Below are 72,089 nucleotides of genomic sequence, written 5' to 3'. Positions count from 1 at the left end.
TTCTAAGTCAACGTTCCGCAAATCAGGCAATACGAATAACGTAGTATACCACATGAGATAGATCCCGTGGAATAGTTGTCTATCTATTTGCTATTTTTCCAAAATATTTTGTTATTGTTCTTTTGAAATGTTTGATTTGGTTGAAAAATCTCATCCATGTTTTCTGGTTTTTCTTTCTTTCATGTTGTACATCAGCTCCCCCCAAGGGCAAGAGGACACAGGAGGAGGGTGCTGAGGATGCAGGCCAGGATCGGGCAGGCGAGGGCTCCTTTGCTGGCCCCAGTAAGTTTACATTTTAATAAACAGTACCTATTTTTTCCTAGCGTTCCTCATTCAATTTTTTCTAAATCGTCTTTGATCTTCTTGTAGACTGGATATAAATTCTTATCCTGCCTCGAATATGACTCCCTGTGGTATTACTAGACTATTCTTATTAGTCTGTCTGTGTAGCTAACTAAGATTGGACATTTGGCAATTCCATTGGACTCCCATTATATTCAGCAATACCTCTATGCACTGTCTCCTTACTGACTAGATAGTGTGGCAGAGTCATTCAGCTCCCGAAGTCACCGATTATAGATCCCCAATGATCTCTAGATTATCGTACGCAGGACAAGAGAGTAGTACGGAGTCACAGCACAGTCAAGAAGTGTCAGAGGCACTCATGCTTGCAAAAATTCCAAAACCTTTAGCTCATCCACTCTAGTCTGGAGGAACAAAAACCACAGAGTCTATTTAAGTTTAAAAGCTTTATTAAAAGTAAACACATTTATTAAAATCTACTTTGTCATAAAACTATTTAACTGAAAATGGAAAAGTGGTTAGTGCTTACGATAAATTGGACACATTTCTTGTGGTCGAGCCGAGCTCTCACCTGGTTTGAACTTGATCCTGGTCGTGTTCTTAGGAGTCAAGCTTCTGTCTGTTAGGAGAAAAAGTGGTGCGTGTTAAAAATCAAAAGCAAGCATTCATCAGTTGTGCATAAAAGTGCAGCAAGACAACAGCCTTCCCTGGAAAATGGGACATTTTTACTATGGAGTAGACAGTCACAAATTATTACATTGTATTCTGTTTTTTTAACATTTCTCCTAGACCAAATATTATATAGTAGTGAGTGGTGTATTCTAACATTCTTAAATGTACTTCGTAGGTGTAACATCTGGTGACGGGGCCAGCGCGGAGGTGGCTGTGTTGGGCGAGGTCTCAGAGGACTCTGGGGAGGAGGCGGTGCAAGAGCCGGCGGACGGTCCTGTGGGGGTTCAAACGGTGGTGGCGGAAACAGGTAAGCTATATATTCCTTACTTATTGAGATTGAAGACTGCATAGTGTGCTTTCTGCACGGGTGTATTACAATTACAAATCAACCAGGTAGTAGCCTCCTCGAAATGTACTTCGACTTAGCTGTGAAGTTTTTGGTGAGAAGAATCCCAATAAGTTCTTAGACGAACGTGATGGATGGGATGAACGAAAAGCGAAAGAAGGGTGTAAGTAAGTGGGACGCGAACTTGTATGATGGCTGGCAAAGAAGAACGATATGTGTTTGCTTGGCCCATTCCAGCTGACGCTTCGTCCATCAATGTGGTGACCACTGACAGAAGACACCCTGTCCACTGCCTGCCTGGCGGATGTTGACTGAAACCCGGCCTGTAATTATTGAACGGAAAACAGGAAGTGCTATTACAATACCACTGATAAATAAATAAAAGGTATGTACGCTGTGTGGTTCAAAAAGTGACACTTTGATTTCCCTAATAGACAGTACAATATTTTTGAAATTGCGTGCTCTGTCTGAGTCACCTTTTTAAGGATCAATAAGTATGGCCAAAATATTTTAGCGGATCTTTCCCCTCAAGGTAGGTGTACTACTGTGTTTTAGAACAAAATTTGACCTTCCCAGCAATGCTCCCACCAAGACCCTTACTAAAGCCAGTCGCAAAAATGTAGAAGAACCCCAATCAGATCTCCAAAAACGATGCCTAGCAGAAAAATGGTTACAAAACGTACTTTGAAAGTAACAGTAGGCCCAAATACAGACCGTGGATTGTATTCAAAACACTTGCAAGCAAGCAAAAGTATCCATAGCCAGCATCGCTCCAACAGTGCTCTACAACAACAGAACTGCGTTGCAATAGAACCCCCCGAAACACATGCAATCCTGCTGCTAGGGCTAACCCTAACGAACCCTAACTTACAAAAAGTGCCAAAACTGGTGTTTCCTTATGGATTTTGTCCAACAAACTTCTATCCGGTATTAGACCTTCCCAGGAATGCCCCAGGCAAGACCCGCCAACCCACCCGCAAAAAAACACCCGACAACACCCCCAAACAGCGAAAAAGCTAAATCTCATACTTACAATGTCTCTCGGCCTTCGGTCCAAACGCGGCGCTGTGCAGCTAGGTCATCATCATCATCATCAATCATCATAACTCCTGTTTTCCACCACGGATTTCCTGAAAAGCAAATGCAATCAAGATTAGACTGTCGCAGCAGTGCTTCGACAGAGACCCCGGCCGCAACCCACCCACGAACAGCAGGAAGCCTCCCAAAACGCTACATTGAGCAAGATGTCAGAAGAAATAGCAAAAAAAGGCTGTTCCTTATGGATTTTGTCCAAAACACTTCTATCCGGTATTAGACCTTCCCAGGAATGCCCCAGGCAAGACCCGCCAACCACCCGCAAAAAAACACCCGACAACACCCCCAAACAGCGAAAAAGCTAAATCTCATACTTACAATGTCTCTCGGCCTTCGGTCCAAACGCGGCGCTGTGCAGCTAGGTCATCATCATCATCATCAATCATCATAACTCCTGTTTTCCACCACGGATTTCCTGAAAAGCAAATGCAATCAAGATTAGACTGTCGCAGCAGTGCTTCGACAGAGACCCCGGCCGCAACCCACCCACGAACAGCAGGAAGCCCCCCAAAACGCTACATTGAGCAAGATGTCAGAAGAAATAGCATAAAAAAGGCTGTTCCTTATGGATTTTGTCCAAAACACTTCTATCCGGTATTAGACCTTCCCAGGAATGCCCCAGGCAAGACCCGCCAACCACCCGCAAAAAAACACCCGACAACACCCCCAAACAGCGAAAAAGCTAAATCTCATACTTACAATGTCTCTCGGCCTTCGGTCCAAACGCGGCGCTGTGCAGCTAGGTCATCATCATCATCATCAATCATCATAACTCCTGTTTTCCACCACGGATTTCCTGAAAAGCAAATGCAATCAAGATTAGACTGTCGCAGGCTCGCAGCAGTGCTTCGACAGACAACAAAAATTACCCACAAACACCCGGAACCCCGCCAAAGAGCACCTCAAAGGCAAGCAAGTCAGCAAAAACGGCAAGAAATTTCCACCTCATATTTGGTCCAAAACACTTTTGTCCATTATTAGAGCTTCACAGCAATGGGCCCAAATCCGTCAACTCACCCGCAAAGAAGTACAACACCCCCACAAGTGCTGAGTCTTTCTTCATTGGGCGTAATCCAGCACTCTGCTTGGAGGGAAATCGCAGTCTGGAGGAGGAGGATAGAGGAGCATGTTCTTCAGAACTTGTGAACCTGAGGAATGTAGACTGCGGCACCTTCAAATCAATAAGCAAACAAGTGAAGACAGTTCTGATGATGGTCTTGTTTTTGGGATTAGGTGATTAAAGTTTGAATTAAATTAACTGTGCAAAACAAAGAAAGAGAGACACAAAGCACACAGGAATAAAAGTGAATAAGGACGAAAAAGAAAGTTCTTGATTGATTGTCTCATTTTCAGGGCTCGGTGTCAGGGAATAAGAACAAGATTTCGTCATCATACTCTGCGAATTCAGGCTGGATGAGGTCAGTGCCACCGAACAGAGAAAAAATCCCCTCATCTACGTTGCCGTCCTCCTCGTCTTCATGCGGCGTGCTTTCTCGTACTTTGTAATCTGGTGGTATGAGGTGCTGATTCATCTTGATCATTGTCAGCCGCTCCACATTTTTGGGCGAGAGGCGGCTCCGTTTGGGAGTTACAATGCCACCAGCAGCACTGAAAACACGTTCAGAAGACACACTTGCGAGTGGGCAAGACAAATAGTTTATAGCCAGGTTGGAGAGCTGTGGCCACAATTGTTTTTTACCATGCCAATACTGCAATGGCTCCTCATTAAGAAAGACCTCTGTTGAGTCATTCAGATAGTCCTGCACCATCGACTCAAGGTCATCAACTGTTCCTCCACTTTGCTTACTTTTTGCTGTGCCTGTGACATTTTTTCGAGAACCATACCCCATCAAACTTAGCCAATCCTCCTCCGCAGCCACTGTTAGTGTTGTCATTGTGTGTGGTGCAGATGATCCAGTTGCCGGTGTCTTTAACGGCTGAGAGGTCACTTGTGCCCCAGCCACAGGTGCAGAAGTGGATTCTTGTGGCTGGGGATGGCCTGCTGATGCTGATGCTGATGTACTGGCTTCTCCTTCAATAACCTGCCGTTCTTTTTCAAACCTCTTGGCTGACCAGGCTAACCAATGTTTGTACTTTTGAACATCTGCATCAGCAAAAGGAAAGAATGCTTTGTCTGCCAGCGCCTTTTTGTAGCGTGGATCCAGAATAGTAGCACAAATGTAATGCTGTTCTGAGTTGATCATTTTAAGACGTTCCTCACCACGTAGGCGCTCTAATAATTTCTGAGACAAAATAAAATGGTCTTTTTTTTTTTCATCTTTTTCAAACTCAGAAGACACCGCCATCAGTTGGTGCTCCAGCATGCACAACAATGGGATAGCTTTTCCCAAATTACAGTTCTCCTGGCTGACTGCACGCGTGAAGAACTCAAAAGGACGAAGCATGTCTGTCAGGCTTTTAACTATGTCCCATTGCGCCGCACTCATCCGCAGGTCCTCCTTCTGAGATGTACCCTCTGTGAAGAAATAGTGATCGAGTACCGTATACTGCTCATACAGACGCTCAAGCATGTAGAAGGTTGAGTTCCAACGTGTTGCCACCTCCTGGATGAGTGCTTTCACTGGCATTCCACGTTGAAGTAGCAGTCTCCTCAGATGCTTCCGGGCCTTAAAAGAATGGCTGAAATGGTTGCACATTTTGCGGCAGGTGGCCATTACCTCGAACGTTGTACTGTCTTTATCACTCAAGAATTTTTGAACTACCAGGTTGATACAGTGCGCCAAACACGGCACTCTAAAATAGTGACCCTGCAACATGGCCTTAACTACATTGGCGCCATTATCCGTGGAAACATAACCAATCTTGCGTTTTATGGGGGATAGCATGTTCAAGACCTTTTTGTCAAACTCTTCCAAAAGGTTTTCTGCTGTGTGACTTTTCTCCAAGCCAAACATGGCTAGTGTTGCATGTTTCCGAGCAGCTTTGAAAACTTTGTCCGGGTCAACACCTGCGTTTAGCTTTGCTTTAACACCTGAAAAAGAGACCCAGTGTGCAGTGATGCACATGTAATCAGCGCCTGCGCCACTGGTCCACATGTCTGTTGTCAGATGTATTGTGTGAACAGCACTCTTCTGCAAAGCTGCCCCAATCGCCTCCAGCACATCTTCATGTAGTGCTGGAACCGCAACTCTGGCAAAATAGAACCGGCTCGGAACCTTCCATTTAGGGCAGAGCGTTGCCACTAATTCAAGAAAACCTACTGCTTCTACAAAAGAAAAAGGTAGAAGGTCCACAGCTAGCATTTTAGCCAGCTTAGTGTTATACAGACGCGTCAGTGGGTGGTTGCGTTCATATGGCACGTCTGAAGTAAGCATTGTTCTAATGTTGCCCTGGACCAAGCATTTACGGGCTGATAATGACTTCGTTGACCCAATTTTGCTCGCTGGTGAACTTTTGTGCGTTGGTGTCTCACTCGCTCCAACACTCTTAGTGTGCCTCACATTGGGTGTGCTGCTGACAGGGGTACTGGGTGTAAGGGAAGTGTTTGACACGTCTTCTTCCTGCTCGTCATCATCAGACGAAACATCAACGTTTCCTTGAATTTGGCCTGTCTTGATCGCATCTAGGTGCGCAAACCATTTGACAGTGTGCTGTCTCCTAAGATGACCTCTCTGGCCTCCGGTACCATAGTTGGTACCTGGCTTACCACGACTAACTGCTTGCTTACAAATGGTACAAATGGCAAACTTTGGATTTTTTGGACAAACTGTAAAGAAGTCCCAAACTGGGGACTTGAAGTGTCTGTGGGACATGGAGGAGGCGGCGATACTGGTGGTGGTGGTCATGAAGCTAATGCCAGATGAAGTGGAGGATCTGGATTGCCCAACTTTTGTACGTTTTGCACTTTCACCGCCACTAATTAAGGTCGAGGTTGACGGAGGTCTCTTCTTGCCAGAAAGAAATATGGAAGCGGGACGAGTTGGTGTACTACTTAACTCCAATGATTGTGGTGTTTTCACTGCCTCCTCATCGACAACATCATCATCATCATCATCACACTCAGCAGCTCTTCGGGCTAGGGTCAAAATGTCTGTTTGCTGCATGCCCGCTGGGGCTGTAGTGACCTTTATGATGACTGGGTCGTCGTTGGCAGAGTCTTCATCAGCAGCAGTATCCGCCACTTCTTGTTGAGACTCATCACACTCCATAACTCTGAGACTTTGGACGAGCTTCCTTTTACGCTTAACTACCTTTGTTGGATCATGGTGTGCCTCACTCTCAGACGGCTGTGGTGCTGGTTCCCAAGTTTGATCCGTATCATCAGAAGGAGTTGTGCTTGAAGAGGATGTAGACACCACCCTTGATCTCTTCCTTGCTAGGGGTGTGGAAGACAATGACGGATCATCAGGAGGAGTGGCTTCCTCAAATGATACCTCGCCTTGATTGTCGATTTCCTGATGTGCCCCAACTTCGGGAGGAACAACTATTGTGGGCACTTGTTGTGACCCTCCATGCACCTCTGCTTGCGCATCTCCTTGCGCTGCCTCTCCTTCCACATGTACTTGGGCTTGTACTTGCACATGTGATTGTTGTTGCGGCAGTGGTTGTTCAACACTCGTCAGATGAGCTACAACAACCTGTGTTGATTGAGGGACATTGCTGCTGCTTTCTTGCGATGAGCCAACATCACTGGTCGATGGTGATTGAAGAACTCTACTGGCTGCCTCTGCAGCACTCAAGGGCTTGGACTTAAGTTGGCGTGGTGGTGGTGGTGGCACTGAGCCCAATGGAGCGGGGGTGCTGCTGCCAGCTTGGTCCCCAGCAGATCCCGCTGCTGCTGCTGCAGGCATACTTTTTTTTTTACTCCCAAAAAAAGGGGCGGGCGGCACACCAGTGTCCTTGGTAACTTGCTTCTTCTGCTCCTTACTGGCACCTTTCTTGCTAGAGGAGCTACGGGTTACTTTTTTTGGGGCCATCTTCTTCAGAGCAGGTCAGCAGGCAGCAGTTGCACGAGTTGCAGAGGGTTCTGTGTCCAGACGTGACGTCGCGTGACGTTATGCTGCACACACCGCTGCAGGACTTCTTCCTGGCACTGGTGGTTCTCTTGAGTCTTCTTGTGCACCTAAAAGCAATGGAAGACAGAGGAACATCAGTTCAGTTATACACCCCAAAAAATCGACAAAACACAGAAAAATGAGCACAATCCCATGCCATCCATGATGTTTACATTGAAGACACCCCACAGAAAGACTAGGGACATGCAAGTATGCAACACTCACTACCCCTGGGCATAATGGATGAAAAGTAGGCAAAATAAGTGCAGGCCTCAGACACTGCCTCTCCTCAAAATGGCCCCCTTACACCCCAAGCACATGTTGCCTGTACCAGCCAGCACTCAAGATGGCCACCACCACCACCCACATGGCCAGTCCACATCAACAGTACACCCCCAAAAAACAGAAAAACAGCCAGAAATCACCACAATCCAATGCCATCCATGATGTTTACATCAAAGAGAGTGAGACCACACCACAGGCACACTCAGTCCATGCACCACCACCACCCCTGGGCAAGCAAAAGGCCACACCAGCAGCCCCCCAAAAACGACAAAAAACAATAAAATAAGCACAATCCCAGCCCATCCATGGCCTCAATTATGTTTAAATTCAAGAAGACACCCCACAGAAAGACTAGGCCCATGCAACACTCACCACCCCTGGGCAAAGGGCCACACCAGCAGGCCCAAAAAAACGACAAAAAACAATAAAATCTGCACAACGCCACAGAGCTTCAATGGACGGACCACAGCTGCGTCCACTTCACCTTCAAGAGAACGACGACCCACCAACACCAGCGACAGGCCGCCCGCAGAAGCTGGAACAAGATCACAGCAGACCAGCTCGCCATCTCCCTGAGCCAGCACCCTCCTGCCAGCTCAGCGAACCCCAGCCAGGCCGCCGACAACCTCACGAAGTGGATCAGCAACTGCGCGGACGAACTCGCCCCTCTGAGGACCCCGCCTAGCAGACACGGCAGCAAGAAGGCCCCATGGTTCACCGACGAACTCAAGAGCTCCAAGAAGAACTGCCGAGCCCTCGAGAAAGTCTGGAAAAGGGAACCGACACCGGACAACAGGACCTCCTACAAACTTGCCACCCGGAAACACCACCAGCTGATCCGCGCCGCCAAGAAAACAGCATTCAAGGACCGGCTGGACAACAACGCACACAACTGCAAGGAACTCTTCAACATCGTGAAAGAGCTTTCCAACCCCAGCGCAGGAAACAACGACATCACCCCATCGCAAGACCTCTGCAACTCCCTCGCTTCATACTTCCACAACAAGATCACGGACATATACAGCAGCTTCAACAACCAACCAACGCTCACCAGGACCGAACAACCACCCCCCACCACCACCCTCCTTGCCTGGACCCCGATCAGCACCGAAGACACCATCCGCACGATGAACTCCATCCACTCCGGATCACCGACCGACCCCTGCCCTCACCACGTCTTCAACAAGGCCGACGCTGTCATCGCACCCCACCTGCGAGACATCATCAACACCTCCTTCGACACCGCCACCTTCCCTGAGAGCTGGAAACACGCCGAACTCAGCGCCCTACTCAAGAAACCAACAGCGGACCCCACCGACCTCAAGAACTACCGCCCCATCTCGCTTCTCCCGTTTCCAGCCAAAGTCATCGAGAAGACCGTCAACAAGCAGATGGCCGCCTTCCTCGAGACGAACGGATCCCTCGACCCCTCACAGTCCGGCTTCCGAGCCAATCACAGCACCGAGACCGCCCTCATCGCCGCCACCGATGACATCCGAGCACTGATGGACAATGGAGAAACAGCGGCCCTCATCCTCCTAGACCTCTCCGCGGCATTCGACACGGTCTGCCACCGCACCCTAGTGCAGCGCCTCAGCGACGTCGGAATTCAGGAGAAGGCACTGGAATGGATCATCTCCTTCCTCGACGGAAGAACACAGAGAGTCCGCCTGCCACCGTACAAGTCAGAGGCCTCCGAAGTCATCTGCGGCGTCCCCCAAGGATCATCTCTGAGCCCCACCCTCTTCAACGTCTACATGAGCCCCCTCGCGGCCATCGTACGGAAACACAACCTCAGCATATTCTCCTACGCCGACGACACCCAGCTGATCCTCTCCCTGACCAACGACCCCGCCGTTGCCAGAGCCAACCTGCACGAAGGGATGAAAGAGGTAGCCGAGTGGATGACGACCAGCCGCCTGAAACTGAACTCAGACAAGACGGAGGTCCTCATCCTGGGCTCTTCACCCTCCGCCTGGGACGACTCCTGGTGGCCACCTGCCCTGGGCACCGCACCCAAACCGACAGACCACGCACGCAACCTGGGCTTCATCCTGGACTCCTCCCTCTCCATGACGAGACAAGTCAACGCCGTCTCCTCGTCGTGCTTCAACATCCTGCGCATGCTACGAAAGATCTTCTGGTGGATCCCCACCGAGACCAGGAAGACCGTCACCCAGGCCCTCGTCACCAGCCGTCTGGACTACGGCAACGCCCTATATGCCGGTACCACCGCCAAGCTCCAGAAGAGACTCCAGCGGATCCAGAACGCCTCAGCCAGACTCATCCTCGACATCCCACGAACCAGCCACATCTCCGGACATCTGAGAGACCTTCACTGGCTCCCCGTCAACAAAAGAATCACCTTCCGCCTCCTCACCCACGCACACAAAGCCATACACGACCGAGGCCCGAGCTACCTCAACAGCCGAGTCAACTTCTACGCTCCCAAGCGCCACCTCCGATCAGCCAACCACGCCCTCGCCGCCGTCCCCCGCATCCGAAGAGCGACTACAGGAGGAAGGTCCTTCTCCTACCTGGCCGCCAAGACCTGGAACTCCCTCCCGACCGACCTGCGCCTGACCCAAGACCACCTCTCCTTCAGGAAGAAGCTGAAGACCTGGCTATTCGAGCAGTAGCGGCACCCCCCCCCCAGCGCCTTGAGACCCTACGGGTATGTAGCGCGCTTTATAAGTGTCACTGATTGATTGATTGACAATCCCAGCCCATCCATGGCCTCAATAGAGTTTAAATTCAAGAAGACACCCCTCAGAAACACTAGGCCCATGCAACACTCACTACCCCTGGGCATAAGGGATGAAAAGTAGGCAAAATAAGTGCAGGCCTCAGACACTGCCTCTCCTCAAAATGGCCCCCTTACACCCCAAGCACATGTTGCCTGTACCAGCCAGCACTCAAGATGGCCACCACCACCACCCACATGGCCAGTCCACATCAACAGTACACCCCCAAAAAACAGAAAAACAGCCAGAAATCACCACAATCCAATGCCATCCATGATGTTTACATCAAAGAGAGTGAGACCACACCACAGGCACACTCAGTCCATGCACCACCACCACCCCTGGGCAAGCAAAAGGCCACACCAGCAGCCCCCCAAAAACGACAAAAAACAATAAAATAAGCACAATCCCAGCCCATCCATGGCCTCAATTATGTTTAAATTCAAGAAGACACCCCACAGAAAGACTAGGCCCATGCAACACTCACCACCCCTGGGCAAAGGGCCACACCAGCAGGCCCAAAAAAACGACAAAAAACAATAAAATCTGCACAATCCCAGCCCATCCATGGCCTCAATGGTGTTTAAATTCAAGAAGACACCCCTCAGAAACACTAGGCCCATGCAACACTCACTACCCCTGGGCATAAGGGATGAAAAGTAGGCAAAATAAGTGCAGGCCTCAGACACTGCCTCTCCTCAAAATGGCCCCCTTACACCCCAAGCACATGTTGCCTGTACCAGCCAGCACTCAAGATGGCCACCACCACCACCCACATGGCCAGTCCACATCAACAGTACACCCCCAAAAAACAGAAAAACAGCCAGAAATCACCACAATCCAATGCCATCCATGATGTTTACATCAAAGAGAGTGAGACCACACCACAGGCACACTCAGTCCATGCACCACCACCACCCCTGGGCAAGCAAAAGGCCACACCAGCAGCCCCCCAAAAACGACAAAAAACAATAAAATAAGCACAATCCCAGCCCATCCATGGCCTCAATTATGTTTAAATTCAAGAAGACACCCCACAGAAAGACTAGGCCCATGCAACACTCACCACCCCTGGGCAAAGGGCCCCACCAGCAGGCCCAAAAAAACGACAAAAATCAGCACAATCCCAGCCCATCCATGGCCTCAATGGTGTTTAAATTCAACAAAACAGTTGTATCATGCACCCATAACCAACCCTGGTCCTACTGGATACTGTGGCTACCCACAATATAATTTATTTAATTTTCTGAAAAAGTTCCAAAATTGTACTTGCAGCAACTGTAATGCCCCAAACAAACTTACTTGTGAAAGTTGATTTCTAATCCAAAAGTGATCCAAAGACAGTCAAAAAGGCCTCAAATCCAAATATCCAGCAGCACCCACAAAAAGTAATCCTTCCAGCTCCAGATCCAAATGAAAGTGACCAGGAGATGGACAAAGCACTGGGAGGAGCCTGCTGGACAGGAACAGGAAGTTGGAGACTGTGGGGCACTTCCTTCCCCCCCCCCCCCAAAATGGACTCCTTGCAAAAAGAAAGGCCATGCAAATGTCAACCTGAGGAGTGATTCTGATAAAAATCATCATTTTCTGAAGGTTTATCCTGTTTGCTGGTGATTTTCTTGTGCGAAATTGCAAAATCTCTACTTCGCAAGTGCGAGATTGTTCCTTTCCGCCGCAACTACGTGTTCGCAATTGCGAACTCTCGCGAGATGTGCTGTGCAAGGTAGCAAGCCGCGATTACGTATTCGCGGGAGCCAAACTCCCGCGGGAACACGCAGCAAGATCCAAAATGGCCCAGCACTCTCAAAATATGATCGAGAAAAACAACTCGGCAAACGCTAAATGACGGAAAGTGAACGCCGTGCACCACGCCGCGCGCCGCAACCAAGCAAAAAATCCGCCGCGAGCGGATTCACGGATTTTCGACAAATTCGCGAGCGTTCGCGGATTGCGAATTTGCCGAAAATCCAAAAAATCCGCGAGCGGAGCGGATTTTACGCCCATACTTAGGTGTCATTACCAAAGCTGGGCGTCCATTCCACCGACATGTAATCCAATCTTAAAAAGTAGCTAGAGGAAATTAGGCTCACCGATAGAGATAACTTTCAACCAGCTCACGGTCACCGTGCTGACGAGTGGCGTTTCCGCATACAATCGTCTACCCGGAAGTCTGACGGGTCATTTAGCTCAGCGCCTCTAACGCGAGGACGTTACGTCGTTGCTAAGCTACCAGGCGCCACATATTTCCAAGGGTGAAGACGCAACGTCGTTGCTTAGTTACCAACCGCTCTGTTGGTCTATACAAGTCGGCATGTTGACGTCATGCGCGTCAAGGCATCAGCACATTGTGCGTGTATGTTCTTAATGTTGAAGCGAATGTGGGATTACCAAGTCAAAACTGATTAGATTTAATCAAATGTTAAAACAGGCAGTGAGTATCGGGCTAGTTGGTCAATTAGGGGCTTTTTGATGAATAGAATTGTATAGACACGCCATTAATGTGAGATAGACCAAAATATTCACTTCTTATGTGTACATTCTCAATTGAAGCAGTCAGATCTAAGACTAAAATATTCATTTCTTATCTGTACATTCTCAGTATATACAGTCAGATCAGGATATCTAGTGGAAACATCACAGTTGGCCCATCTGTCTGGCTATCTCCTCCCTCTCATTGAGCCCTCGCTGCACAGTATCTAGGGAATGTATCCATCTACATTCCTTGTAATTTAATGATTTGGACAGTGAACCACCCCTGCTGCCTATGGTTACTTTCTCCAATACTCTCCATTTGATCTCTTCTGGTTTATGACCAAGTGTGTTATAATGCTCAACTAATGGGGAACCCACTACGTTACACCTGATTCTGCTCATGTGCTGCAGAATTCGTGCTTTCACTTTCTGCGAAGTCTGTCCCACATATAACATTGCACACGGACACGTGATGGCATAAATTGCATGGGTACTGTTGCAATTTGTGAATTGCGTCTGTCGATATGTTTTGGTGTTGTAGATGAAGCTAGAGCCTTCCTGACAAAAATCACACGCCTTACAGTTTCCACATTTGTGATGACCCATCATTGGAGGAAGGTTAAACATACTTCTTATGTCAGGTTGCTTCGGGGGTTCAAGAAAGGCCCTGACTACTGAGTCTTTTATATTCCTTCCTCGCCTAAAAGCAAATAATGGTTGTTCCTCCGCCTTTATTTCAGTTGCCACCAAGTTCCAGTCTTTCTGTATGATTTTCTTTAAGTCTGTGCTCCTCGTGTTATATGTGGTAACACAAACAATGGCATTTGTTCCCTCTGTTTTCTCTTTGGTCTCGAGGAGAGTCTCTCGTGGTTGATACCATGCCCGTTTCTTAGCACGTTTGAGCAATCCAGATGGATACCCACGCTCACTCAGTCTCTTTGTTAGGTTGTCAGCTTCATGAAAGAAGTCCTTTCTCCTGTAACAGTTCCTTCTTAGCCTTAGGTACTGCTCATATGGTAGGTTGTCCCTTAGGTTTCTTGGATGGTGAGATCCATACATTAGGAGGGTGTTCCTCTCCATGGGTTTCCGGTACAGATCGGTGTAGAGTATTCCATTTTCTGCCCTAAATGTAAGGTCTAAGAAGTCAATTTCCTCATTGTTATGGGCCATCGTAAATTGAATATCAATACTTCTGCTATTCAACCAAGTGTGAAATTCAGTTAGTTCAACCTCATTTCCAGACCAAATCATTAGGACATCGTCGATGTACCTTTTCCACACATCTATTTTTCCTAGATATGGATTAGTCAGATCATATAAAAACTCTTCTTCGTACCCATCCATGTATATATTTGCCAAGCTTGGGGCATAGGTTGCGCCCATGGCCACGCCTTTGCACTGATAATAAAACTCTTTCTTGAATACGAAGTAGTTCTTCACCATTGCAATCTTCAAAAGTTCAATCAGAAAATCCGTGGGGATCCAATGAGGTCTATCTCTTCTTTCAAGAGTTGATCTAATGACTTCCACTGCAGCATCTTGTGGAATCGATGTAAACAGAGATGAGACATCCAGTGTGACTAAGATTTGTTTCTCTCCATCAAATGGTTGGCCCTCTAGCAGCTGAATGATATGCATACTGTCCCGTACGAATGATTTGGTAGAGGAAACCCAAGGTTGCAAGAAATGGTCTATAAATTTATTTAGGGGCTCTAAGATTGAGCCGCAACCGGACACAATTGGTCTGCCCGGTGGTTTTTCCAATCTTTTATGCACTTTTGGGAGTGCGTATATCGTTGGGATCCTCGGGTCCTGTTGGTTCAAATAGTCATGTTCATATTTGCTCAAGAAACCTTTATCCATTCCAGATTTGGTGACTGTTTGTATCAATGCCTTTATTTCTAATGTTGGGTCCTTTGCAATCTTCTTATAGTTCTCTTGTACATGGAGTTGTTGTTCTATCTCCCATATATAGTCTTGTGTGTCCTGTACAACGATCGCTCCCCCTTTGTCCGCTGCCTTTATGACTATTGCATCATTCTGTGCAAGTTCTTGTAATGCCTCTCTTTCCTCCTTACTGACATTGTATTTGACGTACTTCCTTCCATTCAACAATTCCATAGATTCCTCCATTACTATTTTCTCGAAGGCCAATATTCGTTCGCTCATCATAAAGGAGGCTGGTGTAAATGTTGATGTAGGTCTGAAACTCGTTGCCGCTTGTGCCTGTATTGAGTTATTGTTTGCAAAAAAATATCTCAGTCTTATTTTTCGAAAAAATCTTTGGAGTTCTAATTTAGTCTGGAATGAGTCTGGGAGGACCGTAGGCACAAATGATAACCCTTTCGCTAAGATGCCCTTCTCCACATTTGTCAAATTGTATTTCGATAGATTAATTACTGGATCTTTACATGATAGCTCTATAGATGGTCGATTAGCTAGAGCATTCATTCCCACTGGTACCACTGCGGTTGGGATGTCTATATCATCAGCGTCCATTACTACAGTACTGATCACACAGTTGTTGGTAAGGTCTCTCAGTCTTGGGTTTGTCGTTCCTTCGGTGGAGAGTGACACAACTTCTTGGTCTAATGGTATAGTTACAGTAATTTCCCTTATGTATCCTGCGCTGGGGCAAGGAATATTCGATTTGTGGTCTATCACTTCGCTTAGAATGTTGGAGTTCATTGCTGTCGAGAGGGGTACTACCACCTGTAGGTTTGTCTTCTGGTTGAGATCTCCCCGTGGGTTTCCGGTTGAAAAAACCTCACTCTGGATGTTCCTTGTGCTGATCTCCCCCGCCCCCATCTCCTCGAGCGATCCCAGTTCTGATGTCTGCCCCCCGCTCTGTTGCCTCTCCGTTGGCCCTCCCCTAAAAAATGAGGCTGTGCCTGATATTCAGAGTTGCTGGTGGAAGGTCTGTTAGATTCTGAGTCTGAATCACTTCCCAAGGACGAATTAGAGAAGGTGTAGAACCTTCGCGGGCCTTGTCTCCCCTTATTGGTAAAAACCCCCTGACTGTCTTGTTGATAGTAGTCGTCTGAAACGTAAGGGTATGTTATTTTCTTGTTGTAATTTTTAACGTCTTTAGCTAGTTTATCTATTTTTCTCCCCAATGAGGGGAGACAAGGCCCGCGAAGGTTCTACACCTTCTCTAATTCGTCCGTGGGAATCTATGGAATTGTTGAATGGAAGGAAGTACGTCAAATACAATGTCAGTAAGGAGGAAAGAGAGGCATTACAAGAACTTGCACAGAATGATGCAATAGTCATAAAGGCAGCGGACAAAGGGGGAGCGATCGTTGTACAGGACACACAAGACTATATATGGGAGATAGAACAACAACTCCATGTACAAGAGAACTATAAGAAGATTGCAAAGGACCCAACATTAGAAATAAAGGCATTGATACAAACAGTCACCAAATCTGGAATGGATAAAGGTTTCTTGAGCAAATATGAACATGACTATTTGAACCAACAGGACCCGAGGATCCCAACGATATACGCACTCCCAAAAGTGCATAAAAGATTGGAAAAACCACCGGGCAGACCAATTGTGTCCGGTTGCGGCTCAATCTTAGAGCCCCTAAATAAATTTATAGACCATTTCTTGCAACCTTGGGTTTCCTCTACCAAATCATTCGTACGGGACAGTATGCATATCATTCAGCTGCTAGAGGGCCAACCATTTGATGGAGAGAAACAAATCTTAGTCACACTGGATGTCTCATCTCTGTATACATCGATTCCACAAGATGCTGCAGTGGAAGTCATTAGATCAACTCTTGAAAGAAGAGATAGACCTCATTGGATCCCCACGGATTTTCTGATTGAACTTTTGAAGATTGCAATGGTGAAGAACTACTTCGTATTCAAAAAAGAGTTTTATTATCAGTGCAAAGGCGTGGCCATGGGCGCAACCTATGCCCCAAGCTTGGCAAATATATACATGGATGGGTACGAAGAAGAGTTTTTATATGATCTGACTAATCCATATCTAGGAAAAATAGATGTGTGGAAAAGGTACATCGACGATGTCCTAATGATTTGGTCTGGAAATGAGGATGAACTAACTGAATTTCACACTTGGTTGAATAGCAAAAGTATTGATATTCAATTTACGATGGCCCATAACAATGAGGAAATTGACTTCTTAGACCTTACATTTAGGGCAGAAAATGGAATACTCTACACCGATCTGTCCTGGAAACCCATGGAGAGGAACACCCTCCTAATGTATGGATCTCACCATCCAAGAAACCTAAGGGACAACCTACCATATGGGCAGTACCTAAGGCTAAGAAGGAACTGTTACAGGAGAAAGGACTTCTTTCATGAAGCTGACAACCTAACAAAGAGACTGAGTGAGCGTGGGTATCCATCTGGATTGCTCAAACGTGCTAAGAAACGGGCATGGTATCAACCACGAGAGACTCTCCTCGAGACCAAAGAGAAAACAGAGGGAACAAATGCCATTGTTTGTGTTACCACATATAACACGAGGAGCACAGACTTAAATAAAATCATACAGAAATACTGGAACTTGTTGGCAACTGAAATAAAGGCGGAGGAACAACCATTATTTGCTTTTAGGCGAGGAAGGAATATAAAAGACTCAGTAGGCAGGGCCTTTCTTGAACCCCCGAAGCAACCTGACATAAGAAGTATGTTTAACCTTCCTCCAATGATGGGTCATCACAAATGTGGAAACTGTAAGGCGTGTGATTTTTGTCAGGAAGGCTCTATCTTCATCTACAACACCAAAACATATCGACAGACGCAATTCACAAATTGCAACAGTAACCATGTAATTTATGCCATCACGTGTCCGTGTGCAATGTTATATGTGGGACAGACTTCGCAGAAAGTTAAAGCACGAATTCTGCAGCACATGAGCAGAATCAGGTGTAACGTAGTGGGTTCCCCATTAGTTGAGCATTATAACACACTTGGTCATAAACCAGAAGAGATCAAATGGAGAGTATTGGAGAAAGTAACCATAGGCAGCAGGGGTGGTTCACTGTCCAAATCATTACATTACAAGGAATGTAGATGGATACATTCCCTAGATACTGTGCAGCGAGGGCTCAATGAGAGGGAGGAGATAGCCAGACAGATGGGCCAACTGTGATGTTTCCACTAGATATCCTGATCTGACTGTATATACTGAGAATGTACACATAAGAAATGAATATTTTAGTCTTAGATCTGACTGCTTCAATTGAGAATGTACACATAAGAAGTGAATATTTTGGTCTATCTCACATTAATGGCGTGTCTATACAATTCTATTCATCAAAACGCCCCTAATTGACCAACTAGCCCGATACTCACTGCCTGTTTTAACATTTGATTAAATCTAATCAGTTTTGACTTGGTAATCCCACATTCGCTTCAACATTAAGAACATACACGCGCAATGTGCTGATGCCTTGACGCGCATGACGTCAACATGCCGACTTGTATAGACCAACAGAGCGGTTGGTAACTAAGCAACGACGTTGCGTCTTCGCCCTTGGAAATATGTGGCGCCTGGTAGCTTAGCAACGACGTAACGTCCTCGCGTTAGAGGCGCTGAGCTAAATGACCCGTCAGACTTCCGGGTAGACGATTGTATGCGGAAACGCCACTCGTCAGCACGGTGACCGTGAGCTGGTTGAAAGTTATCTCTATCGGTGAGCCTAATTTCCACTAGCTACTTTTTAAGATTGGATTACATGTCGGTGGAATGGACGTCCAGCTTTGGTAATGATACCAATCTTCCTCTTAACTTTAGATCACCCAACATGATGCGACTGAATAATTGAGTTGAGGGTGACCAACAGACACCGAAGTTGATTCGGTAAGTTGGTTTGGCGAAAATTTGACTTTTTTGCTTATATATAGTAAATACAGCTCCTAGTAATGGATACTTAACTTGATTTACAGACGGTTGATGACTGATCAAAATATAAACAAGCCAAGGTCTAAAGAGATCGAGAATCACGTTGAGTAATATGAGCTTGATTATCCGGAAATAACTTATCTGGGTAAGTGTGAAACATGTAAACGACTAACCACGATTATGACTGTAAAAAATAAAACCCATCCTGAAAGTCATATTATATCCTACAGATTAATCGGATGTAATCCAATCTGATGAAAATTTGAAACAAGACATACTGAAAAGTAGTCTACCACTAGAATATTGGGTGAGTTCCTTAACCCCTAATCGCCTAGGCGAATTTTAAATGTTATTTTAATTAGTGCAGATCATAAAACCAAACCCTTTCCATTCTATTGACAGGCGCTCACTCCCATACCCTTGTTCCTGTCCTGCGGAAGACCCGTATAGACCTGCAAATCAGGCGTTATTAGGGTCGAAACGTCGACGACTTTAAAACACAGGACCAGTTAATTGAATCCAGGATAAAATAGCTAAATAATCAAGCACACTGGACTACATGTTTTTGGAATTTATAAAATATCTGGCCTATTGAACTGATCCCTACCCTTATCCCCATTGTTCAATCACTTGTATATATTGCACTTTTTCACTTATGCACGAATTGTCACAATTTACTCACTTGTTCTTGCTGCGCCGTTTTTTGTAAAATAATATGTAAAGATTGTTTTTCTATGCATTTATGATTGGGTCAAAATAAGAAGAAAGTAACGACTCAGGTGACTGGGTGATTAAAAAACCTCTTTTCACCTTCTTCTGTTGGTTTGGTTTGGTTTTGCAACCATATATATAAATCTAGGCAAATAACTTTATCTGATTTGGAATATGATGATGCATTGATGTTAAAGAAATTAGAGATTGATAGATGATCTAAAACAGTTTTGTATATACCCGACAGAACCAAAAGTGAAATATGGTCAGCCAGTGGTTGTCGACAGAATGTGTGGTAACGCCTTTCAAGTCAATGGGCAGAATTGGTGGAAAGTAGAGGAAGTTGTGAAAGTTGAAACTAATGGTGAGCGTAACGTAGAAGCTACTCATCCTTATGGTCAAGTTGTAAAAACAGGTTAAGGAAGGAATGAGGATGTTTTTCAGGGTTTTGGGAACGATAATATGGTACAGGGACATCATAGGGATACATGCTCAAAGAGTTCACCTATTGGAGCCGGTTAAATGGGCTCCTTATACCAAATAACTATTTTAAGAACAAACCATTACATTAATTTGTTTTTTGCAAGTATGATTTTCATTTATTATACACTTTTCAATATTTTTGTACTATGTAGCTTAGTGTTTTTTTGTATTAATGTATTGTAACAGTGTTTCCTTGTTAAAATGCTGAGGGGAGGAGAATATGCAGTGTTCTTATAAGTACGATGTCATGGATTGAGTGGAAAAATGGCATTGAGTTATAAAAGCGAGCAGGTGGAGGAGTTTTCGTGGCAGAAGGCTTTACTGTTAGCAGTCTCTGTTATTTGACATATAGACATACTGTCTGTTTTATACAGAGCATTGAAGTGGCCACTTACTTGCAATAGGGTTGATGAGTTCAGGCCTCAGCAAGGCCCAAAGGTACCGAAAGGGTTCGCCCTTCTGTGTACAAAGTCCTTAGACTTACAAATGAAGTTGGCAAGGAAACTGGAAATACAAAAACATAGTTTAATAAACCTTTAAAGGTGGTGATACAACCTCCACAACACTTCTACAGTATTGTACAGAGTAGCACACTGAATACAAGCACATGGCCCCTTTTATACACAGTGGAAGGGGTTCAGCTTACAGCTTAGACAGAGGTTACAACCACGTAAGGACATTTCCAAATATATCAGTGGGTGGAGCTAACAGTATTTCTAGAACATGGGAGGGCTATGCTAATAAGGAACAACTGTTACTTCTGCTGAGCATGCGCTACACTCTCAAGAAGGACTAATAATAACTGTTGCTAGGTAGAATCCACAGTGTAACTGGCAGAGAGGTAGGACAATCAGAACATTGAGCACATGGCAATGTAGGGCATGAAAATGGTGGACTCGAAATACAAAATGAAATCCCTATACTAGATATTTGGACTGATGCATTATGGCTTCAGCTAATGCTTAATAATACCGCTGTTTTATTTACAACAGACGACCCTTTCAGCGTTAGCTGAAGCCATTCCATTTCATAGGGTAGTCATCAAACTCATCTTGAATATCAATGCTCATAATGTTAGAAATCTCTTTAGTTAGACTCTTTTGATAAGCAGCTTCGGAAACAGCTTTCTTATTGGGTATACAAGAGGTAATGCAAAGGGAACATATCATAGGACAACATTGAATACACATACAGCAAGAAAAAAGAATTACTACTATTATACAAAGGCCAGTGAGGATCTTCCAACCCCATGTAGTAAATAAGGTCCAAAACCAACTAGAGAAGGTCCATGTACCATTATCTACATGTATGTCAGCAGCTATTTTATGCAGTTTTTTTATGGCATTATAAACAGAAGGCGAGTTGTCTGGGATGAAGACACAACAGCTACTTCCAATAAGTCTACAAGCTCCTCCTTTTTCTGCTAATATGACATCTAACACCATTCTATTTTGCAGGGCAACAATTCTAGTAATTTGCAACTCTTCAGTTACGTTTCCTAGTGCTGCAGCAGTTTGGTTGGTCACTGCCTCTACAACTCTAGTTAATCTTCTTATCTTTCTACTGTTTAGGGCAGCTCCAACAAAAAAGAATAACCCTAGGTTAAAATCTACATATTGCTGCAAACTAGTGTCGGTCTGGTCCACATCATCGATAGATAAAGTACGTTTGTATCTATTCACAGTGGCATTATTCAACAATTTCAAGTCTTTATGATAAGTGGCAGGTGCTAAAAACACTGGTGGTAATAAAAACGATACATAGCATACTCCTGACCAGCCAGCTGGTAATCGATAATATCCTCTATTACCGCATACAAAATATGTATTATGGGATGCTAAAAATGTGCTATTATTCAGACCATCTATATTTAAGACTTTAATACAATCACTAACACCTACAGGGATGTTCCCAACACTTTGTACGCATAAGTCCGCTTGTGCTTGTGCAACTGAGATCACAAATTTTTCACTTTCGACAGTGTCTCTAGTGTTCGTAAAAATGTAGGGAGTAGACTCATTGTCCGGTCGATATTCTTCCCACTCCCATATTGTTCCATTGGCTTGTGGATAGCCTTCTTTATTCTGGTGACATTCTTTGTTTAGTCTAAAAAGTAATCTTCCAACAGCAGGCTTTCTTGTGGCAAATAGAAGAGTATACCAGGCACGACAAGAACCATTATGAGAGAAAGGGAGAGGTATAAACGGTGTTCCCCCCTTCTTCTGGTGCGCTGGCATCATACCACATATCCAGCAATTTGTTTCATTTGTAGCAGTGTGGGTATGATGTAGCATCTGAATGAAGGTGTTATTTACAAAGGACAAGCGGTGTTTTGATTCCTGATAGGGGAGCGTATAAAAGAAATGCTCCTCTGGCACCGGTGTAGAAACCACATATAGATCACGGGCAGGAATTACATCCTCAACAAACCACGTGATAATGGCAACAACTGCCACACTAGCAATGAATCCGAAGGCGCAGATCACTTTCTTTCTCTCCATGTTGAACAAATGTCTCGCAAATCTTCCTGAAACTAAAAAAAAGGCTGTCAGAACTCTTCCCCCAAGGCGGCTGTTGTTTTCTTCACCAACGGGCCAAGACGGGTGTCACTACTCTAATGCAAGGCTGATCCCCCCCCCTTGCCTCATCGGCTCTCCGTTGCACCAACCAAGAGGCCGTTCTGACAGCAGTCTAAACAGCAGAAAACTTCTTCCTGGGTCGAAGGTTGTATTTTCTTACTCCAGAAGTCGTCGGGTCCGGGAAGAACTCCTCTTGCTCATCAGGTACCACAGCAGGGCCTTTCTCTGTAGTCAGGATTTCTCGATGGTCAGTCAACACGGCAGGCTCCACCAATCCGGGTTGCACTCTGCGACAATGAAGGGAGTGAATCCAGTTCTTCCGGTTGGTCACTCGGACGGCCGTTCTTGTTGCGAGCAGAACCTGCTTGGGACCGCACCATCGAGGCTCCAGGCCACTCGTCCTCTCGAACGCCTTGATGAGGACGAAGTCACCGGGTCGGAGACTATGACCCTCACCTGTGGACCGGTCAGGGAGTGCTTCTCGAACCTGTTGATGAATAGAAACCAAGTTATCAGTTAATTGTGCCAGATAGTCATTCATCAATACACAAGGTACATCATATACGGAACTTGGTTTGGGCACTCCTCAAATATTCATGGGACGACCAAACACCACCTCATACGGTGTAAGGCCGGTTCGGGAGTGTGGTACTGATCTTATTGACAACAATGCCAAAGGCAAAGCGTCGGGCCAAGTCAGAGAAGTGGAAGCCTGGATCTTTGCTAGTTTAAGCTTCAGTGTTCCATTGTAGCGTTCCACCAAGCCAGCCGACTGTGGATGGAACACTGCATGAAACTTCTGTTTTATCCCCAGACCTCTCAGAACGTACTTGATAACGTCTGCTATAAAATGAGGCCCGTTATCACTCCATAATAGTCTACAAACACCATACCTAGGGAAAAACTCCTTCAGTAGCACCTTTGCTGTAGTCATTGCAGTATTGTCCTTAGTAGGGTAGGCTTCAATCCATTTACTGAAAGCACACACCACTACCAAGACGTACTTTAGATTATTACAGCGTTCAAGTTGGATATAGTCCATTTGCAGGACTTCAAAAGGTGCAGTAGGTATTTCAAATCCTCCTGCTGGAGTCCGTGTTCCTTTCCCTGGGTTGTATTTAAGACAGATCATACAGGTCTGTACCACTCTCTTGGCCGTGCTAGCAATCTCTGGATGCTCCCAAACTTGCGCAAGCAATTTCACAATCGCTGAAGCTCCAACATGTGCTAGCCCATGTGCCATTTGAACCATAGGTTGGACAAAAGCTGTGGGCAACTTCCACCTATCCATTTGTTTGTTGCGCCAACAACCTTCATCATCCAGTTCTCCATTTTCAGACCATTGCTCTCGTTCTTTATCAGAAGCAACTCTCTGTATTTCCCTCACTTCTTTCCTAGCATCATGCCATCGTTCTGCTTGTGACTTCACAACATACATTGAAGTGGAGTCAGGTCTCATTGCAGTTTCTCGTGCTACTTGGTCAGCGAAAGCATTTCCTTGCCCTACTTTGTCAATAACTTTCTTATGTGCACTGCATTTCACTATAGCTATCTTCTTAGGAAATGTCAGGGCAGTCAAAAGATTGTGCACCAGTTCTCCATACATAATTTGTGTTCCGTGTGATGTCAGAAAACCTCTTTCCTTCCAGAGCAGGCCAAAGTCGTGCGCTACTCCGAAAGCATAGCGGCTATCTGTATAAATATTCACACACAACTCTGCACTAAGCTCACATGCTCGTGTCAATGCTATCAACTCCGCTGCCTGGGCTGATTTCTGTGGAATGCGTGCTGTTTCCACGATAGTATACAAAGTAGTGATGGCATATGCTGCCGAAGTCGTACCATCCGGTAGCTTCAGGCAGGAGCCATCCACCCATAATTCTCCATCTACATCTGAGAAAGGCGTATCCTGGAGATCGATACGACCCTTTGTCTGTTCCTCAGTCACAAAAATACAATCATGTGCTTCTTGTGCCTCAGGCTGAGTCGTCAGGAATGGTAACAATGTTGCTGGATTTAACGTAGCACATCTCCTCAATGTGATATGGGGAGCCAGCAACGTTAGTTCATATCCGGTCAGACGGGCACTTGTTAAATGCTGCGTCTTTGTTTGATTCAAAAGGGCGTCAACAGCATGGGGAACCAACACTAACAGCTTGTGAGATAACACTATTCCCTCACTCTGACGTATTGACACAGCTGTCGCTGCGACCGAACGAAAACACCCCGGCAATGCCCGAGCGACAGGATCGAGCAATGCCGAGAAATATGCACACGGACGCTGCCTGTCCCCGTGCATCTGTACTAACACAGATGACGCACATCCATCTCTCTCATGTACATATAATGTGAAAAGTTTCGTGTAATCAGGAGTGCCTAACACTGGTGCTGAACAAAGGGCCTGACGTAACTGTTGGAAAGCGTTTTCACATTCATCTGTCCAAGGAAGGGGAATTGGAGTGTCTTTTGTCAATAGCGCTAACAGTGGTTTGACTATATGTGAAAACCCCAGTATCCACTGCCTACAAAAGGACGTAAGACCCAAAAATGCTCGAACATCTTTCTGTGTAGAAGGTGTTGGTGTGTCCAGGATGGCTTGGATACGATCTGATGTAAGTGCACGCCCCTCCTTAGACAAAAGGTGGCCTAGGTAGGTCACCTTAGGTCTACAGAATTGCAATTTCTTCATAGATACCTTATGATTGTGAGAAGCCAAAAAGGAAAGCAAGGACAACGTACAAGTCTCACATTGCTCAGGGGTGTCAGCAGCCAACAAAATGTCATCGACATATTGAATAAGCACTACCCCCTCAAGCAAGACAAAGGAATCCAACTGTCTTTTCAACGCCTGACTGTAGATACTAGGGCTCTCAGTATAGCCCTGTGGAATTCTACAAAATCTATACGATCGATTATTCAAAGTGAAGCCGAAAAGGTAACGGCTATCAGGGTGAATAGGGATCGAAAAGAAGGCGTTCTTCAGGTCGACAACCGAGAATGTTGTCGCTGTTGGTGGAACTAAGGTAAGGAGTGTCGTGATGTCAGAAACAACAGGGTATTGGGGCACCACTATCTTGTTCACCTCCCGCAAATCAATAATAAATCGATATACCCTAGTATCAGTGTCTTTCTTCAAGATTGGTAAAATAGGACTGTTACAAACATTGTATGGGACTTCTTCCACCACCCCCACTCGGATGAGATCCTGCACAATCTGTATGAGCGCCTCCTCACCCTCCTGTGAAATCCTATATTGAGGCAGGCGTGGTAACACAGCTCCCTCCTTCACACTAATGTGAACCGGAGGAATGACCATCTGTCCCACATCAGTGTCTGAAGTAGCCCACAACGTGTGAGGTAAAGAGGCTAATGCAGCACTTTCAGCGACCATACACACTCTCTCTTTTGCAGGATAATTGTCATTTAAAATCACGCGTACTCCTTCAGGGGAGCAGCGGATTGTGGCTCTAAAATGTTTCAGCATGTCTAGACCCACAATGTTGTCAGGCGTGTTTGAGGAAAGCAAGAATGGACATGGTGCTGTAAATTTGTCGACATGAAATGCAAGGGGTTGGGATAATGGGCTAAGAGAAGGTGTTCCATCGAACCCTACAGATGTGATCGTTAAGCCAGACAGGGGAGCCCTCTGAACCAATTGTTTAGACAAAGCGCTACGAGTAGCCCCTGTATCAACCAAAAACTGATCAGTAGAACCCAAAACATGTGCTGTAACATAAGGACCCCTCTGATCTACTGGTACTTCAACTGATTCCTCCCCCCATCCTACGCAATCCTATGCATATTGGGAATCATGACTTTCGGGGTGCACATAGTCAGACATCTGATACTGATTTCGTCTATCAAAGGTATTAGACCCTCCTTGTTGTTGCTCCCTAGATTCGAATCTAGCCCTATCATTTAGGTTACCTCGTGGGCCAGAAAAACCCCCACGATTTCTCCCAAAACCTCTACCCCGTCCCATAGCCCTGTGCTCTCGCGCTAAAGGACACTCATTGGCCCAGTGGCCTCGTTGTTTACAATATGCACATTGATCTTTAGCCAAGTCTGTGCGGTTATATGTAGAATCATAAAAACCCCGACCACCTCTATTATTTCCTCTCTGGGGTGGTCCATACACTTGTGCTAACATAACTTTTGTTTTTAAATCCTTAGATTTCTTATCTTCATTACTTTTTGCCTCTAATTCCTGATGCTCGTAATACTGAGCCATTGTCAGGAGGGATGCCGGAGTCGAAGTCGTCCAGGAGCTTTCACTCGCTTTCAACCGAGCTGCTACTCCCGGTAATAAATTCGAAACATATTTGTCTACAAACAGATGTCGACCCGTGTCATCCGTCAGAGACTGACCACTGAAATCGTGAAAAGTTTCTTCAAATCGCGTAAAAAAGTCAGAAACTGATTCATCTGTCTTTTGCTTGCAAGATGCTAACATAGTCCAGTCAATCTTTTTAGGGGGGATAATCGTCTTCAATTTAATCAAAATGGCAGCAGGGAGGTCTAGAATGAGCTGGGGTGGTTTCTGCGCAGGTTTCCTAGCTCTGTCCTCCTCCTCAATGTCTTCCCATTTAGCTTTAAACGTCACTAAATCATCAATTTTCCGTACTGATCTCCACATGTCAGGGGGTAATATAAGACCAAAGAATAAATCAACGTCAGCTAATGTCATAGTACAGGAATTCAAAGCCCCCTCAACTTCCTCATAAAAGGCAGCAGGATTTTTCCGTGGGTCAGGTAACGCTTTCTTTAAGGCCATAACATCCGCTCTATTCCAAGGAGTATATACCCAATTATAGATAAAATACCCTCGGGCATCAGCTGAATCTTTATCTGAACTAGTACCCGCGAACATACAAAGGCGCTGCCTCTCGCATAGGTTTAACATGCACAATATCGACCTTATCTGAAGAAAAGATAGGTGATTGTTTCCCGTCGCCACTCAAACCCGTCTCTTTGTCGTCCACCGTCTTTTGTCGCTTTTCTTCTCGTAACCGAGACGCCTCATCCCGCAATACGAATAACCGTCGAACTGCATCAGCTGCCTGGGAAGGAGAAAAGAGACCTTTACGCAATTCTTTCTTATCTTGTATTATGTCATCAGGTTCAAGAACAGGAGAATATTTTCGAAAAGCCCCGACTACTTCATCAGAAAAGGTTTCAAGAAAATAAATTTTTTCCCTGTCCGGCCATTTTTCAAGAGACAACAATATTTCAGCAAGAGGAATTGTACCCTTAAGAATACGATAAGAAATTTGTCGGAGCTCCGCCATACGATCAGATGTTAGCTTAGACCGCGTGTCTACCTTATCTTTAAATGATCCAGAATCCTCATCTTCCCCTTTCGGAGCAGACGGGCCAGCATACGGAGGCGGAGAACGATCTAGTAATGAAAATTCATCATCAGAATTATTAAGGACAGGATAAAGAGGCCGACGAATGGGATATTGGCCAGATATCTGCAATCTACGTTCCTTTTCCCGTTTTTCTTCCGCGTCTTTTTGTTCACGTTGTCTCATTTCTTGCGCCTTCTCACGCACATTCTTCCTCTGCTCTTTCTCAATCAGCGCATGTTCACGTTTCTCACGCTCACGTACTTCTTTCACCCACATTCGCACACTCTCAAACATATCTTGTCTCGCTCGGCGCTTACACAGGCACTGTTCCACATACTCAATTTTGCGCACATCAAACGAACCATACAAAGGCCATCTCAACTCAGGATCCTTCTTGGTATACTTCCTCCACAATGTGCTGTACATTATAGGGGAAAGACCAAACTTAATGTACATATCCCTATTCGGCGTCCCTTCTGGGGGAGCCGGCTGTGATTCTTCAAGACTTAACCGGTTTCCACAGCAGCACCACTTACGTAGTGCGCTAAAAGTAGACATGCTAGAAATAGTGCGAAATACGCAATATTATACAGAAAAATGGCACTTAATCGTTGCACCGCTCACAACCATATGTTGGAGAAAAATCTCCACATTGCCTACCTATATGTGTTGCAACGCATATATACCCATATTCATAATCATAATATGATCGATCATCCAAACATCTCCATATCCATATCCATATCCATAAGCCACAGCAAGCGTATCCTAAAACTGCCTCGCTAATCACTGGCTACCATAAACACTCACAGTAATTACCATACATTGGTCCTTACCAAGCACGAGCGTCCAGATTCCACTTGCCAAGTTCCACAATTTGCTCAAACAGCTTATCCACAGCAAACCGACAGAAGAGGTCTCAGTCGAAGACCGGCGCCACCCAGATGGTCAGATCGGAAGGAAGGAAGAAATACCTCAGGATGCCAGGACTAAAGACGCCGCTGGCAGTGATCACTTCCCCGGCAGAGTTCCACTCCTTCGTCACGACCAGTCCTTCGAGCCTCCGAGTCGCCGATGAGCCCCACGTGACGGGCGCCAATTGATGAGTTCAGGCCTCAGCAAGGCCCAAAGGTACCGAAAGGGTTCGCCCTTCTGTGTACAAAGTCCTTAGACTTACAAATGAAGTTGGCAAGGAAACTGGAAATACAAAAACATAGTTTAATAAACCTTTAAAGGTGGTGATACAACCTCCACAACACTTCTACAGTATTGTACAGAGTAGCACACTGAATACAAGCACATGGCCCCTTTTATACACAGTGGAAGGGGTTCAGCTTACAGCTTAGACAGAGGTTACAACCACGTAAGGACATTTCCAAATATATCAGTGGGTGGAGCTAACAGTATTTCTAGAACATGGGAGGGCTATGCTAATAAGGAACAACTGTTACTTCTGCTGAGCATGCGCTACACTCTCAAGAAGGACTAATAATAACTGTTGCTAGGTAGAATCCACAGTGTAACTGGCAGAGAGGTAGGACAATCAGAACATTGAGCACATGGCAATGTAGGGCATGAAAATGGTGGACTCGAAATACAAAATGAAATCCCTATACTAGATATTTGGACTGATGCATTATGGCTTCAGCTAATGCTTAATAATACCGCTGTTTTATTTACAACAGGGTTGGTTACATCAGCCACTGAACCCATTGGAATAATGTGAACACGCTGAAGGCTAAACCTTTACTAAGTGATTTTCACTGCTAGCAGCAGCCGAAGTCTTCAGTTGAAAGTCTACCAAACAATTAGCAAATACCCCTGAATTGGACCTGGGCTAGCCACATTTAACTGCAATTTCCTGTTTGTTAGTGAACCTTCATGGTCCAACTTGTAGTTGGCAGGACCTTCCCCACTCCCAGATATACCAGTACTCTTGATAATGGTTACTCTGCAGGTAGAAGAAATCTAGCAAGTTTATCATGCCACTTCTACTGAAGTCCCAAAATTGAAGGTGGACCATGTAAGGGAAGGTGGACTCACTAGAGGATCAGCAAACATCAATGGATTGGTTGGACATGCAGACATGATTTGGCATCAATTGATGATATGGATATATATATGCATGTGATGTTTGATAGGGAGTGTGAGTATGGGTGTGTGTGTGAGTGAGTGTGAGTGTGTGTGTGCATGTGTGTGTTTGTGTGAGTTGGGAAAAGTGTATATGTGTGTGTGTGTATGAATGTAGTGTTTGTGTCTCTGTGTGTGTGATTTTACACGTGTGATGCTAGTGTGAAAGAGTTATATTTTATTCTGGTGATGAAGGGCATCTTAGAAGGGTAGTATGCAAAGACACAGTTGATGTCAGAGTGATTGTACTAAACACTCTAATTTTTGAATTAGAAGGACATTGTTCTGGGTGCAACTCTTTCTATGTAACTGTGACGAGACAGACTGAGTGGTCCAAGGTCTGGTACAGTGATCAGCACCAAGCTGACATGCCCTTGCACTGACAAGACCCCATGAAAGGGATTACAGGTGGGTACGATTCCAGGTTTCCATGCCAGTGTCCTAGTGACATCTCACCAAAGAGTTTAAAGGCCTTTGTATCATCGACTTCTCTGGGAAGTCTAGAGCTCCAATACTAGTATACCCATGCCTGGGAGACTGGTACAAATAGCAGAAATACCATTTATTCAAGTGCACTCCATAGTTCCTTGGGCAAACTCCTAGGAAACCACTCAATAAGCAAGTAGAAGACTCGCGTTTGAATACTTTAGGTGTGGACAGTATGGTTTTCCTATCACTCCTGTCAGTGCAGCAATCCAAGAAGACTGCACAGGTTGTGTATGTCACAGAAGAGGCCGCCTCCTGGTTCAGTTCTGACAAGAACAGCAAAACGATCAAGACTTTAATGGGAATATTTTTGCTCTTGGTATTGAAATTGTGCTATCCAATTTGGAAAATACAGTGAAAAGACATGTTCATTTTCTTCTGTGGGTCAGATGTTGGTATGAAAGGCACTCAAGGTGTGCCAGGTGGGTCTTGTAATGTCTCCTTTTCTGAAAGTGGCATAAAAGAACAAGGAAACCTACGACTTGATCTTAAAAGGTTATTGTGCCAGTTGTCTAGATTTAGAGTTCTGGTAGTTGAAGTAGTGAAACAGGATACAGTTGTTCTTCCACTCAGTGCTTAATTTGAGCTGGAGGTTATGGGTGGGTTTCTCCCTAACACACTTTTTGGGGCCGATACTGACTTTTCCTGATCAGACCTTGACCCGGAGCAACAGAGACAAAAACACAAAAGGAGGAAAGGAGCGGGAAGAAAAAGATGGAAAACAGTGACAAAGGAAGAAAGCAGGGATGCAAAAGAACCAGCAAGTGTAAAATAAAGGGACAGGGAGTGTATGATTGGGGAAGAAAGAGGAACAATGCTGAATGAAGACAACACAACCTTTGTATTTGGTAATCCCTTTGCCAGTGTCGTCTGTGAGCTTTTCAGAAGCTGTATATGTAGGCCCAAAATGATTTACAGAATTACATAGGCATTTTGTGAAACTTCAGTTCTACTTAAGAATCGCTTGCTCAGACTGTAACCTCCTATTAACATCTTCCAAATCACCATTCGGCATCGCCAGAGCACAAGTAGTGCAAAATCATAGGTGAGGAATCCCTCTGTCCAAAGAACCATCTATGAAAACCGTTTAGTCGCGTGGATTCAATCATTCACTGGCTCATTTCTGAGGTCTGGGTCACTTCAGTTGTGGTACTGTATGGCAAGCAGTGATGGCAGCAGGTACAATATTACAGGCTACCGTGTTTGATTATTGAAACCTTTCTATATTCTGGAGGGAGAGCTAAATGTGTGGGTTTTAAAATGTCCTTCTCATTTGGAAATTGCTGCACCATCCAAGGACCTTCACATGCCTGTTAAAAGAATGTCATTACTACACTACAGCCGACTGACTTGCAAAATCAATGCTTATCACCTGGCAGATTCAATTCTAAAATCAGTTCACAGATTGAAACAATTGGGACTGTGCTCACAAATCTCAGTCATATTGGTATTCAATTTCAGTTTGTGGAATTAACACATCCAATTTCATTTGTGGACTTAACACTTAACACCAAACGACCCGCATGGCCTGATCTTCTAATATCGCCAGATCCAAGTGCCAGGTTGGGACTGTGGGTCTAGCAGCGGACCATTGCAAGATTTACAAGATGGGGGAGTGATCAAACCATGTCTTTCACAAGTATTCAGTGCCCCCCATACTACCAGACAATGTCCAACGGGTGTATAGACGGTCAAGCCAGACCTCATGCTAATGCAGACCTGTACGGTCCACAGCATGCCAAGTTTGCTAATTTAGTCACCAGTGCACTGGGCAGGGGGGGGTGTATGATCTATCTAGCACAATATCCACTACTCAAATAAAGTCTGTAACTTCACAGTACCACCTTAGACCTCGCTGGCCCCCTCGTAGCCCCTCTTCTCTACTGGATCCGCCTACACATCCTTTACCCCTCACCCAGCATTCTGACCTGCTGGTGTGCCTTGATGATATTTTTTTTTTTGTGCAAGGTATATACCCAGGCAGACTCACAAGAAAGGGTCTGGCTTTTCTTTAGACCATATTATGCATTATACAAAGTTCACAAACAAAAACATAGAAACGGAGCAAAGAATTGTAATGATATCAAGATTAATCTTTAATTTTGATAAAAAAATGAATAAATATATATAGATAAATAAATGTACATGGTATACCCAATAAATGTTAAAAAAATATTGATATAATCCTTTTTTTTGGGAATCACAAGATTTCATCAACAATTGTCAGTAAAAAATTACATATTCCTGATTCAGGCGAGCTTGGCTGTATCTGTCTACGCGTTTCGACAATCTATAATGTCCTCCTCAGGACAAGTGGTTATTCAGCCATTTTTCTAAATAAAACAAAACATCGCTTTAATTAGCATCCAGATTACAATGCATTACATCTTTGCTACTATCATTCCTAAAAACGTTCTGTTCAAATATCGGATGTTCAAAGAAATTATTTTTTTTTTTCTAGCCAGACAAGGACTATTCCTTACGAGGAGAGCTATAACTGATAAAGAGTTGGAAACAATCATTTTTCATTTTTGTTTGTATTACTTGATTCTTTAGATAATACATGGGGACACCTACTTACTTATTTTTGAATCGGAAGGTATCACTCACGCTGTAACCTATCAGCCCAGCAGCGCACCGGCCTCCCAGCCCACCTCTCGCCGCACCCGCTTCGCGGGTGCCGCTTCGCCGGTGGGTGCTGGTAGAGGCAGCATCTTCAAGGACCAACGCGAGGACGCTGGCAGCAAGGCGGTAAGGGGCGCGAGGAACCAGCGGGGCTGCGAGCGTGCGGGGACTTCATTTCCCAGAAGTCCCTGCAAGACCAAGGAAGAGCTTCCGGTCCGCTCTCCCTGCTGGCCCGCCCCCCGCCCATCAAAGCCAGTTAAAAGCGCTCCTCTTCCTCTACCCTGTGGGACACCTACTTACTTATTTTTGAATCGGAAGGTATCACTCACGCTGTAACCTATCAGCCCAGCAGCGCACCGGCCTCCCAGCCCACCTCTCGCCGCACCCGCTTCGCGGGTGCCGCTTCGCCGGTGGGTGCTGGTAGAGGCAGCATCTTCAAGGACCAACGCGAGGACGCCGGCAGCAAGGCGGTAAGGGGCGCGAGGAACCAGCGGGGCTGCGAGCGTGCGGGGACTTCATTTCCCAGAAGTCCCTGCAAGACCAAGGAAGAGCTTCCGGTCCGCTCTCCCTGCTGGCCCGCCCCCTGCCCTTTACGCTCCCTACTTAATAACATCTCACTCCCGCAGCGCGGGACGCAGCACGGGCGAAGACTGGGCAAAGACAGGGCCGTTTGAGGCCGTTCGAGGACGGCAGAGGACGGCCCCGGCCCTGTCACCCTGTACTTTACTTCGTTTCCACAGGCCCCCACGACTTCTGAAGCACATCACTGAGAATCACGATGCGTCCCAAAACTAGAAGCACGTCTAAGAAAGCTACACTGGTGACACAAGTGACCGGTCCTATAGACCTTTTCATATCCAGGGTAAACGACACCATTGATAAGAGTATCATCCTACTGGAGAAAAGAGTCTCCTTGGACCTCATGCAGGCCAAACGATCCTCGCTCGGCTCACTTGCTACCGCAATTTCCCCTGCTCACCAGGTTGCTAACAATTGCTCTTTACCACTGCCACTAACCATCGTTCCTACAATGACTGTTCCAAATTCTGTAGATTTATCCGTAACCCAAACTGACTCTGATCAATCATATGTCGACTTTGAAGCAACCCCAGACTTAGAAGCCTGCCAATCACCGACTGAAAAATTAGATCAGAGTGCCATCAGTAATCCCTTATTACCTGATCCAGTAACGACCCTAGAACCAACAAAATCAAGGAAAAACACCTCCACCCTCCCTAAGGCTACGCCAATTATCAAGGAAAAACCTAAAACAAAAACAAAGAATCATAACCTGATCACGCCCACCCCAAACTCCTCGGCAGGTATCCCCTGTTGGGTGGAAAACATGGTTATGGACCTAAAATCAGACCTCGAAGCCAAAATTACAGCACAGATCAAACCCCTAATATCAAAGTTGGACAGACTTACGTCACTAATCAATACCAAATGCAGTTGTAAGGCAAGCGGGAATGGTCCCGCCCCAACGCAGGGGGCAAAGGAAATACTCCCAAAAAAACCATCTAGTCCCAAACAAATAACAGGTATAACAAACAAGCCTCACACTTCACCAACCAGAAAAGCGGCAGTAACACAACCCCTAGCTAAAAAAGGGACTAATCTAGATGCCTCCCAAATTATTCCGGTGGCGGTAGATCTCCCCTCTGCCACACAAATAGGTCCAGCAGGCCAAACTAAAACAAACAACCGACAAAAAAAAGGAAATACCACCATTCCAGCAGAAACCCCCTCCCAAGAAAAACCTCCGGAACTGAAGACCAAGCAGTCTCAGCCCAAAATAATCAACTTACCCCCGGAAGCTTCTCCCTTCGTGGTGGTGCTAACAGCTGTTCCCCCACTGAAGGAGGGCGTAAGAGAAACCTTCGCAGAGCTGAGGAACAAATGCGCACAGTGGCTCCAACTCCATAAACCCCTACCCGCTCACATCAGGGGTGACATCTTCTCTGCACGCAGAGGAGACTGGGTTGGTAGAAGCACGAAGGCAATAGCGGGGGATGTCATCAGCATCAAATTCAGGGAGATAGGGGCATCAAATTATATTTGCAACTCACCCAACAGAGGACCAGCCACCCAAATAAATCCCCTACCCTTGTCCTATTTCCTACCCCCATCCTCAAGGCAAAATTTCCCCTTTCCCGTACTCCCATTAAACACTGGGCCTATAAACTCCACTGAATACAATATGTATCAACACCAGCAGCACCCACACATGCCACGATTCCCACAAAATTCACAACAATCAGTTTTCCAGTGGCAACCCCCCATCCAACTTCCTCAATCCATACACCCTGCGACCCACCCACCAGCGCATCTTCCTCAATACCCATATCATACCACCCAACAGTGGTGGCAACCCCAGCATTCCATGCAATACAACACTCACCCATGGCAGCAGCCGCGGCAAGGACGGTTTCCCCCGCCCAACCCACTAGGCCTTAACTACCAAGGCAGAGACAGGGACGAATGGAGTGGACAGGAACACTGGAGAAAGTACAGTGACCCCACACGCTGGGATAGCTGGAATGGCCTTCAATTAGCAAATAGGTATAGCGCTTTGGAGTGCGTCGATTGACTACCACAACCACAAGAACACTCCCAAATCCACACAGACCTACTGGAACCCACGGTCTCCCTATTAGTCCCTCCAGACCTAGAGACTCCTCCAGCCCCAGAGATCCTTAATGAATCAAAAAGAGTAAAAAGCTCAAGGGACAGTCCAACAATCCTGAGTCTGATCTCGTGGAACATCGCCGGTTTAAGGACAAAAATAGAGGATGGGACAATCATGCACCACATGCATAATCAGCAAGTAATATGCATACAGGAGACATGGTCATTACAAGAACATCACCTGCAGGGGTACAAAACGTACTCCTCTCTCGCGCAGTCGGGACACATAGGCAGACCAAAGGGAGGTCTGTGCATATACGTAGCCAACACTATCCAAAACGCTAAAATAAAGGTTATAGAACTGGCACCTAATTTGCAGATCCTTGGTCTTTTCCTTCAGAAAAAAGAGTCAATAGTTATCATTAATTTTTATAACAACCTGGATGAACTGGACTTTGAGGGAGTCCTGGCCCATCTTCACGAAAAATTATTTACTCTCAGAATGAAACAAGGAGAAAGAGGCCCGGCCGCAATAATATGGGCAGGCGACTTCAATCTTCACGCCTGTACCCAACCAAAAAGAAAATGTCCTGGCATGGTGACAGAAGATGGCCTCTCACTCACCCATTTTTTGCATAATAAAATGGGTAGACAAATGAATGATCTCCTATCCGACCTGGATCTCCAGATAGTAAACACCTGGGACTATGGGGATAATTCACTTGCACCCACTTACATAGGAAGAGGCTACAAAACCACGGTAGACTTCATAATTATATCAACATCCTTACAACTAAGAATAAAAAACTTTGAAGTCAAACCAAATCCTCAAAGTGACCATGCAATATTAACCTTGGAAGTCTCATTAAACTATCAACAATGTTCTCCAGTAATAATAGCCAATGCATTGACCCAGGAAAATATCAATATGGATAAAGTAAACGGGTACTCAATAAAATGGGGAGGGATAAACCCAGAGGAACTTACCAAAGAGTTAATAAGATCAGTCTATTCCCAAATTAAAATTTGTTTGAACATAGCAACTAATGACGCGGAGCTTCTAAATAACTTTGCCCAAATTATGGACAAACTAAAGGTTTTACTCACAAAAAAACAAAAATTCGGTCCATCCCGGGCCAAAGGCTGGTTTAACCAAGAGTGTACGAAGGCTCATACAAAATTGAAGCTAGCCTTAAACAAAAACGAAAGGGATTCCCGTACAATAGCCACCCTCAGAAGTGAATACCATAAAATAAGGAAAAAGAGGAAAGAGGAACTGAAGCAAGCGCTGTGGCATGAACTCCACACCAGTGCCCAAGAAAAAAACTCTCAAGCCTTCTGGAGAATTATAAGAACTCCTTTCTTGGCAGACGACACTTGCCCAAAAATCGAAGCTGCTATAGACACTGCAACTTGGGTATCACACTTTACCAGCATCTTCCAAAAACCAACCTCTGACCAAGAGACGGAAGAAGAGGAAAAAATATTCCTACCATACCCTATAGATATAAATTTTGAAATTTCCGAGATTCTTGTGGCATTGAACTCAACCAAAAAAGGAAAAGCTCCAGGGCCGGACGGAGTCCCGGCAGACTTTTTTAAACATCAAACAGAACTTTGGGCACCGATTTTAACAAGGGTCTGCACTGCCACGGCAAAATTAGGAATTCTGGAGTCATGGACAAGGTCCATTATGGTGCCGATATTTAAAAAAGGTAACCGTATGGACCCTGCCTGCTATCGCCCAATTTCTTTGCTGGACTCACTGGGAAAAATAGCAGGAAGAGTGATTTTAGAAAGACTTCAGGACTGGGCGGAAGAGAGAGGCATCCTATCCGATCTTCAATTTGGATTTAGAAAAGGACTAGGTACTGTGGAACAAGCCCTAAATTTATCGATAATCTTTGGAAAATATGTGCATGCAAAGAAAGCAAAACTTTATATGACCTACGTAGATTTGTCCGCGGCCTTCGACTGCGTCTCCCATACAAAATTGTGGTCCCTTTTAGCACAGATGGGGGTAGATCCATCACTCCTGAACTTTTTAAGGGAACTCTATTCCAATCCATCTGCAAGAGTCCGCTACGGGACAAAGGGGGAACTGACGGCGTCTTTTAGAGTGGAGCGTGGGGTCAGACAAGGATGTGTCCTGGCACCCTTCCTTTTCTCCCTCTACACCAACAACTTGGAGGTCGAGCTCCTGAAGGGTGCCCGTGACCTTCCACTGGCCATACATCGCCCGATCCCCGCCCTACTCTACGCGGACGACGCCGTCCTCCTTGCACAAACCCCCCGTGAACTCCAAAGGTCCCTTAATAGATACTCGCAGTTTATGAGAACCCTTGACCTTCACATAAACGTAAAAAAGACTTTCGTAATGAAGGCTGGGGTTGGGAGGAAACAGCAAAACTCCATCTACCTTGACAGCCAAAGAATAGATTCTACAAATGAATACTGCTATCTGGGAGTCATGATAGATAATAAACTCTCCTGGAAACCAGCAGTAGAAGCCAGAAAACATTGTTTTAAAAGAGCATTAGCCGCATTGGTGTCGTTTACACAAAAACTAGGAAAACGTCCGCCCAGGGAATTGATAACCATATATAAAGCCAAGTGTCAATCTACAGCTTTATATGGAGCAGGACTATGGGGCCATACGGATGTCACCTCTCTGCAAATTGCAGAAAACAAGTTTTTCAGATTCCTTTTATCCGCCCCCAAAAGTTCCTCGACTTACGCCTGCCATTTAGAATTGGGGGCACCATACATCGAAGATCTTGCCAAAATTCAACCACTCCTCCTTTGGCGACGTATCTGGGCGTCAGATAAAAACGACATCACAAAAACAATACTGGCGGATGCAATGTCTCTGGATTATGTCTTAAAAATTAAATGGCTGGCTTATATCCGGACCTTTCTCTTTGACCTTGGAATAGAAAAATATTATTTAAACCCCGAAAAAATTGGAGAACTCTCAAAAAATAACTTAAAAAAACGAGCCTTGGACCATCTGGGCAATCTGAGACTACAAATAGAAGCTGGGAAACAGTCGGTGCAGCACGCAATAATGGTTCAATCTACCCTTTTAATGCAGCCCTATTTAAACCTTGACATTGGTACCTTCGAACGATTTCTCCTGATAAGATTCAGACTGAACATATTTCATAAACTGGTAGCTTTCCCAACGCCAAACGTTTGGGACCCAAATCCACTTCCATGTCCATGCGATGGGATATCAGGCCAAACCACCCTTCATACTGTTCTGTTCTGTAAATTTTATCAGGAACATCGCAAACTCTGGTTACTAACTCTTTTAAAATCTTGGGGTCTCAGACAATGCCGAGTAGCCATGTTGAGCTTGCAGCTTTTGGATACCGAAGTCACATGTTACCATGTCCTTAACTTTCTGAAATGTATATATGGACACAGGAAAAACCTTTAACTATAATAGTACTGTATACATTTCCAAAACTCCTTTTTTGTTGTTTTTAAGTAATCTGTAATTATATTTCACTGAAGATTTTTTACCTGTACTGCTTTTATGGATTTGTAAAATCCGAATAAAGTTTATTATTATTATAAAAAAAAAAAAAGATAATACATGATGATCTCAAAACATTTCAAGTCAATTTAAGCGATAAAACATGATGATCTCAAAACATTTTAAAACAATCTAAGCGATAAAACATATGTTTCATACTGTCATCACAGCAATGACGTAACACTTATGACAAAAAGGTATCTATGTTAGAACTCACTTTTTAATAGTTTAGTCCATTTTTCTAAATTTGTGCCATATTGAACTGTTTATTCCTTTGTATTTCACACTCGTTGCCAAATTATCTGTTTCCTAAGCTATTCCTATATTATGAGACCCTTACTTTTTATTGCTCTTATACAAAAACAAAACCAAGCATGTCTTACCTAAAAGTATTTCTGTTTTCAACATATTGAAACTCTATTGAAACTTTGAAGGGAGTGAGGCACCTTTCTTTAATTTTTGGAGTAGGTATGTGAAATCTGTATAGGGAGAGAGTTGTATTCTTAAAAAAGAGTTTTCACAATATTTGTATCCTAATCTTTTCTGGGTCTCTTTTCCGTACTCATTTATTTTTACCTGTTTAGATGTAATTCACTGCTCCCATCTCACTTCTACCTTCTTCTTTCAATCATCCTCCCGATAGTTTTCTTTAAGATTCTGGAATAGGGTTTGTCAGATATTAACTTCATAGGTATATAACCTCAATTTTTAGCAAAGAGTGATGTTTCATTTAGTACACCTATTCATAAGTCCTTTCTCTCTTACGCTTTTCGGAGGAACCCTCATGCGCTTACCACTTGTTTCACACTGTTGCATGTAAATATTTACTTTAACCGTGGCCTGTTTTTAATATATACAATATTTACTTATTTAGCTCCCAAAAAAGCTTCTTTGATTCTCATTATTTTTATTAATATTCTTTAGTTTTACCTTAAAACAGCAGTCCACTCCTCAAATGGATAATGAGTGATTCTGTATATTCTTTACGAGGACCGTTAAAGTTCCTCGCAATGACGGACCGTAAGGTTATTAGGTAGCACAACAATGTGATGGGCGTAGTTTTTTGAATATCCTGTTTTTTTAAAAAAACGACATAAGAATAGATGCAATTTTTAAGTAACTTGTTTTGTTTACAAAAAGGGTCTATTCGACAGATCTAAGCCTTTCTAAATGGTTTTTTACCTTGAGAGGTCTTTGGAATTGTAACAAGATGATTACAGGTTACTACGTTTCTTCTTTATCTTGATTTCTCCAACTTGGCGGTTATGTTGGGCGGGGTCGATGGCTTGTATAGGGAAACGTTCCTGTGAGCTCTAGGAGAGGCATAGCGAAACTGTATTAAGTATTAGGTGCCGAGCAAACACTACGTTTGGAATTGGGCATCAAGCAATCACTAAGTCGCTTTACCGCATTAAACCTAGTAGTTACCTATTCTCGAGTTCTTACCGTTTTACTGCTTTGCTGTTCACACGCGTGCGGTCCCGTCAATGGTTCGTACAGAAACGAAGGATTGCACTTAGTCCCTTTTCTACCGCTATTTATACCTGGGGATTCGCTAGTCGTTCCGAATAAGCCCTGCCTATATTTAAAGCGGTACTGCTGATTTTAGACGGAACGGTGTAACATGGTGATAATTTCCTCTATGTTTATCCTATAGTATTGGTGTATACATCCAAAGTACTTTTTTGGAAGTTATTCTTTTAACTATAACCCTTATTTAGATTAATTTCGTGTGTAATTATTCATACCGGCAATTTGGAACGCAATTAGCTGGAATCAGTCTTGTTTTTTTCTTATATTATTGCATTCTCCCATGGTAAATCCAGATTTAAACCGTGGTTAAATGTACCGAGGGTGAAAATCCAAAAGACTTGTCTTTTTTTACGTATTTCATCCCTTCCTTGTGTTTTCTGTAAGTGTATTCTCTCCAGAATACGCCATTTAAGGTCTTCTGGTGCATGCTTATATTCCATAAAATGGTTCACAAGCGGTGCTGATAGCTTCTGTGTTTTGATTGCTGATCTATGCTCTGACAGCCTCGTTTTTATCATGCGGGACGTCTCTCCGACATACCGTAAATCGCAGGGGCATGTAATCAAGTAAATTACATTCTTGGTGTTACAAGTCCATAGCTCTTTTGCATGAATATTTACATTATTGAAAATCATATTTTCACCAGTTATAATAGTGTCACAAGACTGGCAGGATCCACAGCGTGAAGTACCTCTACATGCATTGGTTCCCTCAATTGATTTTTGTATAAGGGATCCTTTCTTTTATTACCTCTATATCGGGAGCGTACAATTTGGTCCTTTAGGTTTTTGTTTCGCCTATGGGCGAACATCGGTTTTGATAGTTTTTGTTGGTTGTCAAGTACATTCAACAAGTGCCAGTTGGAATTAATTATTTGTCTAACTGTGGAATCCATGGTAGAGTGCTTGGTAATACATACCAGTTTAGGGTCAGATTTTTGCTTGTGAGAATTTAAAAGGGCATCTCGGTCATAGAAACGGGCCCTCTTATAGGCCTCTCTAACAAGGCGGTGAGGGTATCCTCTCTGGATGAATTTCTGTTTCATATTTTCAGCTTGGGTGTCGAAATCCTTTATGTTCGTACAATTGCGCCTAACTCTCAAGAATTGAGAGAAGGGAATGCTGTCTTTTTGGCACCTTGGGTGGTAGCTTTGGAAATGTAGCAGAGTATTTCGGGCAGTGGGTTTTGTGTACAAATCCACTTCAAGAGTACCTTCATTATTTCTTATATATATATCCAAAAACTCAACCTTGGATTTGTTGATATGTGCAGTGAATCGTAGATTTTCATCCGTCAGATTTATCCATTAGAGGAATTCCCTCAGAGTCTGTTCCCCATCGGTCCATACAAAGAAAATATCATCTATGTAACGGTACCAATGGGAAACAGACTCGAAGAAAGGGGCCACTTCATTGAAAATATATTTGCTCTCAAAGAGGGTCATATAGATATTTGCTATCGAGGGGGCCATAGAGGCCCCCATGCTTACTCCCTTGGTTTGCAAATATAAATCCTCACCGAATTCAAAGAAATTTTCTCTCAATACTAATGTCAGGCAATCATTGATAAAAGGTTTGGAACAAGGAATCTGGTGTAGGTCGATAAACCACATTGTGGCCTCTATTGCTCCTACCTGAGGTATATTGCTATAAAGCGACTCGATATCGAGAGTCACCAAAATATCATTATGTTCATTATATGCCAAGTTTTCTACTTTTACTATTATATCGCCTGTGTCTTTCACGTAGGATGGTGAAAGAGATATATACGGGCGAAGAATGTTGTCTAGATATTTCGAAAGAGCCTCAAGTGGTGTTCCTATTGTCGAGACAATAGGTCGATAGGGGGGATTTTTCTGGTCTTTATGGATCTTTGGCAATCCATATATACAAGATACCTTCTTGTCTGATGTGTTTAAGAATTCAAATTCTTTTTTATTTATTATCCCTTCATTAAAGGCTTTTGAAGTTATCCTATGTATAGTTTTGACTATTTTTTCTGTTGGATTGAATCTAATCTTTTTATAGAAATTCGGATCACTTAGCATTTTAGTCATATTATTTTCATATGTATTACAGTCCAATAGAACTATGCCACCACCTTTATCGCTGCTTTTAATCACGAGTGTGTTGTCATTCTTTAGTTTTTCCAGGGAATCATGTTCCTCTTTTGAAATGTTGTATCTGGGCTTTGAAATAAATTTCAAAGCCTGATCCAACCGTTTAAGTACAACTCTTTCAAATATGGCCATTTCTGGACCTACTTGTTGTAAAGAGGGGGTAAAGGTCGAAGGTAAAGCTACAATGTTGTTGTTTGTATTTTCTAATTCTATTGATTCATTTTGCAGAAAAAAAAAATTTTATCTAATTTTTCTCAGAAAAGAGTGGATGTCTCGATATAATTCGAATGTATTTACATTGGCATGCGGAACGAAGGATAAACCCTTAGTAAGGAGAGATAAATCTGAAGGCTCAAGAGTTTGCGAGGATAGGTTGAATATAGGGATTACATCCCGTTCCTCCAATACTGTTTGTTCCTCGTTTCTAAGTATTGTTGAGGTTCCTGGGCATATTGATTGGCTTGGTAATTGCCTCTTGTATGGTTCTGAAACCTGACTCTCTGACAGCCTCTCCTCCCCCCCCCGGTGGCCTAAAAAAGGTTAGCGACTATTCCTCTGGCCATTTCGGGGTTCGAACGGTATATCATACTGGTATCCCATATTATCTTCTTCCTCTGATTCAGAGGCCGAGGAATTTGAGAAGTTGTTAATTCTATGTTGGAAAGGGGTATTATATGTTCCTGTTTGTGAGTCAGTTTTGAAGACACCTTCCACTATATATGGATATGTTCTTTCTACGGTGTAAAACCTCTTATCTTTCGAAAATGTATCTTCCTTTCTTTTTCTCAGATAGTCAGCGAAAGATAGAATATCCTTTTTTATAGTTTCTAGTTGTTTATCTGCTTCCTCCATAGTTGTAGATTTTTTAATTTTATCTTCAAGTTCCTGTATTTCTTTTTTTATTTCTATGGCTATTTCTTTAGATGTCGATATGATCAAAATCATGAGGTCCCTAGAGCAGGGACTCGCAATCATACTCCACTTAGTTAGAAAACTTTTGATGTCTACAAAAAGGCCAGGGATGTTACGTACCCTAAGGCCCATTGGGATTATGCCATTCTTAAGATAATTCAGCATAAACTCCCCATGGGCCTCTATCCTGATGAGTTTTTTTGGGAGATTTAATAGTTTATTCTGGTCGCTGTTATTTTGAGGGTTACTAGCCTGATTAATGCCAAAATCTATATTAGTGCCTACTAATGTGGCGAAGTCCTCATCTGAAAAACCAAAGGTTTGAAGGTTGGCCATTCTAACCAAATATATAATATAAATGTTACGTCAAGGCTATGATGATTAGAAAATTAACAATTCAATGCCTCAACACTTAAAAAATGAGAGAAGGACAGGGATACAATTCTTATACACAATTTTCCAACAACAGAGAAGATTTGATAATTCGCAAAAAGTCCCGCACGGATGCACCGTGGGTAATACTATGTAGTGTATCAAGGACCCCCTGGTTGGGATATGACTCCTGGGTCAGGGAAACAATTTTTTGTGCAAGGTATATACCCAGGCAGACTCACAAGAAAGGGTCTGGCTTTTCTTTAGACCATATTATGCATTATACAAAGTTCACAAACAAAAACATAGAAACGGAGCAAAGAATTGTAATGATATCAAGATTAATTTTTAATTATGATAAAAAAATGAATGAATATATATAGATAAATAAATGTACATGGTATACCCAATAAATGTTAAAAAATTATTGATATAATCCTTTTTTTGGGAATCACAAGATTTCATCAACAATTGTCAGTAAAAAATTACATATTCCTGATTCAGGCGAGCTTGGCTGTATCTGTCTACGCGTTTCGACAATCTATAATGTCTTCCTCAGGACAAGTGGTTATTCAGCCATTTTTCTAAATAAAACAAAACATCGCTTTAATTAGCATCCAGATTACAATGCATTACATCTTTGCTACTATCATTCCTAAAAAGGTTCTGTTCAAATATCGGATGTTCAAAGAAAAAAAAAATTCTAGTCAGACAAGGACTATTCCTTACGAGGAGAGCTATAACTGATAAAGAGTTGGAAACAATCATTTTTCATTTTTGTTTGTATTACTTGATTCTTTAGATAATACATGATGATCTCAAAACATTTCAAGTCAATTTAAGCGATAAAACATGATGATCTCAAAACATTTTAAAACAATCTAAGCGATAAAACATATGTTTCATACTGTCATCACAGCAATGACGTAACACTTATGACAAAAAGGTATCTATGTTAGAACTCACTTTTTAATAGTTTAGTCCATTTTTCTAAATTTGTGCCATATTGAACTGTTTATTCCTTTGTATTTCACACTCGTTGCCAAATTATCTGTTTCCTAAGCTATTCCTATATTATGAGACCCTTACTTTTTATTGCTCTTATATACAAAAACAAAACCAAGCATGTCTTACCTAAAAGTATTTCTGTTTTCAACATATTTAAACTCTATTGAAACTTTGAAGGGAGTGAGGCACCTTTCTTTAATTTTTGGAGTATGCCTTGATGATATATCTCTTCAGTTGCACCTTCTTACGGCTGAACTTCATGACCTAATAGCCCTCTCAATTGAGCATCTCCCATTGATCAGCTCCCTCCTCTCCCTTTGAAATTTGCCTAGAGTCCCCTCTAGCGCTATATTTCACCCTGAACATCTCTCTCGCCTCTCTATATGTAATACCTTAACTGTCCCTAACGGCCATTCCGGGCCCAGAAGGATGAAGACTGATCTTGCGTATAATGATAGCAATGATCTGCTCATCTATTATTCCCTTACCTTAGACGCTAACAAGACTCCTCTCTCTCAAATTCAAGCCATTCATGCTAACCCGAACAGAGAACCCCCACACAACCCCAGAATGATAAATAATGACATCCTCAAGCGAGTGAGCATCTCACAGATGCCTCTCCCCCACACACCGGGGCAACTTAAATGCATATTGCTATACTGTAGGTCAGCCAGTAAACATGCCTCTGATATCTTCGACCTCATCCAACACAATGAGCAAGATATCATCATACTCACTGAAACTTGGCTGAATCCATCTTCCACTACTATCCTGGACCTTCTAGTGCCGCCTTCCCATGACATAATTCATCTCAACAGAGCAAAGAAACAGGGTTGTGGCCTAGCTTGTATATATCGGAGGACACTCGTGGTTTCTCACTCTAAGTCCTCTACGCATTCTCCAGTGAATACCTCTGTCTCAACATTTCAAGTAACCACCTCCCAATGCACAAACTGAATATGAGACTTTACAACGCACGTGTTACAACGCCTGTCATCACAAAGCATTTTTTACATCGCAAAATCTATTAAAGCTCATGTTGTTGCAACACATAATCCATTACAACGCATTTACTATTCTAACTCTGCTGGGGCATTACTTTGGGGAATGCGTTGTAAGGGATTATGCAATGTAATGACATGCGTTGTAATGGATTTTGCGATGTAAAACATGCGTTGTAAGGACTCGCGTTTTAAAACGTGTGTTGTAAACAATGTTTCCCATGCAAACTAAATACATTCTATCACCCCCCCGGGGGACAATCTCTCCTTCAGCGAACAATTTATGGAAATATTTTCTGCATTGTCCTAAATCTTCCTCGGTGATTTCAACCTTCACTGGTCTAACCCCAATGACCAAGTTGTTACATGCCTTAAATCTTTCTTAGATGATCACAAGCTAACTCAATACTGTGAAAGACCAACTCATAATAAAGCACAAATCCTTGATCTCATTATTTACAAAGGAAACACTATTTCACTGGATCACATTTCCTCTTGTGATTGTTCCGACCATCACAGCATCTTCTTTTATATTAACCGGAAGGTTTCCCTGAGGAAGGCTCAACCGAAGAAGTTGAAGATATGTGGGCAAAATGTTTTTGTACTGTGGATCAAGTATTGTGGCACATATGTACTCTTTGGACGGGATGATGCCATGTTGCAGCCTTATATTAGAAGCCAACCGCAGGACTAAGCTCTCCACCAAGGCATGTGCTTCTATGTTTTCACTCACACCTGCAGGGGCAAACATTTGAGGCGCCTTCTTTACCTGGTCCTGTAGGATGCAGCAATGGGTAGCTTGGCCGATTGTACTATCCTCCTTGCTAACTTCCCATGTGAAACCATCTAAAGGGAGTAACATCTGTGTCAGGCATTATATTAGGCCTCATTTGTCTGCATCCATGGTCATAGCTTTCCCAACTGCATCCCCTCCTCTGTGAATGACATGGATATTGATCTGTTTGTACTTCTCAAACAGACGTTGCAGCTTATAAAATGTGGAGTTTCAACGTGTTGGCAGCTCCTATATCAGGGCTTTAACTGGTGCGCTATTCTTACGCTGAATAATCGGCAACAGCTTCCAGGCTTTGAAAGAATGGCTGAAATGGGTACAGTTTCTTCTGCAGGTGGTCAGAATACTGCTGACTGTCTTCCCTTATGAGGAATTATTGCACCAACAGGTGGATGCAATGGGCTAAATGCAGGACTCTGAAATAGCCTCTGTATGACACGGCCTGCACTATGTTACTGCCATTGTCCATGGCAACAAATCCAATTCTGAGACCTCTGGGTCACAACCATTCATACACCTTGCTGTTAAATTCCTCCAAGATGTTTACAGCTGAATGTGATTTCTTCATGGCCACTGTTGCAAGCCGCAGAACGCTCTTAAAACTTTCTTCAGGGCTAAGACCTGAAGATATCATTTACTTAAAAGAGATCCAGTGTGCAATGATAAACATGTAATCTGTCGCCTGGCAACTGGTCCATATGTCTGTCATGAGGTGGAATAGCCACTTTGGCTTAATATGTCCTACTTGGTCCCTTCTATTTAGGGCAGATGGCTGCCACAAATGCTAAAAATCCCACTACTTCCGCAAATGAAAAAGGGAGGAGGTCCAGTGCTAACATTTCCGCCAGCTTACCATTGTACCAACGTGGGGTTGGGTGGTTTCACTTGTAGGGCCCTTCCTGCCTAAACATGCCCGTAATAGCAGCCTGGATTATATTATTTTCTTGGGCACTGACAAAGGCATCTTTTGAGAACTAGATGCTAGTGGTAGACTCAATGTGCGTTGTGGTGGTTGGGCAGTCACTGTATGCCATGATGTCTGCATCGCCTGAGTCTTCTTGTGCCATTTTAAAGTCACTGAGGTAGGTGATTCTCCTGGTGCACTGCTGAGGAGAGGGCTGTTTTGCGCTAAGATGTCACCCTCTTCTTCCTCATCAACACCTTCCACCTTGATTGGACATGTGGCTTATGTTCCCCAGCTCCCCCCACCACCACAACCATGTTCAGCAATTGTTTTAAGGTGCTCCTCTCACTTCATTGTGTGGTGTTTTTTTCATGTGGGTCGTCTTGCCTCCAGTACCATAATGTGTAACAGGCTTACCTTGATGAACATTTGTGTGGCAAATGGTTCATACTACAATGTGCTCCCCTCTTTGCTAGCGGTAAAAAAGTCCCAAAGTGGAGAGGAGTACTTTTTTACCGGCCCACTGCCAAAGACAAACAGGAGGAAGGTGGGCATGTCATTGATTGCCTCTCTGCTTCTCCTGAGGCAAGGGTTGGTGAAGGTCTCACCTGGGACTTTGCAAATGTGGGAGCTGGTGGCAGTGCTAGATGAACACATATCTCGGAGCTGGCTGAATAGCAATGTCAGATTCCTCTGTGTTACCTTCCACCATGACTACTTCGCCATCATCAACCTCCTCTTCATTCCCTTCCATATCAAGAACGGTGATAACAGTATCGCCACTTTAGCGGCAGGAAACTGCAGCTAGAGTGGCGCTAAGGGGCTTGATAATATGCCCTCGAGAATTCCCACAGAAGCCCAGGTTTGATGTCCTTCACACCAGAACCTGGGTTTCTATGGGAATTCTCAAGGGTATATTATCAAGCCCCTTATCACCGCTTTAGCGGCAGTTTCCTGCCGCCAAAGCGGCGATAATGTTATCGCCGTTCTTAATAATATGGCCCTATGTCTTTCTGGAACTATTCTTTTCCCTTGCCTCTCCTATAGTCTCCTGGTATCTGTAGGTAATCACTCCATGTCCCTATTGTCATCTGAAGTGTTGCTTGGAGAAGATGGTGCTGCAGTACCCTTCCTTTTCCTGGACATGTGGGAGCCAATTATTCTAAAAGAGGAGGTTCAACTTCTTGCTGTGAAGGAAGATCAATCTCCTGTTCTGCTCCAACATCAGAAACATCCATTACTGTCTGAGGCTGTTGTCCATTTTGCTGTGTTTACTGAGAAGATTGTGTACTACTTTGCCAAAGGGACAAGTCTGATTGAAGATCATTACTCATCAGCGTTGACATGATTGCACTGCCTGCCTCACTGATAGACATTGTCCTGGGCTTAGGTTGGGGAGGTGGTGCTGTTGATGGAGAAGTGATGCTCTCAGCTTGCTAGCTGGAGGCCAGTGTGGCAGGCACAACTTTTCTGACAAAGGTTGCGGTCGACACGCCAGCGGTAGAAATCTGCTTCTTCTGCTCCCTACTAGGCACTTTCTTGGCAGCACCTTTCTTTGGGGCCATCTTGAAGCTGTCAGTTGGTAGTTGCACTTAGCATCACAACAAGCTGAAGAGATGACCGCATTGTGTAGTGAGTCATGCATCACATCATGCAGAGGCCTTCTGTCTGACAGTACTGTGGGTGATGTCTCTTTTCTTGTGAACTTGAAAGCAAAACAGCAAGAAAACCATCAGTTAAACATGGCATTGTTGCAGTTCAAGCAGCAAGTATTAGTACAAACAAACAATATCATTCAGTGTGTTTACTTAAGTTATTATAGATAATTAACAATTTTATACAGTGTTCATTCTGAAAACAGAAAACTACACCAACATAAACTTTAATGATAACTGTACACTCAGGAAGGATGAGAAAGAGCAACAACAACAAGAAAACAATACAGCTATAACTGTTTGCTTTCTGTTCAATGTATCACGTGGGATGGCACGCAGGGAGCTGCAGTTGACTAATGCATTGACAATTGAATAATCCTTACACAATGATTACTGTTGGGCACCTATAGCAGACATGTGGTTGATTTATTATAGTCAGATGCTATGAGAGAGGAACTTATTAAAATGGTTAAAAAAAATTTAAAATAATAATAAATAAGCTACATTTGAAAAAAAGCAAAATTAAAAAAATTATGAATAAGTGGCAGTATCCTCAAGCATATCATTTCTTTTTATTTATTAAACTGCTACACTGGCTGGATCAAGAAAATGGCTGCCTGCCATTGCCACATTGTCATCAACAACAACACAGAGCAAAAAAGCATTGGGAACAAAGAAAAGACATGCACGCCTACGGCAAAAGCACACTGGACACCTTTCCAAAATGATGACCAGGCACATGGTCAAACAGCCAGCAAGGAGCCATGGGGAACAAAGGGAAGACATGCAGGCCAATGGCGAAAGCACCCTGGCTGGCTATACAAAATGGCTGCAGCCACATGGTCAGACAACAACAACCAGCAAGAGGGCATATCCACAAACAAGATGAAATGGAAGCCAATGGGGAAAGCACACTCGCTGGCTACACAAAATGACCACCAGCACATTGTAAGACAACAGCAACCAGTATGGGGACATAGCCACAAACAAAAAACTAATGGTGGCTTATGGGGAAAGCACATTCACTGGCTACACAAAATGGCCACCAGCCACATAGTCAGACAAAAAACAACCAGAAAGAGGGCATGGCCACAAACAAGAAGAAATACAGGCCTATGGGGGAAGCACAATGGCTGGCTACACAAAATGGCCACATGGTCATAACAACAACAACAAGCAGGAGGCCTGGAAACAAAGAACACATGCAGGCCTAGAGTGGACACTGACTATACAAAATGGCCCCTGGCCACATGGTATACTGATTCTTGAACAACAAAGGCCAAAAATAAAAAATGAACAAGGCTAAAAATGTTCACAACACCACATATCCTCCAATGGCATTACCCCACCTAAATACTGTTTGTGTGAAAAAAAATTGAAAAGCCCCCCTAAAAATTTGTATTATTATATTTTTAATGTTTCAGTTCTACAGACACCACAGAGACCGTTTTTTCATGCTCCCATGAACTTTAAAGGGCCTACTGGCTGGAAGGCTCATTTGCAAACTAGGCAACATAGTGACTAAATTAAATCAATCAATATTGCAAACGTATTTAAAAACATAAAAAAGAAAAAGTACTATGAGGTGCAACATTTTTCCTTCACAAAAGAAGATACATTTCATTAACAAAACAACTAGGCCATCCGCCACAATAAATCCTACAAATCAAATAAAAGTACGTGCATGCCCCCAGTTAAATAAACAACAGAATTATACACCAGTTTTCCAAATTACCTCTGATATCTTAAAAACAAACTCTTTAAATCCAATGGTTATCTGCAGCAGACAAGAAGAGTGATTCTTCCAGCTCCAAATCCAAATGAAAATTGATTAGGAGAGGGACAAATCACTGTGAGGTACCTGCTGGACAAGAACAGGAAGTTGGAGTCTCTGGAGCACTTCTTTCTGGTTTGAATTTTATTTTTATTAAATAGCTTCCCGCACAAAACAACCAACTCCAACGGACAGTTTGGGAAGAAAATTGTTAGACATGGGGGTCTCTAGTTGGCAGAGGTAGGTACCGAGGAGTTGGCCTGACGGCTAGGGTGGTCGTTCTCCAATCTGGGGAACTGGGTTCGAGTCTCGGCAACAACGCTCAACATCCTGTGATTTTGGGCAAAGCACTTAATCTCCCTGTGTCTAACAAAAAATGAATGTGTCCTCATTTAACACAACTCATGCTATGTAAAGCGTTCTGATACCCAATTCGGATCAAGTTCACGCTACATAAAACCCCATTAAAAAAAAGGGACCTGTGCTTCTAGTCCGGGTAACAGGGATCCACACTTTAGATAACCCCTGATATCCCCTTGCTAGCTTGGCATGAGCAGAGAGGCTTGTTCCAAAGGCAATGTGAAAAGTATTTTTACTCAAAACACACAGCAATACAGTGATAACACCACAACTGGACACCACACCAATTTAGGAAAAATAAAGTATCTTTATCTACACTCAACAAGACCAAAACAACAAAAATTCAACATATAGGTAATAAGATATGACTTTAGAACAGTTATAAAAATAAGGAGTGTAGGAAACAAATATCTTCACCTTCACCACAGCAATAAATCTAAAGTATGGCACCAACTGCGAGCAAACAGCAAAAGGGCAGTACTCCTCCTCACAGCTCTCTTTGTGCAAGGGTCTCTGAGCCCAGTCCAAACCAGACCAGTCCTTACTGGTACAGCATGACCACAGGGGCTAGAGACAGCATTGTGCAAGAGAGACAGGCTCTATTCAGGTGCAAGGAAAACTCCTCTCACTACTCTATATGCAGCCAAGGTCTAGTCAGCTCAGCTCTGCGTCATCCAGGAAGGGCCACGCACATCTCAAGCCCCCAACGGCTGTGTCCAGTGAATGCACATCCCCAGCCCCTGTCACTCCAAAACCAGACAGTCAACCCACAAACAGGCAGAGGCATACCGAATGGTTACACATGGAATAGCATACTTTCTGAAAGTGGTATTTTCCAACACAATTTAAAAATCATCTCTATTAAAATATATATTAAATTCTGAGTTCAGAGAGCCTTAACTTATTTTCTCCATCTTCCAATGGTAAGTCATACTTGTAAGATGTTACAAAGAAACTCCAATTCTATCCTATGGAACAGATAGCCTTTCCAAAGGGAAAAATGAAATTGGCAGTATTTCACTATAGGACATATCACACACACCAGTACATGTCCTATCTTTCACATACACTGCACCCTGCACATGAGGGTACCTTGGGCCTACCTGAGGGGTGTTTTACATGTAAAAAAGGGAATTTTGAGGCCTGGCAAATAGGGTGGACATGGCATGTTTAAAACTGTGCGCAGATATACATGAGATACCTTTTCAGGGCTACTCATGTGGGTGGCTCATTCAGTGCTGCAGGCCCACTAGTAGCATTTGATGTATAGGCCCTGACACACTCAGTGCACTTCCCTGGGGACTTACAAGTCAAATATGCCAATCATGAGTAACCAATAATGATAACAATTTACACAGAGAGCATTTGCACTTTAGCACTGATTAGTAGTGGGACAGTGCCAAGAGTCCTATAGCCAACAGCAACAGGTCAGGAGAAAATAGGAGGAAGAAGCAAAACGTTTGGGGATAACCCTGCAAAAAGGGTTAAGTTCAATAAAAATCCATTCTAAATGCCACTCAACTTGAAGCCACAGAAGCCCAGGTTTGATGTCCTTCACACCAGAACCTGGGTTTCTATGGGAATTCTCAAGGGTATATTATCAAGCCCCTTATCACCGCTTTAGCGGCAGTTTCCTGCCGCCAAAGCGGCGATAATGTTATCGCCGTTCTTAATAATATGGCCCTATGTCTTTCTGGAACTATTCTTTTCCCTTGCCTCTCCTATTGTCTCCTGGTATCTGTAGGTAATCACTCCATGTCCCTATTGTCATCTGAAGTGTTGCTTGGAGAAGATGGTGCTGCAGTACCCTTCCTTTTCCTGGACATGTGGGAGCCAATTATTCTAAAAGAGGAGGTTCAACTTCTTGCTGTGAAGGAAGATCAATCTCCTGTTCTGCTCCAACATCAGAAACATCCATTACTGTCTGAGGCTGTTGTCCATTTTGCTGTGTTTACTGAGAAGATTGTGTACTACTTTGCCAAAGGGACAAGTCTGATTGAAGATCATTACTCATCAGCGTTGACATGATTGCACTGCCTGCCTCACTGATAGACATTGTCCTGGGCTTAGGTTGGGGAGGTGGTGCTGTTGATGGAGAAGTGATGCTCTCAGCTTGCTAGCTGGAGGCCAGTGTGGCAGGCACAACTTTTCTGACAAAGGTTGCGGTCGACACGCCAGCGGTAGAAATCTGCTTCTTCTGCTCCATACTAGGCACTTTCTTGGCAGCACCTTTCTTTGGGGCCATCTTGAAGCTGTCAGTTGGTAGTTGCACTTAGCATCACAACAAGCTGAAGAGATGACCGCATTGTGTAGTGAGTCATGCATCACATCATGCAGAGGCCTTCTGTCTGACAGTACTGTGGGTGATGTCTCTTTTCTTGTGAACTTGAAAGCAAAACAGCAAGAAAACCATCAGTTAAACATGGCATTGTTGCAGTTCAAGCAGCAAGTATTAGTACAAACAAACAATATCATTCAGTGTGTTTACTTAAGTTATTATAGATAATTAACAATTTTATACAGTGTTCATTCTGAAAACAGAAAACTACACCAACATAAACTTTAATGATAACTGTACACTCAGGAAGGATGAGAAAGAGCAACAACAACAAGAAAACAATACAGCTATAACTGTTTGCTTTCTGTTCAATGTATCACGTGGGATGGCACGCAGGGAGCTGCAGTTGACTAATGCATTGACAATTGAATAATCCTTACACAATGATTACTGTTGGGCACCTATAGCAGACATGTGGTTGATTTATTATAGTCAGATGCTATGAGAGAGGAACTTATTAAAATGGTTAAAAAAAATTTAAAATAATAATAAATAAGCTACATTTGAAAAAAAGCAAAATTAAAAAAATTATGAATAAGTGGCAGTATCCTCAAGCATATCATTTCTTTTTATTTATTAAACTGCTACACTGGCTGGATCAAGAAAATGGCTGCCTGCCATTGCCACATTGTCATCAACAACAACACAGAGCAAAAAAGCATTGGGAACAAAGAAAAGACATGCACGCCTACGGCAAAAGCACACTGGACACCTTTCCAAAATGATGACCAGGCACATGGTCAAACAGCCAGCAAGGAGCCATGGGGAACAAAGGGAAGACATGCAGGCCAATGGCGAAAGCACCCTGGCTGGCTATACAAAATGGCTGCAGCCACATGGTCAGACAACAACAACCAGCAAGAGGGCATATCCACAAACAAGATGAAATGGAAGCCAATGGGGAAAGCACACTCGCTGGCTACACAAAATGACCACCAGCACATTGTAAGACAACAGCAACCAGTATGGGGACATAGCCACAAACAAAAAACTAATGGTGGCTTATGGGGAAAGCACATTCACTGGCTACACAAAATGGCCACCAGCCACATAGTCAGACAAAAAACAACCAGAAAGAGGGCATGGCCACAAACAAGAAGAAATACAGGCCTATGGGGGAAGCACAATGGCTGGCTACACAAAATGGCCACATGGTCATAACAACAACAACAAGCAGGAGGCCTGGAAACAAAGAACACATGCAGGCCTAGAGTGGACACTGACTATACAAAATGGCCCCTGGCCACATGGTATACTGATTCTTGAACAACAAAGGCCAAAAATAAAAAATGAACAAGGCTAAAAATGTTCACAACACCACATATCCTCCAATGGCATTACCCCACCTAAATACTGTTTGTGTGAAAAAAAATTGAAAAGCCCCCCTAAAAATTTGTATTATTATATTTTTAATGTTTCAGTTCTACAGACACCACAGAGACCGTTTTTTCATGCTCCCATGAACTTTAAAGGGCCTACTGGCTGGAAGGCTCATTTGCAAACTAGGCAACATAGTGACTAAATTAAATCAATCAATATTGCAAACGTATTTAAAAACATAAAAAAGAAAAAGTACTATGAGGTGCAACATTTTTCCTTCACAAAAGAAGATACATTTCATTAACAAAACAACTAGGCCATCCGCCACAATAAATCCTACAAATCAAATAAAAGTACGTGCATGCCCCCAGTTAAATAAACAACAGAATTATACACCAGTTTTCCAAATTACCTCTGATATCTTAAAAACAAACTCTTTAAATCCAATGGTTATCTGCAGCAGACAAGAAGAGTGATTCTTCCAGCTCCAAATCCAAATGAAAATTGATTAGGAGAGGGACAAATCACTGTGAGGTACCTGCTGGACAAGAACAGGAAGTTGGAGTCTCTGGAGCACTTCTTTCTGGTTTGAATTTTATTTTTATTAAATAGCTTCCCGCACAAAACAACCAACTCCAACGGACAGTTTGGGAAGAAAATTGTTAGACATGGGGGTCTCTAGTTGGCAGAGGTAGGTACCGAGGAGTTGGCCTGACGGCTAGGGTGGTCGTTCTCCAATCTGGGGAACTGGGTTCGAGTCTCGGCAACAACGCTCAACATCCTGTGATTTTGGGCAAAGCACTTAATCTCCCTGTGTCTAACAAAAAATGAATGTGTCCTCATTTAACACAACTCATGCTATGTAAAGCGTTCTGATACCCAATTCGGATCAAGTTCACGCTACATAAAACCCCATTAAAAAAAAGGGACCTGTGCTTCTAGTCCGGGTAACAGGGATCCACACTTTAGATAACCCCTGATATCCCCTTGCTAGCTTGGCATGAGCAGAGAGGCTTGTTCCAAAGGCAATGTGAAAAGTATTTTTACTCAAAACACACAGCAATACAGTGATAACACCACAACTGGACACCACACCAATTTAGGAAAAATAAAGTATCTTTATCTACACTCAACAAGACCAAAACAACAAAAATTCAACATATAGGTAATAAGATATGACTTTAGAACAGTTATAAAAATAAGGAGTGTAGGAAACAAATATCTTCACCTTCACCACAGCAATAAATCTAAAGTATGGCACCAACTGCGAGCAAACAGCAAAAGGGCAGTACTCCTCCTCACAGCTCTCTTTGTGCAAGGGTCTCTGAGCCCAGTCCAAACCAGACCAGTCCTTACTGGTACAGCATGACCACAGGGGCTAGAGACAGCATTGTGCAAGAGAGACAGGCTCTATTCAGGTGCAAGGAAAACTCCTCTCACTACTCTATATGCAGCCAAGGTCTAGTCAGCTCAGCTCTGCGTCATCCAGGAAGGGCCACGCACATCTCAAGCCCCCAACGGCTGTGTCCAGTGAATGCACATCCCCAGCCCCTGTCACTCCAAAACCAGACAGTCAACCCACAAACAGGCAGAGGCATACCGAATGGTTACACATGGAATAGCATACTTTCTGAAAGTGGTATTTTCCAACACAATTTAAAAATCATCTCTATTAAAATATATATTAAATTCTGAGTTCAGAGAGCCTTAACTTATTTTCTCCATCTTCCAATGGTAAGTCATACTTGTAAGATGTTACAAAGAAACTCCAATTCTATCCTATGGAACAGATAGCCTTTCCAAAGGGAAAAATGAAATTGGCAGTATTTCACTATAGGACATATCACACACACCAGTACATGTCCTATCTTTCACATACACTGCACCCTGCACATGAGGGTACCTTGGGCCTACCTGAGGGGTGTTTTACATGTAAAAAAGGGAATTTTGAGGCCTGGCAAATAGGGTGGACATGGCATGTTTAAAACTGTGCGCAGATATACATGAGATACCTTTTCAGGGCTACTCATGTGGGTGGCTCATTCAGTGCTGCAGGCCCACTAGTAGCATTTGATGTATAGGCCCTGACACACTCAGTGCACTTCCCTGGGGACTTACAAGTCAAATATGCCAATCATGAGTAACCAATAATGATAACAATTTACACAGAGAGCATTTGCACTTTAGCACTGATTAGTAGTGGGACAGTGCCAAGAGTCCTATAGCCAACAGCAACAGGTCAGGAGAAAATAGGAGGAAGAAGCAAAACGTTTGGGGATAACCCTGCAAAAAGGGTTAAGTTCAATAAAAATCCATTCTAAATGCCACTCAACTTGATTCTCAAGCAGAAAAGCTGCTCAAGCACTCCATTTATGATTGGCTCCAAGAATGCTAGATTGGTGCTGTCGCGCCTGGAAGTTGTGCAAGTGAGCGTGAAGTCTCGTAGGAGTCTCTAGCCTTGTGAGAAGTCTTGCCCATGCTTGCAAGTGCTCACGGTGGAGCACCAAAGGAAAACTTCAGCATGGAAACTGAAGACATTTCCGAAATGTAGAAACCCAAGGGAGTCGATGGTGATGTGGCTCATGTGATTCCTCCCCTTAGTGAGAGTACCCTGTAACATCAAGCTTTATCTAAAATCACAGAAACTCCACATGTTTCTGTGACTGAAAGTTTTGGAATCTATGAGGACTAACAAAAGCCTACTATCCAATGTACCCACACATGTCAAAATAAAAACAGTGCCCACTTGTGAGGGTGGGCAATCACCCATGACAGGAAAGGTCCTAAAATGCAATGCTGAAACATCAACATCTTCCCCTTGATTTTAAGTCTTTCTAGAAATATGGTAGCTGATCATCAGTGCTCTGTGGCTTCCATAGGTATCAACATTCTTTCTTAAACAAATACCCTGTACATGTTAAACTTTGGCTAAAATTGCAGAATATTCTCACTGTTCAGTGAGAGATATCTCCAGGATTTGAAAGAATCGATACATCACCTGCACCCAGCATTTCCACACTTCTCTAAAAAAAAACAGTACCTCAATTACGTGAGCCTATTTCCCATGACAGTAGATAGCCACAAAATGCAACATTCCATCAAATTGCATTTTTTCTGGAGCTGTGACTAGCTGCCTAGTTGGCATAGCATTAGCCAACACCAATGAAATCCTAACAACCATAGACATTTCTGAAAGCTAGACACTCGTCCATGATGGTTAGGCTAGTGTGTTCCCTCTATGTTTTCTTACCAAGTATATCCTGTAAGTATCAACCTTTCTCTAAAATCAAAGATTATTGTCACGTTTCTGTGCAGGAGTTTTCTAGAACCGGTGGGGATTGTCAAGAATAGCTTTCATAGTTCTTTTGCTAAAAATAGTACCCTCATTTGTCGGTGGTTCTATGACGCTAGACAGGAGAGGCCACTTAATGCGGCACTGAAACTTAAAGATTGTTCCAGCAAATTACAATATTCCTCAAAATGTGAATACTATAAGATAAAAATATAGGGAAAAACTCGTTATTACTAGCCCATCTGGCAAAGGGAGTGAATACTACAAAACCTAGTGGTCCATCTGTTACAACGATGACAGCCATTAAACAAGTTTTACCCTGCCCAACTCCCCATACAATAACGGTACACACTGGGGTAAAAACAACTGGCCCGTTACCAAAAAAAGCAATACCATCACCTTTGTTAAAAAAGAACCCTGACCCTGAAATTAAAGCCACAAGTAAAGTAGGCGTCCAAGGTGGGGAAAATCTGAGTCTGGAAGTAAGGTCAGAAATACCGCACGCCAAGGCTATTAAGGAGAATGGTACAGCACATTCTCAGAATAGAAACTGCCATCCACAGAGAATTGTTGACCTACCACCTGAGGCAGCTCCTTATACAATAGTAATGGCGGGTGTCCCCGAACTACCTATGGACACCAGGGAAGACCATCGAGCCCTAAGAAATAAAGTGATACATTGGCTACATAACAATAGACCACTGCCTGCCCATATTAATGGAGAGATTTTAACTGTGAAGCGATCATTCTGGGTGGGCTCTAGACCGAAAGACAAGAAAGGTGATGTTATCCTTGTAAATTTTACAGACCATAGAGCGGTACGACTTATAGGAGATTGGTATGATTCAAGAAGTAGCGATTTTATTACCACTCACTATCTTAGCTACTTCTATCCCTATTCTCCAGGGCAAAACTCCAGAGACAACGCGGATACGGTCAGACTCCCTTTTTCCAAACTCAGAGACACCATAATTTTAATCAAAGGCAATTTGTTCCAACAACTCCTGGATTAAATTATGGAAATATTAATCTCTTTTGGGAGAATAGAGGCTCTGCCCTACCAGTCTATAATCTACCAACCTATAATAGATTCAATGCTTTTTCAAGCCTAGACCATGTCGATTGACAAAAACAGGGTACACATCAGATAAACATTCTGAGTGCAGGAGTAGTCGTCAACCCTAAAAAGAATCTAAAAGAGTGCACCACAGGGGAAGGTTGTAAGATCATTTTACCATTAGAACTGACCCTAAAAACAAACCATGGAGACACTGAAGAGGATCCCAGTAATATTTTGAGCACCCAGGAGGCAGAGGCGGGGGATAATAGTGGAGGAGTAAGTCCCCCATGCAAAAAGTTATCTTGTAATATCCCTCAGGTAGATATGGAAGTAAATAAGAAAAGGAAATCCTGTACATTTCTATTTTGGAATGTAGCAGGATTAAAGAACAAGATTAACAATCCATCCTGGGAGACTATCTTAACTGGGCGGGAAGTTGTGGCTCTTCAAGAAACTTGGACCACGGACCCAGTGTACATACGTGGGTACAGAACCTTTTTTACCCCAGCTGAGGGGAGCAAACATGGCCGTGCAAAGGGAGGTCTAACTACATTTCTCCCCAATCAGCTTAAATATGAGAAAGTACATTCTACGTTTAAATCTAGTTATTGCCATGTAATAACCCTAAGCTCAAAAAAGGGATTCAATGTAGTTCTGATAAATTTCTACAATAATATCCCGCAGGACGAAATCCCTAACATTTTAAAAATGCTTAAGAAAGATATACAACATGAAATAGACAAATCTAATAAGGAAATGACAATTTTATGGGGGGGGGGATTTTAACTGTCCACTCTGTACAAAGGGAAAACAGGGGATTTGTGGCCTAATGTTAGAACAAGACATAAATCTAACACATTTTGACCACTCTCTGACCGGGCACCTACTTAATGAATTAGTGTTCATGTATGATCTGGGTTTTGCAAATGAAATAGCTCAGAATCCTACCTCTTTTGGGCCCACATTCATTGGTAGAGGAGCTTCTTCAACTATTGATTTTATTCTTGTTTCAAATAGCTATAGCCACAAGATTAACAGGTCAGCGACTCTAGAGCTACCCCTAAGTGATCATTTGCCCCAATTAATTGAGGTTGAAAACCCTTTCTATGAACATCGCGAAGATATTCTTACCTTACATACTGCCTCTGACGTGATTTTGGGAAGGCAAAATGGGTACACCTTAAAATGGGGCAAGGTCACGCCAGAAATGTTTCTTGCAAAGCTGCTAAATGTTTGTTCAGAGAGTTTCTCTATTTGCCTTGGGGAGACGTCTCAGTGTGAGCAAATATTAGAGCATTTTGACAGAATAGCTCTTGAAATCAAAAAAAGCTTGTGGGTAGAGGCAAAAAACAGGATTAGGCGCACCAAAAGTTGGTTTGATATTGCTTGTACTAGGGCACTAACTAATTTGAAACACGCTATTCATAGGTTTCCCCGGGATCGCTTAGTAATAAGAGGGTTGAGGAAAACCTATAATGAGGCCCTGAAAAATAGAAAAAATGTTATAAAAAAGGAGGCCCTAGATGCCCTCTGTGAGGCTGCACAATTGAAGGATGCATCTGCTTTTTGGAGGGCTGTTAATACTCCCTTCCTCTTTGATAGTCATAAGGCTCGTATAGAGACGGCGATTACCGAAGATGAATGGGTGGAACATTTTTCAAACCTATATAGCTCCCTAGATGATCCTTCCATTACAAACGTATCAAAAATGGTTAATGGTGGAATGGGGAGGGGAATCTAGTGATAACTCTGGAGGAAGTTATAACAGGGTTAAAAGGAACGAAGGGTGGCAAGGCTGCTGGCCCCGACGGGATCACCGCAGATCTATATAAAGTAAATAAAGAAATCTGGGGTCCCGTGCTGGTACAGCATTTTAATGCTACACTTGCCAAAGGCTTAATTCCATCCTGGTTTACCTCAATTATTGTGCCGATTTACAAAAAGGGCGACAGACAAAATTGTGCTTGCTACAGGCCAATCTCCCTCCTTGATTCATCTGTTAAAATTTTTGGCAGAATTATTTTGGCAAGACTCCAGAATTGGGCCGAGGAAAATGAAATAATGAGCGACCTACAGTATGGATTCCAGAAAGGCATGGGAACTGTTGAACAATGTTTAAATGTAATGATTGTTCAACAAAAGTATACTAGGGTTAAAGGTGAACGGTTATACCTTATGTTTGTCGATTTGTCTTCGGCATTTGACTGTGTATCACATATTAAATTGTGGGAAATTTTGAAAGGGCTAGGTGTGGAAGCTCCCATTATCTCTTTCCTGAGAGAATTATACTCAGGAGCCACAGCCACAGTCCGTTATGGCCTTGGGGGAGAATGTACTAGGAGATTTGGAGTGGGACGCGGAGTACGCCAGGGGTGTGTTCTGGCCCCCTTCTTATTTCTCCTTTACATAAATGGAATTGAACGTCGTCTACTGCAGGAGTGCAGAGATCTGCCCAGGGTGGGGAGGAGGATGATCCCTGCACTCATGTATGCGGACAACGCCATCTTAATGGCTCGTACCCCCTTGGCCCTACAAAAATTGTTATTATCCTATGAAAATTTCATGTTGAGTTTAGACCTGAAAATTAATTGTGGTAAAACATACTCCATGAATTGTGGTACAAAATCTGGGAAAAAGATGAAATGTATGTACTTGAAAAATGTTCCCCTGGAAAATATCACTTCTTTCCCTTACCTGGGTATTTTGTTCCATGAACTGGGGGGATGGACAAGTGCTATAAAGGCCAGAACTCTTTTGTTCCAAAAAACTATAATGGCCATCAAGACTTTTTTTTAAAATAATAAACCAATAAGAGAAATCTTGAACATATATAACGCCACATGTACATCTGTAGCCCTGTATGGTGCGGGACTTTGGGGTTTTTCAAATATAGAACCATTACAAATTGTTGAAAATAAATTTCTGCGGGATATTTTGGCTGTACCGCAGAGCATTTCAACATATATTTGTCACATAGAACTGGGTCAACCCCATTTATCAGATCTAATTAGAATACAGCCTATTCTTTTGTGGCACAGGGTATGGACTACTAACGAATGTGTAGTTAATCGGGCTGTGCTACAGGATATATTAAATATGGAAAATATGGGTACCGTCGACTGGCTAGCCTATATTAAACACTTTATGATTGATATTGGATGCCGCGAATACTATGAGGACCCATCCTCTATGGGAAACATACCCAGAAAACATTTGAAAAAACTGAGCTTGGATTACCTCGAGGACAAAAGGAGGCGAGTGGAAATCAGCAAAAAGACAGTTGCCTCGCACAATTTAATGTTGACTGGTGTAAAAGTGCAGCCTGACAAATCATGATCGATTTCTCTTAAACCGTTTTAGACTAAATCTTGTTTTTAGACTCTTGTCCTTCCCAGAAATGAATTTATGGTCGCGACATTTACCTACCTGCCCTTGCGATAATGCCTCACCCCAATCTGATATTCACACTTTATTCTTTTGTAAATTCTATATTATACCTCGCAGAAAAGTCATAATCCCCTTTCTTAAAGACATGAATTTAAATAGATGTCGCTTAGCTTTCATAGAATGTCAGAGAATGGACACAGTTTTAACCGTTGTTGTACTTTTAAGCTTTTTTAAATATGTCTTCAAACTACAAAAATCCATTAGTGTAAATGAAATATAATGAAATTATGTGTTTTTTCTTTTTAAACATATCTGTATAAGCTGTAATTTTTTCATGTTGTTGCTTTTATGGTTAATGATTTTTAACCGAATAAAGTACTTTCTGATTCTCTGAATACTATAGTATTTGTACAGAGGGTCGACTGGCACCCACAAAAAATTCCAAACTTAAGACATTTCTGAAACTAGACATAATTGGGAGTCCTAAGTGGTGTGAATTTAGTTGATTCCTACAGTTTCTTACCCAGCATGCCATTCAAACTCAACATTGTATCACACAATGCTCTCATGTTCCTCCCAGTAAAGGTTCTGCAATCTGTGGGATCAACAAAAGTCCTCCAATCCAGCATTGTCACACATCTCCAATTATAAATGATGCCCTACTTCTGTGGGTATGAATGTCCCCAGTGAAAGGAAAGATACAAAAATGCAACATCAGTTTTTCCATGGAATATTATTCCTTTTAGCAATGTGGATAACAGCAGTATTTGGAATAAGTGTAGTTCAGCACTTTGTAAAATTATCAACCCCAGACAATTTCTGAAAACTAGACATCCAGAGGAGTCTACACTGGTGTGATGTCAGTGGACCTCATTACAATTTCTTATCTCAAATGCCTTGGAAATAATAAAGTTTGGGCAAAATCACAGAATTTCTCACATTTCTGAGAGGAAAGTGTAGCAGGGTTTCTGTTCTCCCACAGAACTGTGCACAGAGGATTGGAACCTCAGCGAATTAGGGTGACCCAAAACTCACCTTAGTACCCAACAAACCCCTTACCGAGCTAGCTACAGTGTCTCATTGGTCATAACAAACTCCCAATGTTTAGACAAACCAGAACATGAACTTACAATACCTCAGGTTAGGTGGAACACATGAGCACTCTTTCGTTATACAATCATTTCAAACCAGAACGTGGAGTAAAGAAGAACACGTGAACATTTGAAATATTTATTTACTAATGTCGTCTTCTCAGGCGCAGTATCTTAGATAATACAAGGAAACATATTATCAAAAGCAAAGTTATCAGCATAGTTACTAGTCCATAAAAAGCGAATGGTGACAGCATGTTAACATGCTGTAAATGAATAAGAGTTAACAACACTTATTTCTCACCCTCCCTAACATCGCATATTATATTAATAGCTAAGAAGGTCTCTTTGGGTTGAATTAGGGCGGGCCCATACCTCAGGATCCTAGAATGAAGAGATCACATCAGCATACAACAGCTCTCTCTTCCTGCGAACAGCATCAAGTGTGTTTGTGTGTGTCCAGCAAAGCAATATAAAACCCGTCTTAAAGCCAAAGTTGGCAGAAGCTGCACTTATGTTATGTCTATGAAGGCGCGAAGATCAGACCTCATAACAATTCAGTATCTTGTTGTTCCTGAAGCTTCAGCACTCTCTGTACAGACATAGTTTATTGAGCAAAGCTGATATCAGAGTAATAACATATTATTCTCATGTAAATCACAACGAACTACTAGGTTGAAAGCTAAATCAACAATTAAGTGTCGTGTGCAGAAGCAGCAAAAGGAAAAATGGCGTTTAAACATGTAATGTGCCTATGCTAACTTAACGCATTATAAAGATATACAGTAGCTATATGACACCCCCCCATGATCCGAGGACGGATAAGATAAGATAAGATAAGGGCAACTTCATGAAAGCAGAGATCAACAACCATGAACAACCTTATAAGTATAAAAAACTGCAGTAACCAAATCAAAATATAAAAAATGTCACAAGCACTCAAGCCAATTGGACTGGGAGGTGAAAAAAAGCAAAAAAAATCGGGCATCATCAAAAACCAGGAAGTCTTTTCAAGGCAAGACCGAATATGCAAAATATGCAGCTACAGCCTCCAACAGGAAATCACCGTCTTCATCCGAAAACAGTTCAGCCATCCAATTCAAAAGAGGAAAAGAGCAAACGTGTTCTCCCAACACTGGAACCTCTATTACCATCAGAGGACAACTCGGAGGGTTTTCAAGAAAGCTCATTGCCAAGAAATCCTGCGTTGCTGTAAGAACGTTCCAAGGACCCATTAGTCCATGCATCGCTGCTAAGGCCATAATCCTGTCGCCAGTGCAAACCAACTCGTGAGTAACGATGGGACTCATCAGCTGATTAAAGTCGACTTCAGGAGAAACCGGTCTGCAGAGACACAAATCAATGGCCCAATCGAAGTCACAGCTTAGGCAGTGAAATACAGGCTGGACACAGGTGAAGTAGGAAAATCGAAACGAAAATCCATATGCCGTGCTTAAAATCGCAAGCGGCAGCGTGCCATAATATGCAAGCATTCGGTCACGAAACAGTGCTAGGAGGGGCTGGGCTACTCCTTCCACACGTGGGGCATCCATATTTAAGGAAGCAAACAACAACTAGAATGGCTGCCGCTAGTGCCAGGATAACCGGGAATCCACCAAATAAACTCGAAAAAATGGAATGGAAGAAAGCAGGGATGACTCCAAAGATTTTTTCAAATGAAGTTACAAGACCACTGCTAACAGACTTAAAAAAATGCACCAGCCCATTTGTGGAGGACGCGTTGAAGATAGAATGTACCATCTCACTGAAATGTAACGGTAAATCAGTATTTAAAAGGGCCTGAACTTCTGTCAGTGTATTAGCAATGTGAAGAACGAAAGTTTCCCTAGCCGAACTCAAGGCCACTTCTTTCTGGGACAATAGCGCCCTTATTCTGCTCATGCCGCTGAATTCTGCTTTCAAGGTTGGGATGCGTGGCCAAATGTAAACCTCCCTATTCTCATGTGTGGGTGGGTACAGGACATTCCTGCAGCAAACGACACGCTCAGTTACGGTTACCACATAAGCTACACCTTTAATTAACCCACAACAATCTTCATTATTTAAAAGTAAATAACTTCCGTTCCCTAGTAAGGTAAAAGTCGGTGTGATTGCAGGAACCGGAGTCCCTTTTAAAACACAGGCCAAGTTCGGCCGGTCTTGGTTACAGGAACCGTGCAATTGTATATGCCTACACATTAGCGAATGATCTGGTGTTTCTGTACACTCCTCCCCATTCAGATAAACTTCCTGGCCGTCTTTCAAACATCTATAAGTGAAAGGAAGGGACCAGACTTCATGGAGAAATGCACTACCTAAGGGCTCATAGCGACCTATGGCAACATATCGCATACAATTTGTAAATTTAAACAGTGCAAAAGGCAAAGTTATTAAACCGTGGATAAGCCACGTTGCATCGTTGGCCTCTGCCACAGAGAAAGGCAAGGACTCAAATTTCTCAATATGTAACATAGAAAATGAAGCATCTCGCATGGAAAGCAAGCGCTGCTTGTCAGTCAAATTAAAGGGAGCAAAGAGAGAAGAAACATTCATGTAGGTCCATGGCACCTTGCCAGCCTTCAACGTTTGAAGGGTCCATGCAAATTGCATGACAGAACGTAATTGATTTTGACCATGGTACAACACAGACACTTCATCATGCACAATATCCACTACAGAAGACACAATATTATCCAAAGTGTAAATGCGGGAAGAAAGCATGTTAATACTATTATCTACCACAGCAAGCACCTTTTCTAAATTTGCCTGATCTATAGCTCTAAGGCGTGTCGCAGCCTCAATCTGTGATGTCTTCCAGATTTCATTGTAAACAGCATATATCCATCTTTTTAATCTACCACTAGCCGGGCCCTTTATGAAATCATTTAAATCTATATCATCATTCAGCTTTGCAAGATGTAATTTAACTGCAGACAATGTTGAATGTTTCAGCCAATTCTGACACAATTTGCCCAAAGAGTAAGTTGTGACAGAATGCTCAGTTTCAAAACGTGGATCAGGTCTGACCTGTGTAAAGCCATCAGATAAACCCAGAAAACGGTGCTGGCATGAATCTGCACTTCTGTGCCACACTAGCCAACCTTTAGGATCCATACTGGATATGTTAAATGATGAATTCAACAATAGGGTTTGTAAGTCCCTAATCGAAAACTGAGTATAATTACTCCAGCCAGAATATTCTTCTAACTCTGGGATGGTCGGAGAATTTAATTTTTTAGATGTAGCCAATCCAAAGCAAGTTGTCTGGGAAATAGAAGAATTCAAAAACAACATCTGATTCGGGATGAGACAAGCACGGTGCAAAGCCTCAGTGCCTTGTACCTGCCAGTTCCTAGAACCCCAAACCGATTTTAAGTCAATAGTCTCCTTCCATAATTCATAGCCGCCTACAGCCAGCTGATCAAGAAAGGATCTCGAATACAACAATTTGGTATCGGTAAGTCTAACCTTGGACATAGGCTTCTGTGTCATTTTAAAATAAAAGGACTCGGGATTAGACTGATTGAAGTCAGTAAAATAAGTGTACTTTTTCAAAAAAGTACTCGAACTGCCTTGTTTAGGAGCTGGGCAATGCTCCCATTGTGTATAATTTACAGTATACCTTCTGGACGCTGTTTTATGTAAGAAGTGATTGCCAAAATGTTGAAAGCAAAACAAATCACCATAATTAGCAGATTCTAAGTACAAATCGTCCGCATCAAAGGCAGCATAGTATTTCAAATCAGAAAACAAAGACTCTACGGCCTGAACATCCCAATCATCAGAACGAATGTTTTGTTTCACAACATCTCCCATGTTAACCCTAAGCACATTGGGGACATTAACAACCTCGGTAGGGCCATGAATTTGAAACCTAACGGCATCCCACACTATCCCATCAAGGACAGGCCAAGCAGTGATGTTAACAAATGTTAAGTCTCTTTTCAATCTGTGTGCAGAATGCGATGAGGAAAGGGGGGCCAAAGTTCCATTTAGATGTCGAATACAAGTTCTTTCTTCGACATAGTGTCCATTCATAAGACGGAAAAAATAAAACACAAACCCAATTGACATAAAAAGGTAAATTGAAAAAAGCACCAGCCAAATATATGTCCAAGGCGGAATTAAAAAATGTTTTTTAAACAAGCTGGCATAAACTGAAAAACGTGAGGGTTTCTTCGAGACAATGGAAACAGAGTCAAATGAAAATCTGGATTCTGTGGCCAAACGGGCTTGCAGGTCAGGCATGGACAAGTCAGTGGGGTAAGTATAGTCTATTTCAGCAAGGTCTGTACCGGGCAAAGTACTTAATAAAGGACTGGAAATAGCAGGCAACTCGATTGCCACTTCAGTTTTATGATTAGAAGCAGTGGGCAAAACTGAATATCTCACAATGGAAGCACAGGAAACAGCCGGTGTCATGCTAAGAAGAATCGGCCACTCTGTGTATCTTGACATTGTCAATTGAGATAAACCTGTTTTCCTTACGACCAGGAAGTGGTGGTAAAATGACTGTTCTTGTGCCCTTCACTCCAAGGACTGGAACCGGAGCTCGATAGGAAGGACCAAATTCTTTCTTGTTGTCGATCTTCTCTCGAACCGGTTCTCCAACTTGGGGTAGCCAGCCGACTACCGGGATCTGCAACGCAACATCCGACATGGAGGGCAAATGTTCCTTTGCAAGACTGTCTCTGGTCTTTTGTAGATTCTGTAAAACAGTACAATGTTCATCTACGTCAAAGGTCGTGGCGCGAGCCACGCAGTCTAGACCGTCAAGGTCAGGGACGAACATCTTGATGCCAAAGAGCATTTCGTATGGGGTCCGCCCACCCAGAGACCTTCTAGGGAGATTATTAAGAGTACGCTGCACGCCATAGAGGTGGGCTAGCCAGTTTCTGCCAGTGCCTATAACTCGAGCTGTCAAAGATTGCTTTAAATCACGGTTCATTCGCTCCACTACACTGTTACCCTCAGGTCTGTAGGGAGACGAAAACTTGACTTGGACCCCCATCGAATGCATGGCATCCTTATACGCCTTAGAGGCGAAAGCCGGACCCTGATCCGAATGGAAGATACCACAGGCAAAAATCCCTACAAAGATGCGCAAATCTCTAATGACAGTCCGTGAATCAGCGCTGCGATGGGGCCAGACCCACACAAAGCGTGTGCATGAATCAACTGCAACTATGATGTACTTATACGCAGTATCAGATGAAAAAGGACCGCAGTGATCTAAATAAACACAACCTAGTGGTTTATTAGATATGTACAACTGAGTCTGTGGCGGACGCGCAGCAGTCGAAGGTTTAATCTGCTGACATATGTCACAAAGAAGGACATAATCACGCGTCCCCGCCACCAGAAACGTTGTTGTAATTGAGTTACAGTGGCTGAGACGCCCGCATGCGCAGACGCCACACCTTCATGAGCCGCAGTAATCAAGTCCGCCCTGCGATCCGAGTTGGGAATCAAACGTTCACCAACATCCGGGATTTTCACAAAAGGAACCTTTTCGGGACTTAAGTGGTATGTGTACTTCGAAGGGAACCCCAAAGGATGTTTACTTCCCTTCTCAGTGGCAGCAACAGCTGCCAAGATGTCACTATCAATCTTACTTTTGGACCGTGTAACTGCTGCAACTAAGTATGTAGACACTGCTGATTTCGCTGCTTCATCAGCAAGCGAGTTACCGACAGCGTGGACTCCCACACGCTGGTGGCCAAGAGTATGAATTACAAAAACGAGCGGCAATATAGCCTTAAGCTCTGCCACTCGAACCCAGATCATTTTATGTTTTATTGTGCTACCCTTGGAATCACGAAAGTCATTCTGAATCCAAAAGAACAAGTTTTCATTGTAAGACTGGACACAGTAGAAAGAATCACTTACAATAAGAGTAGTAACACTAGGATCTGCGTACTCCAACGCTAGTAAGAGAGCACGAAGCTCTGCCAATTGTGCGGTGCAATCTCCCAGTGGCAACGTGTGCACTTCCCTGGATATGAACTCATCGTTCAACATAGCACCTACCACAATGGCGCATGCGGAAACGTAGGCATGTTTAGAGCCATGCGCAACCTGCGCCGAACCATCAGTGTAAATGATGCAATGGAAGTCCTCCAAAGGTCGCATAGCTAGAGGAGCAGGATGAACAAACTCATACTGCAAGTACTCCTGCGACCGCAACGAGGCGTCAAAAATAAACGTGACATCCGTGGACGTCAAGGACGCAGCCCACTGAATCCACCGAGGGTGCAAAGCTTTTGAATTTGGTACACTGGCTTTCGTGACTGCCTCCAAATGAGGACAGGGTGTTACAACCAACATGCGTTTCCCCTGTGACAGAGCCCGTTCTTTAAGAATAGCCATCTGCACAGCTGTTAAAAGCTTTTCCACAGTGGGAAACCGCATCTCAGCCGAAGTGTACAAGTGTGACTTGTAAGCAATAGGAACTGTGTCTCCTTCATTAAAAGTGAGGTACGTGAAACCCACCGTCCCTGGTATTATTCTTATCACCAGGTTGGTATGGTTGTCACGAGTCAGTAAGAACTTAGAAGCGAGCAGATCAGCCTGCAAGGACTGCAAAATGGCTGAATGCTCAGGCAGCCAGCATGATTTCGAAAAATTTGGTTGTATCAAAGCATACAAAGGCTTGATACGCTGGGCATATTCCGGAATGTATGTCCTCCCGAAATTTAAAAAACCCAGCAAAGACTGTAATTTTTTCAGTGTAGTTGGAGCGCGCAACTGTGTGCATTTCTCCAAGAAGTGAGGAGCCAAACCTCTACCTTCATTGTTGAGCTCATAGCCCAAAAACAACACTGTGTGCCCAGCAATGTGCGATTTTGCAAAGTTAAATTTGTAACCCATGTCTGCAAAGTTACAAATAACAGAATTTACCCGACACAGATGCTCCCAAATATCGTCGTCTGTGAGATATATGTCATCCACATACGAACAAGCATCCGGGTCGAGTGCCTCCAAAATAGAGACTATGCGTGCGGTAAATATACCAGGACTATTCTTATATCCCATTGGGAGACGCCGGAATTGTTTTTGTACCCCAGCGCATGTAAAACTGGTCCATTGGGAGCTAAAGCTGTCCAATCTGTGGGCATAGAAACCGTTGGATATGTCAAGCGTTGTTTTAAAACGCTTACGCACTAGACTATCCACTAGGGCAGAGCCGTGAGTATTCTGTACGGCACAGTTACGGCAATGCGAGTTCAAATGCCGGTAATCCAATACCAAACGATATGATCCGTCAGGCTTGGTCACAGTAAAAAGAGGATTATTCATCGGTGACACACACGTTTCAATAACTCCGTGATATTCTAATTGTTCAAGGATTTCCGCGACGGAAGCCTTAGCCTCACGCCGAATGGGATATTGAGGTTGAGGCTGCGGCCGAGACCGCAACGGAATTTCGTGGCAAGGGGATAATTTGTCCCAACCACATTGGTTACGGTACAGAGCCGGTGCGAGAGCCCGAGACCACTCTTCTGCAAAATGCTGCGCATGCTCTTTCGAGACAGTGTTCGCGAAACTGGGGAGGATTACCTCCTCCCCTCGCGGCGCCGCGAGCACAAAAGGTGGGGGCCAGTCAGCCTCCGAAAGCAAAATATCATACGTAGAAGACAGATTTTCCCAAAATACCTCTTTGACGGTACGGTGTATGTCACCTTCAATCAACAGGACAATTTCATAAAGTCTTTCAGGGGGAGCAAGTCTCGTATCTGCTGTTTCTATTACAATGTAGACATCAGTCGCTGTCACCCTCAGTAGCGGACGCAGCGCCTGTCTCACTATGGTAATCT

This window comes from Lissotriton helveticus, chromosome 7, assembly GCF_964261635.1.
Source record: "Lissotriton helveticus chromosome 7, aLisHel1.1, whole genome shotgun sequence".
In the NCBI taxonomy this organism is placed as follows: Eukaryota; Metazoa; Chordata; class Amphibia; order Caudata; family Salamandridae; genus Lissotriton; species Lissotriton helveticus.
Note: the sequence above shows the minus strand (reverse complement) of the source record.